This window comes from Phyllostomus discolor, chromosome 3, assembly GCF_004126475.2.
Source record: "Phyllostomus discolor isolate MPI-MPIP mPhyDis1 chromosome 3, mPhyDis1.pri.v3, whole genome shotgun sequence".
Lineage (NCBI taxonomy): Eukaryota > Metazoa > Chordata > Mammalia > Chiroptera > Phyllostomidae > Phyllostomus > Phyllostomus discolor.
The window spans coordinates 116,529,832-116,599,729 of NC_040905.2; the positions used below are offsets into that span (position 1 = coordinate 116,529,832).

General features: G+C 53.2%; 1 protein-coding gene across 6 annotated transcripts; it reads left to right on the forward strand.

Moving 5' to 3' along the window:
- The first annotated feature begins 12,509 nt into the window (after nucleotides 1-12,509).
- On the forward strand, nucleotides 12,510-51,565 carry IL4R (interleukin 4 receptor). 6 transcript variants are annotated; one of them, XM_036021183.1, is made up of 11 exons: nucleotides 12,517-12,646; nucleotides 25,958-26,109; nucleotides 31,268-31,358; nucleotides 32,957-33,095; nucleotides 34,621-34,772; nucleotides 35,860-36,014; nucleotides 41,136-41,292; nucleotides 44,526-44,625; nucleotides 46,442-46,517; nucleotides 48,397-48,446; nucleotides 49,275-51,565. In XM_036021183.1, exons 3-11 carry the CDS (start codon nucleotides 31,289-31,291, stop codon nucleotides 50,755-50,757), a joined length of 2,382 nt encoding a protein of 793 aa, XP_035877076.1. In that variant the 5' UTR covers nucleotides 12,517-12,646; nucleotides 25,958-26,109; nucleotides 31,268-31,288; the 3' UTR covers nucleotides 50,758-51,565. The 6 variants fall into 6 exon arrangements, with proteins under 6 accessions (XP_035877074.1, XP_035877076.1, XP_035877075.1 ...); XM_036021182.1 differs by having other exon boundaries at nucleotides 31,271-31,358; XM_036021181.1 differs by lacking the exon at nucleotides 25,958-26,109 and having other exon boundaries at nucleotides 12,510-12,646; nucleotides 31,271-31,358.
- The last annotated feature ends 18,333 nt before the right edge of the window (nucleotides 51,566-69,898 follow it).

Consider the following 69,898-nt stretch of genomic DNA (forward strand, 5'->3'; position numbering starts at 1 on the left):
AACCCTGCCAAACTATGGTGTTTATCGAATGACTTTACCAATTTGCATTCCCAGCAACAGGTATGAGAATTTCAGTCATTTCAGTCCTCACTGTCAGCTGGTGTCATCTGCACATTTAAGAGTGTGAGCCGCTCCGACGCGCGTGTGTGCCGGGGTCTCCCGCCGGGGCTCTGTTTTGCAGCTCCCCGATGACTGATGGTGTTGGGCGTCTTTTCCTGCGCGTGTCTGCTGCACGCCTGCATTGTTTGGTGAAATGTCAGTTCAAGCCTTTTGCCCATTTTTAAAAACTGAGCTGTTTTCTTACTGAGTTTTGAGATTTCTTTACATTTTATGGATATAAGACCTTTATCAGACATATAATTTGCAACTCTTTTTTTAGTTTGTGGCTTGTCTTTTGATTTCCTTAGTGCCTTTTTTTTTTTTTTTTAAAGATTTTATTTATTTATTTTTAGAGAGGGAAGGGAGGGAGGGAGAGAGAGAGAGAGGGAGAGAAACATCAATGTGCGGTTGCTGGGGGTTCTGGCCTGCAACCCAGGAATGTACCCTGGCTGGGAATCGAACCTGGGACACTTTGGTTCCCAGCCCGTGCTCAATCCACTGAGCTACACCAGCCTGGTCCTTAGTGCCTTTTGAAGAGCAGAAGCATTTAATTTTGCTGAAGTGCAGTTTGTTTATCCATTTTTCATTTATATTCATGTGAATGTTTTAAAACAGATTTATTGAGATATAAACCATAAAATTCATCCATTTAAACTGTACAATTCAATTTTTTTGGTGTATTCACTGATTTGTGTGACCTTCGCCACAACCAATTTTAGAGCATCCTCGTCACCCAGGAAGAAAGCCTGCAGCCCTCCACCACCCACGGCCCCTCCAGTCCTGTCTTCAGCCTGGACAGCGCTGACCTGCTTTCTCTCTCTACAGATTTGCCTGTTGTGGGCGTTTCCCAAAAACAGGGTCACACAGCACGCGATCCTTTGTGAGCGGCTTCTTTCACACAGCATGGTGCTTTCAAGGTTCATCCACGTTGTAGCATGAATCAGTACTTCATTTTTTAAATTCCCAAATAAAACCCCCTTGTATGGATACACTGTGTTTTATTTATCCACTATCACTTGATGAACATTTGGGCCATCTCCACCTTTTGGCTACTACAAATAATACTTCTGGGAATATTCACACACTTATTTATTTATTTATTATTATTATTTTTAATCCACATCTGAGGATATGTTTATTGATTTTAGAGTGAGAGGAACATGGGGACAGAGAGAGAGAGAGTGAGAGAGAGAGAGAGAAACATCAATGTGAGAGAGAAACATTGATTGGCCACCTCCTGTCATGCACTGATCGGGGATCAAACCTGCATCCTAGTTATGTGCCCTGACAAGGGATTGAACCCACAACCTCTTGGTGTATGGGACAATGCTGCAACCAACTTAGCCACCTGGCCAGGCCATGCACTAGTTTTTACATGCACACATGTTTTCATTTCTCCTGGGTATTTACCCAGCAGCAGGATTGCTGGATCATGTGGGAACTGTATGTTCAGACCATATGAAGGACTGCCAGCCTGTTTTCCAAAAGGGCTGCACCATTTTATGGCCCCATCAGCAGTGTGTGAAGATTTCGATTTCTGTACGTCCTCACCAACACTTACTATTGTCCATCTTTTGATAATAAACATCATGGTCAAGGTGAAGCGGTATGTCACTGTGGTTTTGATTTTCACTTCCCTGATGATGCTCAGCATCTTTTCATGTGTTTCTCAGCCATTTGCATATGTGTTTTTGGAGAACTATTTGTTCAAATCCTTGCCCATTTTTAAATTGGGTTGTTTGTTTTGTTATTAATGAGTTGTAACTGTTGTAAAATTCCCTTCCATCCTGTGGGCCATCTTTCACTTTCTTTTTTTTTTAAGTATATTTTATTGATTATGCTATTACAGTTTTCCCAATTTCTCTCTCTTTATCCCCCCTCCACCATGTACTCCCACAACCCTCCAGCATTCTACCCCCCTTAGTTCATGTCCATGAGTTGTACATACAACTCTTTGAGTCCTCTGTTTCCTATACCATTTCTGACCTCTCCCCATCTATTTAATGCCTACCAATTATGCTTCTTCCCTGTACCTTTTCCCTCTATTCCTCCTCTCTCCCTCCCCACCGAAATCCCTCTGGGTAATGTATATTTCTCTGATTCTGTTCCTGTTCTAGTTATTTGCTTAGTTTTTGTTTTCATTGTTTGTCTTTCCTTTTAGGTTTGTTTGTTGATATTTGTGAGTCTGTTGTCATTTTACTGTTCATAGTTTTGATCTCCCTTTTCTTAGATAAGTCCCTTTAACATTTCATATAATAAGGGCTTGGTGATGATGAACTCCTGTAACTTGACCTTATCTGGGAAGCACTTTATCTGCCCTTCCATTCTAAATGAAAGCTTTGCTGGATAGAGCAATCTTGGATGTAGGTCCTTGCCTTTCATGACTTGGAATACTTCTTTCCAGCCCCTTCTTGCCTGTAAGGTTGTTTTTGAGAAATCAGCTCATAGCCTATGGGCACTCCTTTATAAGTAACTGTCTCCTTATCTCTTGCTGCTTTTAAGATGGTCTCTTTGTCTTTAATCTTGGGTAACTTAATGATGATGTACCTTGGTGTGTTCTTCCTTGAGTACAACTTCTTTGGGACTCTCTGGGCTTCTTGGACTTCCTGGGAGCCTATTTCCTTTGCCAGATTGGGGAAGTTCTCCTTCATTATTTGTTCAAATAAGTTTTCAATTTCTTGCTGTTGTTCTTCTCCTTCTGGTACCCCTATAATTCGGACATTGGAATGTTTCAGGTTGTCCCAGAGATTCCTCAGCCTCTCTTCATTTTTTTGAATTCTTGTTTCTTCATTCTGTTCTGGTTAGATGTTTATTTCTTCCTTTTGTTCCAAATTGTTGCTTTGAGTCCTTGTTTCCTTCCTGTCACTGTTGGTTCCCTGAATATTTTGCTTTATTTCATTTTGGGTATCCTTCATTTGTTTTTTCATTTTTCAACCAAGCTCAATCAGTTCTTTGAGCATTTTGATTACCAGGGCTTTAAATTCTCCATCGGATAGGTTGGCAATCTCCTCATCATTTCGTTCTGTTTCTGAAGCTTTGTTCTGTTCTTTCATTTGGGCCATATTTCTTTGTCTTGGTGCCCCTGATAAGGTGTAAGGGAGCTGGGCCTTAGGTATTCACCCAGGCAACCCTCTTTGCTGTGCTGCTGTGCTGCAGTGCTGCCTGTGGGGGAGGGGCCAGAGAGGGAACAGTGCAGCTGGCCTGCTTGGCTCTAGTGCACTTTCCAAGGGACTCTTGTGTGAGACGGGGAGTTTCTCCCACCACAGCAACTGCCATAGTCCACAGTCAGCCCTGTCCACATGGTGGTCTACTGCCTCGCCTTGGGTTCTTACCGGTCTGGTTGTTCTGGTTGACTATTTAATTCCTTGGTTGTTGGAATTCTATGCAGTTTGATTTTCTGGTACTTCTGGTTGTTTATTGATTTCAGATTGGTTGTTATCCTCCTTTTGGTTATGCGGGGAAGTGAAGGGTTTCTACCTACACCTCCATCTTGCCTGGAACCCCATCTTTTCACATTCTTGATGGTGCCCTTTAAAGTAAAAAACTTTTTAAGTTTGATGATGTCAAACTCATCTATTTTTTCTTTTGTTGCTTGTGCTTTTGTGTCCTAGCTAAGAAACCATTGCCTAACCCAAATTCAGGAAGATTTACATCTATGCTTTCTTCGAAGAGTGTTATAGCTTAGCTCTTACATTTAGGTCCATGGTCTATTTTGAGTTAATTTTTGTATATGATGTGAGGTAAGGCTCCAACTTCATTCTTTTGCATGTGGATATGCAGTTATCTCAGCACCATTTATTGAAAAAGCTAATCTTTCCTTGTTGAATTGTCTTGACATGTTTTAAGCAAATTTTGTTATATTTGCTTTAAAACATATGTGTCAACCTTCCCATTCCTCTATCTATCCACTAATCTATCTTATTTTTGATGCATTTCAAAAAGCGAGTTGTAGATAGTGAAGTACTTTCTCCTAACACTTCAGCATGCATATCACCAACTACAGTTCAACCTTTTTCCATAGTTTGAAGGTAAAATTTACATACAACAAAATACACTAATCTTAAATGTTCCATCTGGTGAGTTTTGGCAAATGCATTCACCTGTGCAATGCAAATCCCTTATCAAGATATTGAACATCAACACCACCCCAGGATGTTCCCTCAAATGCACTTATTTTTATGTATTTATTTTTAACAAGTGCATGTGCCTGTGTAACTACCATCCCAATCGAGACATGGAACATTTTCTCGTTTCTACCACTACAGCTTAGTTTTGCTGTTATGAAATTTCACATAAATGAAATCATGTGATGTGTGTTATTTTGTGATTGGCTTGTTTCACCCTGACCAACATACTAAAAACAAAGTAGGATAGAATAGAAAATATCAGAATGCCTGGCTTATTCCAGGGTGGAATATGGGTTTGCCAATCTGTGTGTATGATTCTACTGGGCCAAAACGGAAAATACCTTTCTTACTGTGTAACTAAAAATATTTAAAAGTCTCTGACTCCTGGAAGAGAACCCTGTTTCCTTCCTTCCTGTCTTGTCACTTTCCCTGTCCCCTAAGTGTCCCAGATCTTATATCAATGACCCCTGTGATTTGTTTCCCCTTTATACCTTTATAAGTTCTGTTACTTTCCTTGGGTCACCCTCCCCACCTTGTCTCACTCACCCTCCGACTGGAGAGCTCCTGTTCATCCATCAGCTGCCTTCTTGGCTGGCCTTTTCTCTAGAGAGCACTATATGTTCCCATCCTTCCTGTTTAGAACTGGTATCATGTTGTACCTTATTACTTGGTCACTCTTTTCTCTAGCTGACCACAGGTCCTTGGGGACAGGGACCATGTCTTACTCACCTTTGCAGTCCTTAGCTTCTAGTGTGACATGATTCATGATATTCATCAATAAACATTCTTTGAATGAATGAATGTGTGGGGAGGCTCCGGCGGCAGGGCCGCCCCCCCTGACCCGCCCCGCCCCCGGCCGCTATGGATGAGAATAAGTCTACCAAGACAGGATCTGCTTGGGGAGGAAAGGTGGCCGATCTCTCAAAGGAGAAGGGCTAAGAGCCTTTTTCTCAATGGGCTTTTATTGGGTTTGTTTGCACAGGAATACAGGTAAAGCTCATTAATCATTGTCAGGCAGTAAGGATCAAACAATAGATAATATACAAAGAACTCTGAGGGCCTATTTTTAGTCAGGGTCAGATAGCTAAAGGGCCATAAAACTTTGAGGAACAAACTCACTTCTTGCTTGGACCCTTATCACTTAATTGAAAGCATTCTAAACAAAGCATTCTAAACCTGCATTCTAAGCAGGTTTCACAGGATTTTACATATTCTTTCTTAGGCCTGATCACCTGGGGAACCCGCCCTTTCTAGCACAGGGCTGCACCACCCTCTGTCATTGTTTCAGGCTTAAGTCAGGCAGGGGAAGCAAGGCAGCCAAGAGATTAGGAGACCTCTTTCAGACAGAATGAGGACTCAGGCTTTGTCAAAGCCAAGGGCTAAGGGTCCATCACCCCCTTTCTCCATAGCAACTCAAATCCAATAATGTAGAAAAAGAATTATATCCTACGACCAAGCAAAATTTATTCCAGCTGTGTATAGCTGGTTCAATATTCAAAAGTCAATTAAGGGAATACATTACATCAAAGGCTAAAGAAGAGTAATCACATGATTGTGTTAACAGATGCAGAAAAAGCATTTGGCCTAATTCATTTATAATAAAAACCCTCAGCAAACTAGAAATGGAGGGGAACTTCCTTGAGTTGATAAAAGACATCTACAGAAAATTTACAGCTAATGAAATACTTCATGGAAATACTTCTTTCTGTTTAAAGATCAAAAACAAGGCAATTATGCTGTCTTTCACCACTCCTATCCAACAGTGAACTGGAAGTCCTAGGTAATGCAATTAAGTAAAGAAAGAATATAAAGGGTATACAGATTGGGAAGGAGGAAACAGATGTTTTTGTTTGTAGATGATGTTATTATCTATGTAGACATTCCCAGGGAGTTGACAACAAACAAACAAACAAACAAACACACACACACACACCTCCTGGAACTAATGAGTGTTTGCAGCAATGTTGCAGGATATCAAGTTAATACATAGGAGTCAATTGCTTTCTTATGTACTAGCAATGAGCAACTGGAATTTGATATAAAATTACAACATCATTTACATTAGCACACACAAAAACCACAAATATAAATCTAATGAAACATACACAGGATCTGTATGAAGAAAACTATTGCACTCTGGTGAAAGCAACCAAAGATCTAAATAAAGGGAGAGATTTTCTGTTATGGATATGATAGGATTTAAGACTTGGGAAAATTTAACTTAAGGTAAATAGTCATAAATCTAGCAAGTAATGTGTATGTTAAGTTTTTGTTTCAGCAACTACAGATAAGGCCCATCCTGGCGCCTAAATTTTAAGCAGTTGACCTCCTGGGTCACTGACTGGGGATTATCTCATCTGGAGACTTCTGTACTAGGAAGAAGCAAGCGACTACCCTTCCCCCTTGGAGGCAACTGTTGAATTTCAAAGGCTTTCGCTGATACCTTGTTTGCCCTCCCCCAACCCCCTTATAAAAGACCTGGCCAGGAAAGAAAGAGGGAGATGGTTCGTTAGGGTATGAAACTGCCATCATCTCGGATCGCCGGCCATCTGAATAAAGCACCTATAAAAGATTCAATCACTGTCATTGCTTATTGGATTTGGTAGTGACAGGCAGCCTGAACACCGGTGTCTTTTCTGGTTACAGATAGAAGACTTAATATTGTTAAGATGACAGTTTTTGCCAATGTGATCCACAGATTCAAACATCCTAATGAAAATCCCAGCAGGCTATTTTGTGAATATTGACAAACTGACTCTGAAGTTTATATGGAGAGCTTAAAGTTTACCCAAAATAGTTAGCACGATACTGAAGAAGAACAGAGTTGAAGGACTAGCATTACACAACTTCAAGACATGTAAAGCTACAATAACCTAGACAGCATGGTGTCGGTGAGAGAACAGACACACAGGTCAATGGGACAGAATAAAAGCCCAGAAAAAAAGCCACACAAACTTAATCAGTGGATCTTTGACAAAGCAGCAAAGACAGTTCAAGGGAGAAAGGATAATCTTTTCAGCAAATGGTGTTGGACTTCCATGTGTGAAAAAAGAAAAGAAAGGAAGGAAGGAAAGAAAAAGACTCTAGACACAGACCTTCTACCTTTCACAAAAATAACTCTAGTGGATTATAGACCTAAACATACAGGGCAACATTCTAACATTTCTGGAAGATACCATAGGGGAAAATCTAGATGTAGATTTGGCAATGAGTTTTTAGATACAACACTAAAAACATGATCCATGAAAAAAAATTTTTTTTAAACTTAGACTTTATTAAAATAAAAAAAACTTTCTGCTTTCCAAAAATAAACTGTTAAGAGAACAAAAAGATAAGCCACAGACTTGGAGGAGATCTGTTTAAAACACATATCCAATAAAGGAATTGAATCCAAACTATATAAAAATTTCAAAAATTTAACAATAAGAAAATAAATAATCCAATTTAAAAATGGGTAAACCATGTTAACAGACAAAAAAGAAGATACATAGGTGGCAAATAAGCAAGTGAATATATGCTCAACAGAATATGTCTTTATGAGAGTTGCAAATTAAAACAAAGAGGTACCAGGCCCTGACTGATGTGGTTCAGATGGTTGGGTGTTGTGCCACACAGCTAAAGGTCACCGGTGTGATTCCCAGTCAGGGCACATGCCTGGGTCCCCGGTTGAGATATGTGCGGGAGGTGACCGATTGATGTTTCTCTTACACCAATGTGTGAGAATTTTTCTTCCTGTCCTTTTCCATCCCTTCCCCTCTCTCTAAAAATAAACAAATAAAATATTTTATTAAAAAAGAGATTACCACTATACATCCGCTATACTGGCTAAGATCCCAAACATTGACTATACCAAATGCTGATGAGAATGCAGGGCAATGGGGACTCTCATTCATTGCTGGTGGGAATGCAGAAGGTGCAGCCACCTTGGGAGACAATTTGGGCTCCCTGCAAAAGCAAACATCAAGAAGTCCTTTAGCGGGACACGTAAACTGTGGTACATCTAGACAAGGGAATATTATTCAGAGGTAAAAAGAAATGAACTATCAAACCATAAAAAGACATGGAGGGACCCTAAAAGCATATTACTAAGTGAAAAAAGCCAGGTTTTTTGTTTTTGTTTTTGTTTTTGTTTTTGAGAATTATCATAGCCCACCCCTCAGCATTACTTCTCTCTAAAAAATTTCATTGAGGAATAATTCTATGTATTTAAAGTGCATAACATGATGATTTGATATGAATGTACACTGTAGAAAGATTACCAAGATCAAGATACTTAACACAGCTAACATTTGTAAACTGGTGTGTGTGTGTGTAGAGGACTTCAAATCTACCCTCAGCAACATTCAAGTACACAATACGGCATTAGCAACTATAGTAACCAGGCTGTACGTACGTTAGATCCTCAGGCTGTATTTTTCTTACAGTGGGGAATTTGTACCCATTTTCCTACATCCTTCTTTCCCCGCACCCAGTCCCTGGTAACCACCATTCTAGTCTCTGGTTCTGGGAAATCAGCGTTTTTGAAAAGTAGATTCTACATATGTGATGCCATACAGTATTGTCTTCCTTTGTTTGCCTTCTGGCCCTCACCAGGATGCCCTATGGATTCATCTGTGTTGTACAAATAGCAAATTTCCTTATTTTTATGGCTGAATAATATTCCACTGTGTGTGTGTGTGTGTGTGTGTGTATCATATTTTCTTTATCCATTCATCTGTAGAAAGATATTTAGGCAGTTTTCATGTCTTGACTATTGTGAATAATGGGTATGCTGATATCTCTGTGAAATACTAACTTCAGTTCCTCCAGATACATACCAGGAGTGAAATTGCTGGATCATATAGTAGTTAGATTTTTAATTTTTTTTGAGGAAGCGACACCCTGTTTTCTGCAGTGGCTATATAAAAAATAAGCCAGTCTTAAGAGGCTATACTGTCTGATTTCAATTATGACATTCTGGAAAAGGCCAAACTCCAGGGACAGTAAAAAGTCAGTGGCATCCAAAGTTTAGGGGAGAAAGATGAATAGGTGAAGCTGTTAGGAGGTTGAACTGTTCTTTACGTTCCCGTATTGGTAGACACAAGCAGCTGTGGAGACCCACAGCACCGCACTAGAGAAAGAGTGAACTCCGGACTTAAGGTAACAGTAATGCTTAAACGTCGGTTCACCACTTGTAGCAAATGTGCCAATACCACATTAATGCAAGTCGTTAATAACCAGGGAAGTTGTGTGCAGGGGAGGGGTTTTACGGGTGCTCTCTGGACTATTTATTTTTCTGTAATTCCACAGTTGTAAATTTTTTAAAATCACTGGTATTAATTTTTTTAAAACAAGTGAGTGTGTTGTGTCATAATGTGAGCTGAGCCTGTATTGAGGCCCATACTCGGGAAGGCCCTGGAATGAGGGCCGGAGGTTTTATTACTTGGGGGCCTCCAGGCCCCTCTCCAAGGCCTGACACAGAGCAGCTCCTGACAAGGTTTGGACAGCTTGGGGCGGGACTGCGTGCAAGACGGGACTGCGTGCAAGACGACAACCTTCACATTTGTTATCTCTCCCGGGCCTCAGGGCAATGCTCTGTTTTCTTTAACACTTAGTTTTCACATAATTTCAGACTCACAGAAAAGTTGCAAGAAAAGTACAAAGACTTCCCACATCCCCTTCCCCCAGATTTCCCGAATGTCTTGGCACCGACCCCACTTGCTCTGCCCCTTCCTGTCTTCATTGTCCGCCCCTCTTCGCCATCCGGCAAACAGGCCGAGGGGCAGGCTCTGCTCTGGCTTCTTTCTCTCCTCGTGGCTCTGACGAGAACAAGGGTGAACGCGGATGGAGCGCCTCACACGCCCGGGGCCCTTCTCGGTGTTTCATCCCTCCGCCCTCACACAGCCCTCTGAGGTGCCCTCCGGCGGTTTGGCGTCGCCCCCACTTCGCTGACGTGGAAGCTGAGGCACAGGGACTGATCTGCTCTGCCCGAAGTCCAATAGTCAGCAAACAGCAGGATTGGTGTTCAGACGCAGGGGACCTGGTGGCAAGTGAGGAAAGAGAAGAATGACTTTAAAGACGAAGAACACAGGGTGGGAACCCAGTTTGGGTCCAGTCAGCCCAGGCCACATGTTCCCAAAGTGAGACTTCTGCTGTCCTGTCCAGATGACATTGGGCACAAACTCAGAGGCGCCAGGGCTGGAGGAAAGAAGGTTTCTTCTTTACAAAGGGAAGCCCCATGGTGCTCACTCTAAACTGCCTTTCCCTGGCTGGTGTGGCTCAGTGGACTGAGCACCAGCCTGTGAACTGAAAGGCCACCAGTTCGATTCCCAGTGAGGGCATATGCCAGGGTTGCAGGCAGGTCCCCACTCCGGGGCGTGCAAGGTGTGCGAGAGACAACCAATCGATGTATGCCTCGCATATCACATTGCTGTTTCTTTCCCTTCCTTCCCTCTCTGAATATAAATAAAATCTTAAAAAAAAGAAACTTAAAAAAAAACCCACTTGGGCTCAAATACTGTCTGTGGGTGTGTAAGTAATGAGTGTGACTGTAGGTGCATGAAGGAGTGTGAATGTGTAAGGGAGTGGTGTTCACCTCCAAGTGTTTGCTCTTGTAGTCCTCTCTACCTAAGCACCTGTCCCTTTTTCCTCCCCTTTTCTGCATTGATCCTTGGAGGCATCCATCAGAGGCTACCTCCTCCAGGAAGCCACCCCTGACTACTCCTGGAGACTGAGTCCACTACACTGTTACATACTTGAGGAATGGCAGCTTTCTTGTTCACTTGGTTGTAAGGTCTCAGAGGGCAGGACCCATGTCTGTTCCATATCTTCATATCTGCATCCTTAGCACCTGCCACAGGTTAGGCACACAGTAACACCAAGAAAGAATGAGTATGTGAAGAATAATGAAAGAGAACTGAAGTACTGTCCCTCCCTGCCCCCGTCACCCTGAAGCCCACCCTCACTCGCCAGTGGCTTCACTGCTTCCCTGGCTCACCCTCCACCACAGCAACCCCACCAGCAACCCCACTGGGCTGCCACTGGCTCCAAGGAGTTTGCTCCCGCTCTCAGACCAGCAGCTCCTGGAAGGCAAGGTGGGATCAGAATTCTCTCTGGGTTCCCAGCACTGCCGAGCCTGAGCCTGCACATTTCCTATCTCACCTCTCTCTCTGCTCTCTCCTCCTGAATGTTCTCCAGCCAATCTGGCCTTCATGCAATTCCTGCAACATGCTAAATTGGTTCCCATCCCAGGGCCTTTGCACTTTCTGTTCTCGCTCCCTAACCTAGTCTCCCCCACATCCTCTTCAGGTTCTCAGCTCAATGTGTCCTCTTCAAGGATACGTCCTAACCACCAGGCCCACTGGCCTGATAGGTCCCTCTCTTTTTCCTTTGTTCTTGGAACCTCTTGTTACCTAGAATTCTTTGTCCGTTTAGTGTTTTTCCTACCTTCTGGCTGCATGGGGGCTTTTATGGTCCAGTGGTTAGTGGTTTATGGAGCCTGCGTGTGAATGCCACATCTGCTGTGTGACTCATCTATAAAATGGGTGGTAGTTATAGAGTTCCCTCATAGGGAGTTGTGAGGATTAAGTGAGTTAATACAGCCCCTTAGCCCCTTAACCTGGGGCCTCTCAGGTTGTACTAGATTGAAGGCTTTTTTTTTTTTTATTTTTATTTTTTAGGATTTTATAAAGGGAAGGGAGGGAGGAAGGGAGGGAGAAAGAGGGAGGGAGACATCAATGTGCGGTTGCTGGGGGCCGTGGCCTGCAACCCAAGCATGTGCCCTGACAGGGAATCGAACCTGCGATGCTTTGGTTCGCATCTCGCGCTCAATCCATTGAACTACGCCAGCCAGGACGAAGGGTTGTTTTACTATCTAACTTTTTCTGGAGCCTAACACACGTATGCAGGCACTGAGTAAACATTTGTGGGAGGAAAGAACACACATTGACAGCAGTTGTTAGGCTGCTGGGGAGGGAAGAAGAATAAAGCTGCCCAACCCCTCTGCCCAAAACGCACTGCAGCCCGCTTCTCCGCATAAATTCGGGGCCAGGGCAGGAAGGGCGGCGGGAGGGGCGCAGGGGCCCGCCAGAGCCAATGGGGCCTCCTCGGGAGATGCGCTTTTATTCTGAGAGCACCGGGGAACTACTGTGGGTTCTCCGCAGGCCGTGACCTCCGGTTTCTGCGGGGGTGATGGTGAGCTGGGGGCGCCCCCAGGAGAAGTCAGCGGCCGGGTTTGGAGGGGGCGGAGGGACAACGACTGGGGCGCTAATCCACCGCCCTCGGCGGGCGGGGCGCCGCATGCAAATTTGGGGGCGGGCACAGGAAGGCCTGAGGGGTCTGTCCCGTGGAAGGAAAGCCCCGTGCAGCTGCGCGTCCTGGAACACCCTGGGGTTCCCACTTCTCTCTCGGGCGCCGGCTGTGGAATGGACCGGAGTGCGCAGGTGGGACGCGGGGCCGGCGCGGGGCGGAGGTGGAGGTTCGCGCGGGGTGGAGGCGGGGGTTCGCCCCGGGCACGTAGCCGTCCTACGGGAAGTGCTGGGCAGCCGGCGGGGCCTTGCTCAGGGACCCGGGACAGCCCGGACCTGCACCGGGACCGCCGTCGAGCTCGGCTCGGTTCGAAGAGCGGCCGGCTCCATCCCTGCCTCCCAAGGGCAGCTGAGGCGGGGAGCTGGGAGGGCAGGCTGCCCCCCGGGTGCTCAGACACCCAGTGCGCCCCCCAACCTCGTGCGGTCTCTCTGGGACTTGGGAACGTCACGATCGTGGGATAAGGCAGGTCTTGGGGCAGTCACCTCCTTCCCAGACGCAGGGAGTTGGTGAGGATTGTGGGGAGAGAAAGTGTGGGGAGAGTTCTGAAGACTGTAAAGTTTATCATTAGGTCTAAGAATCTGGTGAAGCAAAGGCTCTTTCCGCCTTTGATCACCTTTGAATATTGTTGGATGGACCCAATACTAGGGGTAATTTTCTGGGGCTTATTTTGTTGTGCAGGCTCAGTTCCGACCACTGAAAGTATTCTGAGTTAAAGGTCAAAATAACCCTTCTTGCCGTGCTGTGTATCATGGCCATTTTCCAGATGAGGGCACGTTGGCAAGCCCACTTGGAAGGTGGATCAGGAGGGGAACTCAGGCCTCAGGCGCCAGAGTCCGCTGCCCACCACCTGTCAACGACACTTGTCAAAAATACCCCATAGACGAGTTCTCCAGGAGATTTGATTAAACTGCAGATTCCCAGGACCCCTTCTGTGAGATTCAGATTCGATAAACAAAGGAATTTGGATTTAAAAACAAAAACCAGCCCTGCTGGTGTGGTTCAGTGGATTGAGTACCGGCCTGGGAACTGAAAGGTCAGGGGTTTGATTTCCAGTCAGGGCACATGCCTGGTTGTGGGCGGTCCCGGTTGGGGACGTTTGGCAGGAAACCGACTGATGTTTTTCTCCCTCTCTCCTTCCCTTCCTCTGCCTCTGAAAATAAATAAATAATTAAAAAAACCCCCAAAACCAAAATCGGTATTTCCTATAATCAGGAGAGACTGGCAACCACTAGCTAGGGTTCCCCTGCTAGGTTGCCCCAGGCCGGCAGTAATCCTGCTTGAGCCCTAGTCCCTGCCTGTCCCCAGCCCTCTGTGAGCTGTGACCCCCGGCAGCTACTCCCCTGTGGGTGGTCTCTTAGGAGCTGGAGCATTTGCTGGGACATCAGTGCCTTTATTAAAATCTAAAGTCTGTTGGGAAAACGGAAGGCTTGGGTGTCCGTTTGGCCCCAGTGTCCCACACAGTCAGGGGATTCCAGAGTCCTGCAAAGGCCCCTGAACTCAGCTACTTTAACCTGATTACAGAGGAGGGTGCTAATGTGGACCGGGATGGGACCAGCCCGGCCATTCCCTCACTCACTAGCCCTCACAGGGCTCCCCTCGCCGCCCCGCACTGTTCCAGTGCTGCTCAGGGCCCTGGTGTTTGTGCTGAAGGAGATCTCCCTCTGGGAGTGGGGAGCGCCTACAGGTGGTCAGCTCTTCATGGGGCAGTGAGACAGCTTCACGGAGCAGGCACCCTTGACCTAGCCTCGGAAGAGGAGTAGAGGAGCTCGGCAGGGGGACAACGAGGGGAAAGCGATGCTGAGCAGTGGGAGCAGCATGGACAAAGGCTGGGAAGTGTGAAAGGCATGGCAGGGGGTGCCTAGGGAGTGAGGAGAAGCCAGAGAGGGGTGGAAAGGTGGGCCTGGTGATGTTGTAGACACAGGGGGTCCAGCCTGAGGCCCAGGATGGCTATGAATGTGGGCCAACACAGAATCATACATTTACTTAAAAACTTTTTGTGCTTATCAGTTTTCATCAGTGCTTGTGTATTTAATGTGTGGTCCAAGGCAACTCTTCTTCCAGTGTGGCCCAGAGGCACCAGAAGGTTGGACACCCCTGTGGGGTCTCGAACGCTGTGCTGAGGAATAGGCCAGTGTGCCCTACCTCTGCCTGAGCCCTGAGAGTCTCAGTGCCTATTCTTGGGCCCCCCCCAGGCCTTCGGAGTGGAATCTGGAGGGTGGCCATGGGAAGGCAGCAGGGGGGAAACCACTAGTGAGTCGCCCTGGTTACAACACACCATTTACCAGCAGATCCGAGACGACCTGAGGATTTCCGCAGTCGGGGCAGTGACTCAGTGCTGAGGAGTTTCACGCAGCACGTCCCGAGACTGCAGAGAGCCCAGTCAGGGCTGCGGAGGCCGTCCCTGAAGGCATTCGGTTTCCTGATGCTCAGATTTAGCAAGGACTGAGGTGAGGGGGAGAGAAGTGAGAACAGAACTTTTCCTGGACCCCTTCTCTCCTTACCATCTGCTCCCTGCCCCAGGATGGAGGAGAGAGTTTGGGATCAAACAGCTCACTGCCCTCACTGCCACCTGGGAGGGGCCGGGGACCAAGGAGCCCTTGGTGCTTAGTTTCCTCATGTTTGTGAAATTGGGCTTTCACGAGAGCTAACGGCATCATGTTTTATAAGATACTTAACACAATTTGCAGCACATAGTATGTCCACAACAAACGCCCATGTCTGCTGTCCGCTGTCAAGCAGAATAGCCTGGAGGTGAAGAGCGTGGGCTCTGGAGCCACATCGCCCAGGCTCGGAGGCTGGCTGTGCTATACTAAGTAGCTGACTTCTCAGGACCTCAGTTTCCACATTTGTGAAATTACGGTGACTACTTCCTACCATTGTAGGGATGGTGAAATGAATTAATAAGCATCAGGCATGTAGAACAATGCCTGGTACAGAGTAAGTACTATGTATTTGTTCAAATACATAAATGAACCCCATTAAAGGGGGGTTAGTCTGTCCGTTTTGCTGCTGGGGAAACCAAGAATCAGACATGTGTGGGGTGGCCTTGCCTAAGGTCCCATGTCTAGCAGTGAGAGAGGGAGGGATTTGAACCTGCTTTTCTCCCCAGCCTGTGTTTTTTCCCACGCTCCAGTTTGCTGGGGTGACCAGGAGGGACAGCCTTCCCAGCATTTCTCATGGCCGGCACTGTGGAGACATACCTGGTCACACTTGGCCAGACTTCCCTTGGCTAGTCTAGAAGAGAGGCCAGCGGCTTGCCCAGATGTTGCTTGAACTTGCGGTTGGAAAGCGTAGATGGGAGAACCCAGCACTGGCTGGAGGGTCCTGCAGGAGCCAGCATCAGATGGGCCCTATTCCCGTTGCTTTGCTGTGCATTTTCCAGCGAGTAACTCTGCTTCTCTGAGCTAGAGACACAGGGAAGGGCAGAGGCTTGAAGATGGGGGCCCCAGGTTCCAGTGTGAGCTTGCTGCTTCCTATCTGTGATCTGGAGCGGTTGCTTAACCTTTCTGAGCCTCAGTTTGCTTGTCAGTAAAATGGGTATTTGGGGGTGTTCATGAGATCATTTTCATAGGCACCTTGCCTGTGGCTCAGTGATTGCTGTTTCTCTCCCCATTTAGGACAGAGTCGCTCCTCCATATCCAGCACCTGGCTTCCTCATTCCTTTCTTCTCCACGCGTTTACCGAGCACTTATGTGTGCCAGGCACTGTGCCAGGGGCCACTGACAGGGCACTGGACAGAGTCCTGCCCTCCTGGAATTCAGTTCTAGTTGAGAAGACAGGCAATACACCAACAAGTGTATACCCACAGATCTACACCCCTTAGCTATAACTTCGAAACGCATGAGCTTGGAAAACGGAAAGGTTTTCATAACTCAGTTGGGAGTACGACCTGACGTGAACTAACCACAAGGCTCTTTGGGGTCTTCTCCTCCCTGGCTTGAGCACGCTCCAGTCCTGCAGAGAGATTCCTGAGATGGATAGCTGGGTGCTGCTCTGGTCACATGGGGGTGGGGTGCTTCCATCGGCTCGTGTTTTATACAAGATGCCCTTCCTATAATCGGAGTGGTTCTGGATTCAGAAACACGCCTGGCCCCCGCAGTTCACAAGGGAGAGTGGGGGCCTGCCATATCCTGTCAGGAAGTGGCAGTGCTAGGAGGAAAAGTGAAGCAGGGTGGAGGCGGGTCAGCGGCCTCTCAGAGGTGTCAGAAAGACCAGGGGCAGAGACCTGGCAGGAGGGGCCAGGGGGAGGGGCCGCAGTAGAGAAGGTCTTGTCCCTCCCACCCACCCCTCCTCTGGGCCACTGCTCCCTCCAGCTCAGCACTCCCCCTTCTGTCACTGGGCGTGTCTGCCTTTCCAAGAAGTGGTGATGTTGCTGAAGTTTCACGTTTGGCTCCGACTGACTCATTTGCACTCTCGGGGGCCCCATGGGCCTCCTCGCCTCCTGGAGGCTGCTTAAGAAATCCAGGACCTGGGCTAAAGCAGGCCTGGGTGCTGCGACTTGCTGGGGACCCTCACCAGCTGGGCCGGCATCTGAGTGCCCTTCTCGCTCCCAGAAAGAGGCAGGATGTGGGTCCTGGTCAGGGCAGGAGAGCGTGGCCCTCAAGGGTCTGGGGGAACGGATTTCCTGAGGGGAGGGCATGTAGCTCTGAGCAGAGGATTTTTCAAGGAACAGCCTCCATCCAGCCTACAAGCTAAAAGTAACACGTCCTGCATGCCAGCCTGGGTGCAGAGCTTACATTCACTCAGCAAGCATGCCAGGGGCTGGGGACACAGCAGCCAGTGAGGGGCCTTAAGGAGCTGACGGTCTAGTGGGGGAGGTCACTCTGGGGGGGTGACTTTTAAGCTAAGACCTGAAGTAAAGAGACCGTGGATATCCAGGAATGTTCCTGGCAGAGGAGAGCGAGTGCGAAGACCCTCAGGTGGGGACAGGCTGGTTTGTTTGACCCACATCAAGGAAGCTGTGCAGTTGGATGGAATCGAGGAGGCAGAGAGGGAGGGGCAGGAACAAAGGTCAGGGAGGTAAATAGGAGCCAGTTGCCTGCATTATCTCATGTGACTTGTAGAATAACACTGCAAAGTAGGAGCTGCTCATGTCCGGATTTCGCAGATGAAGAAACAGGACAGAGTGGTTCAGTAATTTGTCCAGTGTCACGCAGCTGGAAGGAGGCCGAGCAGAGCTGGAAGCCGGCAGCCCCAGAGGCGTCAGTCTTCAGCACTGTGTTTAAACACGTGATGGAAACGGGCTCAGACGCTGGAGGCCCACCTCCTGCTTAGGTCCTTGCTGGTGCGCACTCCGGCCGCTTATCGGCCGCGGGTCAGCCCCGCAGCCCTGTGGATGTGGTCAGGCCAGGACCGGCGTTAGGATGATCCAGTCACGGTGTCAATCGTTCTACAGATCGTTTACCAATGAGCTCCCTCCCCAGGGTCAGACAGCAGGGACACACCAGAGCAGCGGGGGCGTGGAGGGGAGACAGGGCCCCGGAGCCCAACCCCACCCCACGTCACGAAGTGTGCTGGGGGAGGCGGGTGGATGACTGCGCGCCGCCCCATCTCCCTGAGGAGGAAGCGGAGGTTCCCGGTGGAGACTCACCGGGGACACAACTCGAACGGCGGCCTGGAGTCAAACCCAGGACTGCTGACCCGGGAAGTCTGATTTGCACTTAACCGCTGTTTGAGCCATCCCCCACGAGAAGGAGGGTTTAAAAGAAATGAATTTGTTGGTCGGAAATAAGGGAGCACAGTCACTGAGAACCATTTTGGAGAGCGGAGGGAGGTTTTCCCGCAGCAGCCTTTTGAAAAGGGGAAGCGGAACTTCTCCGGAGAGGAGAGACGCCAGATCTCTGGGCCCGAAGCCCTCCTGCGCTGGAGCCACAGCCCCAGCAGTCCTGCCAGCGGTGACAGGGCACAGGCTCTGGCCTCAATTTCCACACTGGGCAGCTCTGGCTGGGAGATCTTCCTGAGGTTTAACCCAACGAGCTCTCAGGAGCTTTCACTTTCTGACTCTGGCTCTGACCCTTGGAGGTGGTGGCCATCGTCCTCCAGCGACAGCTGGGTGCTTCTCTTTCTCCGACTGCACAGCCATAGTTCTAGTTTTTTAAATTTATTATTTATTTTATTTTTAGACTGAAAAGAAGGGAAGGAGAAAAGGGAGAGAAACATCAGTGTGTGGTTGCTTCTCACGCACCCCCACTGGGGGCCTGGCGGGCAACGCAGGCATGTGCCCTGACTGGGAATGGAACCTGTGACCCTTTGATTCTCAGGCTGGCGCTCAATCCATTGAGCCACACCAGCCAGGGCCTGTAGTTCTTTTAATCATTTCTCCTGACTCAGGGAATTGTACAGTTCAGTCTAGCTCTGGACATGAACCAGTTGGTCAGAGTCCCACATAAAACCCATTACCTCCCGCAAAGCCTGCTCAGTCAGAGAGGAGGGAGACTGTCGCCTCCCTGGATATGGAGCCCGTACTTCTGTTGATGCAACCTGCAGTCATGCTTAGCAGCAGCCACGTCCACCTGGGGTCATATTGGGCTTGTCACTTAAAACCTCCAGGTCACTCCTCCGGGAGTTCATGAACTCCTGTCAATCAAAGTTTCTTCCATTCTGAGATTACTTGTTTGAGACTATCATTTTCAGTCTTTCTTAATTTCTGGTAAATGTACTTCAGGCTAATGGGTATATTTTTTTCTCTGAGTACTATTTTGGCTTTATTCCACAGATCTTGTCACACAATTTCATTCACTACTAAAATAGTTTACAATTAACCCTTTTGTCTAAATGTGTATGTGCTTTTAAAATGTTTTAAAGTGGATGGAATTTTTGAAAGCTTTTTAGCTGATTTCTTGCACAATTTATTGCATTGTGGTTGATTGTGGCTTCTCTGATATCAAGATGGAGAATTTGTTGAGATTTTATTTGTGAGATTTTCTGGTTAATTTTTCTGCACATTCCTCTTGCATTTGAAAGGGGATATATTTTCTATTGGATGTAAAGTTCTAGAAATACCTCTGTTAGATCAAGCTTGTTAACTATAGCATTTATATTGTCTGTACTTTTCTCTGTTTTTTTTTCTACCTGATTTATCTCCCACTGTGATAGTGGATCTGTTCTTCTCTCCTTGGCCTTCTCTCATATTTTGCTTTCTTTTCAAAGCTGTTATTAGGTGCATGTCAACAGAACAGCCCGTGTGTGAATAGAAGAAGGGTTCATGAGTTTTATACCTTCTTGGTCAGTTGCTCCTTTTATCACTATAAAACAGCCACCTTTCTCTCATTTAATACTTTGATGCCTTGAATTCCACTTTATTTGGTGTTAATATCCCTATACTTATAACCTTATTTGCATTTTTCTTGACTCCTTTCCCAGTTCTTTACATTCTTTTCTTTGACTCTAAGGCTATAGGATGTTTACGTGGCCCCAGTCTGGTAGCCAGGTGAACTTAAAAGAAAACAGAACTTGCGCCTCAGCCTCAGCTCTACAACCCACTTGCTCAGTAATCTTGGACAAGTCATTTCCTGTTTAGGCCTCATTTCCTCGTCCATAAAATAAGAAGAGGGCCTACTCTGCCCTTCTGTCTGGGTTTTTGTGAAAGTAACAGCAGCAGTGAACAGGAGAGGCATGGCAGACATCCCCCCCATCCTACCCCCGCCTCCGCACACACACCGGTCACTGGGTGTGAACACAGCCGGCTTCCCAGGCAGTAAGGACGGCGTGTGTCAAGCCCCGAGGCGGGAGTGTGCCCACAGGGGACAGCCGGTGTCTTCCTTCGGCAGCCTCCTCTGTTCATGAAAGGACAAGAGTAAGACCCAGTCCCTGGCTGGCCTGGAGGAATTTTCAGTCTGGGAAGCAGGAGGAATGACAGGCACAGCTCACCGTTACCCAGAATGGAAAGGTTGTCAGGACCAACGGCCAGGCAGAGCGCCGTGGTGGACTGAGGAAAGAGCAGGGCCTGCCCAGGAACACCCTGAGTCGGGGCACAGGAGGAGGGCTCCGAGAGGCTGAGCACCGGCCCAAGCAAAGTGCATGGGTCGGTGAGTCTGTGGCACGTTTGGGGACAGCTGGGGCAGGGGTGGAAGAGTACAGGGTTTGTAGGGACTGCTCTTGGGCCCCCATGCTCCCCCACTGAGGAGGAAGGCAGTGGGCCTTGCAGAATTTTTGGAATCCTCACTGATACTGCGATGCTATTCAGCCATGCAGAACAGGCAATGGGGTGTCTCCAGGCCCCTCCCTTCTCATCACTGTAGCAACCAGCATCCTGTGGTGAGCCAGAGGTAATAGGGACAGAAGGCAGGGAACATTTGAAAGGCAGCCTTTCACCTTGGGGGTGCTGGTGCTTGGGGAAGGTGTGGGGCCCCCCTGTTGCTCCTCCCCACTCGTTGGGCTGTCCTGGCATCTCAGAACACCCACCCAGGAGGACACCAGCTGGTGATTGTAAGCCAAAGGGGAACCACAAAGGTGGGGTGTGGTTTCTAAATACTGAAATCTTTTCCAACACCTAAAAATCAGGGTAACACATAAAAGTCTGGATTTCTGCCTTCTTTTGAAAAACCAAAGACCTAGTGATACTTGTGCCTTCATTCTCCCGGGACAGAAATTGCTGAAGCAGTGTGCAGCTGCCCCTCGGGACTGAGCACGTACGTGCTCATCCCTGGCCCCCTCTCTGCTCACTGCGTCCTCACAGCGACTCTGGCCATGAAGCAGGAGGCAGAGGGCTGGGAGCTGCCCCCAGAGGCAGCGAGTGCCCTGTGCTGGAGGCAGGGAAGCAGAAGGTCGATGGCCCCTTGTGAAGGCCCAGGGGCCTCATCAGGAGTGGACTCAGGGTCTTTGGGGATCCTTCCAGCCCTGAAGATGGACCTTCTGAGACCTTCCGTGGACACAGCCCGATACCCTGGGTTGTGTGCTCCAGTGTCTTCCCTCTCGTCCATCTTTTTCTTTTCCTCTTTATTGTCACAGACGTGCAGACAGCAGCACAGCCTCATTCGTTCTCACAGAGTGAACACGTGCGTGGATTACCCGGTCAAGAAACAAAGCATGGCCCCGGCTGGTATGGATTGGTTGGCTGCAGCATTATCTTGTGGACACTGAAGGTCATGGGTTCAGTTCCTGGTCAGGGCACATACCCAGGTTGCAGGTTCGATCCCCAGCCAGGGCATGTACAAGAAGGCAGCCAGTCGATGTTTCTCTCTCTTTCAAAAGCAAAGAAAAAATGTCCTCAGGTGAGGATTAAAAAAAGCATGATCAGCCCCCCAGAAGGTTCCCTCCTGACCCCACCTCTGAGGAGAGGACGCTCTCCTGACATCTGACCCCAAGAGTGGGTTGTCGCCTCCTGCACTTTATGTAAATGGAATCGGCATTGCCCTTTCTTCGCTCAGCGGTGCCCATGAGGTCCATCTGTGTGGTCACGGCAGCATCGTTTCACTTGGGCCCCAGGGGTTACTCGGTGCTTAGAGGTGAGCTTCGGCCACCAGCTCCATCAACACTGTCTGAGGCCACTTCCACCCAGCCGCGGTCTGTTTGCCTCCCTGCAGCCACGCGGTGATGCAGGAGATTCTGCCCGCACCTCACGGATGAGGAGACTGAGGCTCTGAGAGGACCCCAGCTTGCCAAGTCTCCCAGTCAAGGTGGGCCCCGCACACTCGGACCCAGAATTGTGCTCCGTGTCTTAGATGCCCTGGAGCCCCTGCCCACACGAGCGACCCCACACATCTGTGCGTGCCGGCCTGCCAGGAACGATCTGGGGTGAGACGGCAAGGAGAACTTGAGGGACAGAGTCTCCCCCTGACCCCGCCCCACAAGCCTGTCTGCAGACGGAACACGGACAGGAAGCTCTGTCAGTGCTGACTTGTGACTGGCTTTGGGTTTGCCTGGGGCAAAGTCCTGGGTGCTGTTGAGACAAGTTCACTCGGGAGGATGGGGCAGACAGGACAGAGGCCAAGTTCTAGCTCAGTCACTTCCTGCCTCATCACCTTGGGGCTTTTTCTGGACTCCAGGGCCTTAGGCCTTGGTTTCCCCCTCTGTGCAGGGGGAAGGTGAAGCCACATTTTTCATAGAGGGGTTTGCTGCAGGAGCCAAGAGAGGTGTGTAACAGGACCAAGTTTATAGCAGAAGGTCTAGGTTCAAATCCCAGCCCTATCACTTATTTTTTTTAAGATTTATTTATTTTTAGGGAGGGAGAAAGAGATGGAGAGAAGCATTGATGTGAGAGAGATACATCGATTGGTTGCCTCTTGCACAACCCCAGCTGGGGGCCTGGCCCGCAACCCAGACATGGGCCCTGACTGGGAATTGAACTCGCCACCTTTCGGTTGGTAGGCCAGCTCTCAGTCCACTGAGCCACACCAGCCAGGGCTAGCCCGCTCGCTTATTTGCTGTGCATCCTTAGGCAGGTTTCTGAGCCTTCCTGGGCCCCAGTTTTCCTGTGTCTGCGATGGGAATGATAGTCCTACTGCACCTGCCGTGTTCCCCTGGTTGGGGAGGGTGGAACCCATGGGCAGAAGGGCTGTGAGAGAGCCAACCCATGGTGTCTATTGGCTCGAGGGACTGGGCCACTCAGGGGCAACTGTGGGGATCTCTGAGGCCCATAACAGCTGTCACCATTCCTAACACAGCCAAACCTGATCGGTGCCCTGAGTCCTGCCGTCATGTGCCTGCTCTTCAGGGAGATGCGTAATCATCACACTAATGCCCCAGCTGCCAGCTCCCTGGAGGTCAGCCCTCCCCCCGGGGCGGCCCATCGGTGCCTGTGTTAGGGTATTAAGGAGACTCCCAGCCAGAATTGGTCAGTGATGATCTAGCAGTGAGAGGTGGAGAATGCCAGCTGACCAGGCCCCCTGCACATGGCTGGGGGAGTCTCTTCACTCACTCTCCTGTTCAGCAGCGAGTCATCTGTGGGCCCCGCCCCTGCTCTGTGCTGGGCACGGTCCTGTGCTCTGGGGCTGCAGCAGTGACGGTGGACACAGGCTCCGGCCTTGTGGGAGCTGTGTTCCAGTGGACACATGGACAATGAGCAGGAAGTGTGTGTGTGACATGCTGCAGGGGGTTAAGTGCTGAGCAGAGAAACAGAGCAAGAGAAGGGTTTGTAGAGCGATGGAGGTCAGCTGCCTGTCCTGAGTGGGTGGTGTCTGGACTCGGGTCCCTCAGCTTCAGCTTGCAGTACCTTCTGCAGATGGCCATGGCGTCCAGATCTCTCTAGGAAGCAACTGTCTGGATGCTTTCCCAGGGACCCCATTGGCCGCTTGGACTCAGTGTGTCCACAGCCAACACAAGCTCACACATTGCCACAATGTGGCCATTGGCACAAGATGCCAGCCTGTCCCTGAGATGGTGCCTTCCTCCAGGGCGTCTGACTGGCCATTCCCATGAAGGAGGTCATGGTCTCCAGACCTTTCCTGTCCCTCTCAGGTGAAGTCGTGTCTCACTGCGCACAACCCCCCTGGATTTGAGCCATAGCTGGTGGCCCTCAAATTTGTCTCCAGCCCAAGCCTTCTTCCTGAGACCAGGCCACGGGGACACATGTCCTCTTGGATGGCCCTCGGGGCCTACCGCCCACGTGAAGTCCCTGTGTCTGCAGTGGGGCAGAGTGTGTGGTCCCCACAGCAAGCCTGCGCCCCTTCCCAGCACCACTGTCTGCCCAAGGCCTCCTCCCCACTCTGAGCTGCCCCCACCAGCCATCAGAAGCTCTGCCGGGTCCACTTCCCAAGCAAGGCTGGAGTCAGCCCCTCGTCTGCAGCTCCAGCAGCTCCCTGTCCTCTCGAGGCCACCCCATCTCGCCCTGCGGTCGTCTGCACGCACCCGTGGAGTGGGATTTCTGGAAAGCAGCACCTGTCCTGCTGACCAGCCTCCACTGGCCCCCACTGCCCTGGGGGTGGAGTCATAATTGCTTACCACGCCTGGTAGACAGTGTCGCCTTCTGGCCCTGCCAACCTCTCTGCTCTTACCCCGTCTTCTCTTACCCATCGCTGCAGCCAAGGGCCCGTCCTGGGTGGTGGGAACTGGGCTGTGCCCTCCCTCCTCTCTGGCTATTCACTCTTCACGTGTCCTTCCCCTCCATTCCTTCCTCCCTCGGGATACTTCAGGATCTGTAAAATGGGTTTAATAATTGTACTCACCTCAAGGGGGGGCTGTAAAGCACCTGGAACCGTGCATGGCACTCAGGAAGCACTGTGCACGCCAACGGTGAGGCTGACGTGAGGTGCACGCGATCACTCAGTGCCCGCTCTGCCGGGCGCTGGGCTCGGTGTTCAGGTTGTGCGGACAAGGTACGGTCTCCGCCCTCAGGCAGCCCTCGGTGCCCTCTGTGGCACATTTTTCCTCCTCTCCACACCCCCACCCCTCCCCTCGCCCAGAGAATTCTGGTTCATCCTCCCATCCCCCACCCCAGCCCTCGAGGGGCAGCGAAGGAGGAGCAGCGCGAGTGCTCACCGACAGCTCCCTCCTGCCTCTTACGTTTTCTGCTGGTGTTGTCCCCACTGCTCTCTGTGGGCCTCTTCCTCACCCTGTTCCTCCCGTGGCCCACTCAGTCCCGGTAAACGGCCACCCCATCCTTCAGGGGCTCCAGTCTCATTAACCCTCTTGTCCTCTCAGCCACTCCCAAATTCCATTCTGTCAGCAAACCCCCTTGGCTCTGCCTTCAGACATCTAGAATCCAAACCATTCTTACCAGTCCTTCCCCACAACCCCGTGCGAGCTGGCACCTGTTGCCAGGGCCAGCCCAGTGGCCTCATCCCTGGTCCCTGCTTCTGCCCTTGTCCCTACAGGCCTTTCATACGACACAGCCAGAGGGATGGTTTGAAAAGTCTCATGATGTCACGTCTGTGCTCAAACCTCCCAGTAACTTCTTTCCTCACTCAAATACTTGTCAAAGGAAAGAAGAAAGAAAAGAATGAATGAATGAATGGCCTTTTTTGCATCTGTAGTACCTGGCACATAGTAGGTGCTCAGAAAACACCTGCAACAAGAATACACAAGGGCATGAACAAGTGGGCGAGGACCTGGAGCACATAGTAGGTCCGTGGGAGCCCAGTGGGCTCTGTGGGCTGAAGTTGCTGATTCTTGCCTCTGGTGGCAGCAGAGCCAGCCTGCTGCCACCCTTCCCGTCACTCACTGGGATGGAGGCCCGGCAGATAGGCAGAGCCCGGGCCATTTTGGGACTCTGGCCTGGCCTGCCTCAGCGTCCTGGGTGGGGCTGCTGACGTGGCTGCTGGTTCTGGGAACCCCGGCCAGACAGCAGTTCTGGGAAAGCTGCTGCCTCCGGGAGAAGTGTGTCCCTGGCGCCCTGCCATACCGGCCCAGCTGTCTCGGAAGCCAGAGGAGGCTCCAGGCTGGCCTAAGACTGGGGCTTCAGGGATCAGTGGCCCCCAGGGGAGGCCCGTGCAGCCCCTGCCGTGTCGCTGGCTTCCTCTCCACATGCCTCTTGTCCCGGGGCTGACTGCGTCCTGTCTGTGATCCAGGCCCTTCAAACTGGTTTGAGGTCAAGAGTGAGCTGGGGAACGAGAGGCCTGTTACAGCCTCTGGCTCAGGAAGAGCCTCCTCGGTCACTTCCGACTGCTGCCGCCTTCTGACATTCCAAGACTCGCCACTCACCTCCCCCCACATAAAAAGAGTGAGTTCAATGTGTTTCTCTGCCCGCAAGGGTGTCTTCCCACTCCAGGCGCTTCTGCTGTCTTCCTGGCTCAGGCTGTTGTTCCAGTCCTAGCTCTGTGACCACAAGCAAGCGCTCTAACCTCTCTGTGCCTGAGAATCCTCATCTGTAAAATGGGGTTTTTAGTGGCCCCCACCTCAGAGTTGTTGTGAGAACCAAGCTGATTTATACCTTGTAAGCTCTGAGAACAATGCCAGGCCCTTAATAAACAGTGTCTATGCATAGCAGTTATTACAGACAAAAGTTGCGTATATACCTGTGTTTAAAGATAGATTATTGAATTTATTATTGTTGGAGGTTAGCCAACCATTCATTTACTAGCTGTTTGATAAGCCCATGCTGTGTGTGTGTGTGTGTGTGCCAGGCACTGCGCAGGCGCTGGGGACTGAGCACCGCCCAGGGCGGGTGCAAAGCTCCGCCCTCAGGGGGCCACGTTCCCAAACACACCTGAACGCAGAAACGGTCTGAACGCACAGGAGGGGGCCTTGGACCTGGGATTCTCACTCTGGCTCCAGGGGATCTTTGGACTGATGGAATGTAAACTCCAAAGTAAACTTCAATTGTTCGCACTTTTTATTTATTTTATGTATTGGTCATTCTTTTTTATTATTTTGAAATAATTTATTTTTTAGAGACAGAAAGGGGGAGGGGGGAAACAGCAATGTGTGGTTTCCTCTCACATACCCTCTACTGGGGACCTGGCCTGCAACCCAGGCATATGCCCCGACTGGGAATCGAACCAGCCTCCCATTGCTTCGCAGTCCGGTGCTCAATCTACTGAGCCACACCAGCCAGGGCTCCAGTGTTTGCACTTTTTTAGAAAGAGGGTTTGGAGTTTGGTGAGATGTTCAGACAGGTCGGCGGTCTCCCAAACAGTGAGGACTCTGGCTTGTGAACAGGTGGAGGGGAAGAGCTGAGGCCCTGGGCTTGGCCGCCCCGTTTGCATCCGGGGCTGTTGCTGCTGTGCCGCCTCAGGCCAGCCGCTAAGCCTTTCTGTGCCTGGGCTTCCCTATCTGAAAGTGGGGGAAATAATAGCCCCTACTTCACAGGCCTGTTCTGAGTAGTGAATGAGTTAACATGACTAAAACATGTAGAGGGTAATAGGCATGTGGTTAACGTGTATGTGAAGAGGCTGCAGGAAGGAGGGCGGCACCTTTCTGGCACCGACCTGGGTGCTGGGCCTCGGGGGCGGGGCCCTGTCCTTGTGGGCAGTCTGCTCTCCGAAAGCTCCAGACCAGCAGGGCTTCTTCCAGAGGGATGCACCGTGTGGCTGGGCACTGTCACCTCCCTTGTCCTGGATCTCCCCTCTCTGTTAACATGGCTTTGGTTGGCGTTTTTGTCTGCTTAGCTACTGCTTTACCTCTGGCTCATTGGGCTTTGTAGACACCGCAGATCCTCAGCCTTTCCTGCTGCTCAGTCAGGCGCTCTGGTCCTGTGCTTGGGCAGCCAGTGTTTGGAACTAACAAGCGGGATGGCCAGCTTTCCTCGCTCGTTTCAGTCTCCTCATTGGGCTCCACCTGTGGTTCTGGGAGAAGTCGAAGGTGTTCACACGTTGGAATGGGCCTTGGGTACAGACCTGGGTTCTGGCTCTAGCGCTGCGCTCTCATTAGCCGTGGGAACTGATGGACAGGTTATTTGACCTCTCTGGCCTCAGTTTCCTTGGGTAGAAAGTGGGAGTAACAAACCCATCTTCTTTCAGGGTTCTCGGACAGTTTCGATGAGGTAATACTTCTACCACACTTAGCCAAGTGTCGAGCACAATGTGAGTACTTGACAATAGGATTTTATTTGCACAAATCCAAGGCTCAACATAAGGAAGCTATTTCCGATAGTCAGGCTCTGATCAACCATGACCTGGGGATGAGCGCCCCGTCCGTGGAGGAGTGCAAGCAGACACTGGGTCGCAGCATGTCCGAGATGGGATATTTGCAGGGCAGCCCTGTTCAGATTGGCAGTTGAGCTCAGCAGCATACCCCTGAGACTCCTCCCAACTCCAGCAGGTAGGGAATCCATGACTGAGGTGCAAACTTGACATTGCTTCCTCTTGCCACCTGTTTGAGCTGGGTCACTTGATAATTACTCCTTTTAATTCGTTTACCTTGTCCTCTGTTCCCTTTTACATTCAGGGAGGCCTTTCCTCTGTTTGCATTTGTGCCATGGCTTCTCCTGAAACACAGTGCCTGCACCCTGGGAAGCCAGCTGGTGTAGGGCTGTGGCGCGGGTGCGCACGTGTGTGTGTGTGTGTGTGTGTGCGCGTGTGCACCGTGCGTGTGCTCACAGCTGAAAGTCCCCTCAGAGTCAGACCAGAGATGACACCCTGACTGCCGACTATGTGATGTTTCAGTCCACCCTTTTGGAGGACTTGACCACGATAGCGCTTCTGCTGTATGACCTTGGACAGGAAGCTTGGCCTCCCTGTTTCTCTTGGTTACAAATTGTGGCTCAGTGGCATTTTTGCCATCTCTGCCACAGGATGCTGTGGGCATCTGCGAGGTCGTGGAAGGAAAGTTATGGGACTTTGCAGAGGAAAAGGACGTCACAGACCCACCACCCAGTCACCCCCAGGGAGAGCTCTCCAGCCCGTGCTGAGTCCGTCAGGGGCCCCACATCCTGTCCTAAGTGACCGAATCACAGACATACACCGAGCGTGTGCTGGACGCCAGGCACCGACATGGGCCGGAGCGCGGCTGTGAACAGGACGGCTGCTGGCCCCCGGGCGGCGGCCACTTGGAGGAGCAGCTCTCTGCGCACCCCGCGCCCTTTACCCCCTGGCACGTTTGAAGGGCACAAACCTGCCCCTCGGTTTAGGTTTGTCTGATGCTCCCTTGGGGTTTGTGGCCTTGGGGCAGGGACACCGGAGCAGCGGTGACTTGATCCGTCCCGTTCCTGGTGATTCAGCTTCGGCCACTCCGTCAAGGTGGTGCCTGCCAGGCTCTCCACATAAAGTGATGTACAATCATATACACAAAGCACAGAAAATTATAGTGTGAATGATTTTGACGCATTAGTTAGTAAATAATTAATACGGGGTTTGTGGGGAGACAGAGGCTGCCATGGTGAAAAGAACAGTCCCTCCTGTGGCCTCCCCACCTGTGATCTATCAGCGGACTCCTGCGTCCCTGTCCTCACGCCGGGGTCACACTGACTGTGACGCTTCAGTTGTGCCCATTCGGGCCAGTGGGCACCCATTCGAGCTGACACTTGTGTCCTTTGAACGTGTCCCCAGCGTTCTTGGGACACCTCCTAACTTCCTGGCACAGAGAGAAGTGCGGGCTTGGAGTCCGCCGCTTCTCTAAGAGCAGAGTTGTATTTAGCAGCTAAGGCCTGGGCACTGGGAGGGCGTGGCCGTCAGAAGCACCGCTAGGTCCTGACCCGTAGAGGGCGCCGTTGAGGCAGTTAGCAGCGTGGAAACAGGGCCAGTGGACCAGGTGGCTGTCGTGCATCCAGGGTGGTTTCCTGATTGTGACGGTTGCATTGTGGTTGTCCAGGAGAGTGTACTGAAGTATTGGGGGTTGATTTATTCCTTGTGACTAGACAAGTAAGAGAGAGAGGCTGAGGGGGGAATGGGAGTGAAAAGGACAGGAGTGGACAGGTGTGGAGGTGGGAATGAGTGGGTGTGTTTGAGGAGCAGCAGGGAGTGAAGGCGTGCGGGCGGCAGGAGCGCCAGGCACAGCCTCGGGGGCGGGAGGCGCCCAGCTGGGTGGATCCTTCCAGTGGGATGAAGTCCCTGGAGAGCATCCGATGGGGGCTGGGGGCTCCTGCTGTGGCCTTCAGCCCTTCCCGTGCTCCAGACACTGTGCAGAGTGCTTTGGGTCCACACCTGCCTTCCCTCGGCAGGACGCCTGAGAGCCTGATCTGGGCATCACTTCCGCGTTGCAGATGGAGCAGCCAAAGTCCGAAACCCAGTAACTGTCGGAACAGCACGTAGCTACCAAGCAGTAGGAGGAGGTCCGGCGTCAGCCTTTCTGAATATGACCCCAGGACAGAGACCCAAGGGGGGTTGTGGGTGGGTGTTGTCAGCGTGGCCGGGAACGTGCCCCGGGACATTGCTCTGCAGGGGTCACCTGTGGGGTTAGACGTCCGGGTCAGGGCGATGACGGGCACCGGCACCAATGCTGAGTGACAGACGGGCACAGAGCCTCAGGGCCACGGACGGGGCACTCACTCGGCCCGACTGCGGGGCCAGTGTCGGGCGTGGCCGGTCTCGTGGGCTCCCACACGCATCTGAGCTCAGCCCTGCTGCTGTGTGACCCGCTCACACGCCCCGGGGACACTGCCTGTTGTCTGAAGCAGGAGGAGACTGCCAGCACTGGCCCGCCCCGCCCCGCCCCCACCAGGCTGGCCCGGGCGCGTTCTCCAGGCAGTGTGGTGCTGAGGGGCCTTGTGTACGTGCCCCGGCTGACACTCCGCTGGCCAAAGCGGGTCACGTGGCGAGCCCAGCGCCCCAGGGCAGGGAGAACGCTCTGACCGGGGCGGGGGGCCACACCATGAGGTCACGTGGACGCAGGAGTGAAGAATCGGGCCGTTAATGCAGTCGGTCTAACGCAGTCGGCCTCATTCTGAGTGGCCGCCTGACCCTTCCCCGTGTGGGTGCGCCCTCAGCCATGGAACCTGCTCTGTGAGGCCGAGCGGCTAGGCCAGCGTTTCCGACTGTTTCAAGGAATTGCAAATCCTCGGGGGGTTAACTAGGGTTTTGACACACACGCAGAAGTGAAGGTTGGGTATGGAAATTAATTTGGTCGTCACTGAGACAAGCGAAGAAAAGGACCTTCCCTCACTGCAGGGCCTGTCAGCCTCCACATGCAGGCATGCACTGTGGACTTCCGCCAGTGTCGGGGCGCTCAGACTCAGCAGGCCGAGGGACTTGTTCTTTCAACGTGCCCCAAGCATCTCCTAGGGCAGGCGTTTCGTGGCTCTCGCTCTGGGCCTTGTGTGCCTGGGCTGGGTCTTGTGGTTCTCCGCACACCTCCGGGGGACGCGGAGGGCTGGGTGTCAGCAGAGACTCTGTGGCAGGCGGGCACAGCTGTGTCCAGAGTGAGGCGAGTTCTGGAGGCTGTGCTCGGGGTGACGGGGGTCCTGGGGACCACGAGTCGGCACTAACTGGGTCACTTTCCCTCAGCAGGTGCCTTAGGATCTCCCAATGGGGCGGCTCGGCTCTGGGCTCACGTTCCCCGTGAGCTGCCTGGTCCTGGCGTGGGCGGCAGGCTCCGGTAAGTCACCGCCTCTCATCCGCCCGCTCCGGCCACGCGCTCAGTGAGCAAAACAAAGAGGAGGCCTCGAGGAGATCACATTGTAGTGGGAGGAGACAGCCAGGGCAGATGGCCCTGGTTATAAGTACATCCTAAAGATCGTTAGTTAGGAGGACGACAGTACACAGTGTCCGGCAGAAGTAAGGCCTGCTAGCGTGTGGTTGGTAGGGGAAACCTGTGGGTGTAGTGATTCATAGTTTTAATGTGCACATTTCACCTAAAATACCATGTGGTGTGCCTGAGTGTGATAGTGTTACGTGGCAGAAGCACATGCTTATGACTTTGTAATAAAAGATTTTGTAGTAAAAAGGGGTGTTGTCTGTGCTGGACCCTGCAGTACAGAGTAGGGAGGACTGGGAGTGCGGGTCCAGGGGAGGGCAGCAGTTTAAAACACGTGCCCCCGGGAAGGCCTCCTGCATGACAGTGGAGCAGAGGCTGGAAGGACGAGGGGGCCACACAGATGTCTGGGGAGCAGGAGCTCAGCGGGGAGGAGCCAGAGCAGGCCGGCATGGTGCCGGTGCCGGGTGACCGAGTCTGGAAGGACCTTGCAGGGTGTGAGCAGAGGGGCAGTGTGACCTTTGCATTAAAGGGACCCTGTGTCTGCAAGCACAGGGTGGGGGCCGGGGGCCGGGGAGGAGGCGCCCCAGCAGCTGGTGGCTCGGCCCAGCAGAGGAGATCTGAAGACAGATGGGGAAGGGGTGAGAGAGGGAGAGGCCTCTCAGGAGTTCTGAGCTGAGCGGCCAGGAGGGACGCGGTTGTCGGCTCTGAGGCGCAGACGGGCGTGGTTTTGGGAAGCAGGGAACCAGGAGAAGAGTCTGAGATGTTCATGAGACATCTAAGACTCTCCGGAACACGGCTAGTCCTTCGCCCAGAGAACAAGAGCAAACCAACAGCAGCCGTGGTGGGGCTGGTGCCTGGACGCAGCCGCTGGAGCGTGATGGCGCCCACCAGTCAGGTGCCGGCTGGTCTGGCATGGTGGCCGCCCAGACGGTTTGGCAAACCCAACAGGCGTCCTGCCAGGTTTGATTCCAGCTCTGCCACTGACTGCCTGGAGGAAGCCCCCCTGCCTCTCGTGCTGCCCACCTGGGTGGTGAGGTCTTGGGGGTCAGCCCCTGAGCTCAGAGCAGGGTGGAGAAGAGGAGGGGGCGGGGAGCGGGCAGGTGGACAGCAGCCCCCGCCACACCGCTGCAGGGCAGGTGCCCACTGGCAGGTGGCGCTCCTGAGACTGCAGGGTATTTTCCCTTTAACTTGGCCAAGGGCAAGTAGTTGAGCTGCACAACAGAAAGCTGCATTTGGGGTACCTCCTGTAATGGACCCTGCACCCCAGGGTATTTCTTCAGCTTCAGAATCACCTCAGTGCCAGCTGGGAGGCTCCAGGAGCTCCGGTCCTGGCCCCGCTCTGTGAGGACTGGCGCTTGACCGTGCCTGGGGCTGTGGGTTCCTGGTTTTGTGATGGGCCCCTTGGTCCTGTTCGGGCTGGTTTGCGCCTTGCCCCGGTGGCACGGGTCCCTCTTGCTGGTTGGGCCCCGGCTGCTCAGAGCACCCCTGTGTCTCCCCAGGGAGTGTGCAGGTTCTGCATCGGCCCACCTGCTTCTCCGACTACATCAGCACCTTCACCTGCGAGTGGAGGGTGGACAGCCCCACCAACTGCAGCGCTGAGCTCCGCCTCACCCACCAGCTGGATTTTCTGATCTCTGAGTGAGCCTGTGCGGGAGCGGGGCGGGCAGCGAGGTTGGCGCTGGGAGTTCGCCTGGTCCGGGCAGGGCCCTGGAGGGCCTGGGGCTGAGTGTGGCTCCCCGAGGGCGCTGTCCCCGAGGGCGCTGTGTGGCTTGCGGCTGCGGGTGGAGCGCTGGGCCGCACCAGCAGTTCTCGAACCTGCAGCCTCAGGACTCGCACATGCTTAGAAGTTTGCCAGGGCCCCAAAAGCTTTTTGTCTAGGGAGCTTATAGCAGGGCCCCCAGCCCCTGGGCTGCAGACTGGTCCCGGTCCATGGCCTGTTAGGGACCTGGCCGCAGAGCAGGAGGTGAGCAGCCGGCGAGCGAGTGAACCGCTCTCTGGTGCCAAAAAGGTTGGGGGCCGCTGGCTTATAGCTATCGATGTTTTCCTGATAAGGAATTAAAACAGAAAAGTTAAATCACACCAGCACACACGCCATCAGATCAAAGACATCATAACATGCCACGTAGCCTCTGAAAACCCTACAACATGCTTGTGAGAGAGAGTAAAACGGCAGATGACACTTAGTGTGACTATGAAAGCGGTTTGGCCCCGTGGGTCCCCACGCCACTCTCAGACCTGCTGGACCAGACCGCTGTTCGGGGCTCAGAGTTAGTGGTGGGGTTCACCGTGGGCCATGGGGCCCGTTGTTCCCTGTGGCTCACTGGGGCAGCCCGTGTACACGGGGCACCGTGACAGGCGGTGCCCAGGACGTGGTCGGGCGCACAGGGGCGGGGCCACCCCGGAGCGAGGGCGCACTGACACAGGCGGTCTTCCTAGGTGCACTAAGGTGGGTGGGCGGTGCTTCTGTGCACGGTGGTCCACCAGAGGGACCAGAGAGGGAAAGCTAGGGCCCGTGAGCCACAGCAGGCCCACCCCCTGGCTTTGTAAATAGTGTTGTCGGCACGCAGCCACGCCCATTCGCTTCTGTGTTGTCTGTGGCTGCTTTTGTGCTAGGTCGGCACAGCTGTGTAGTTGGGACAGAAAAGTTGTGACTCCCAAAGCCCAGAGCATGTGCCGTCCAGCCCTTTTCAGAAAACGTTTGCCGCCCCTGGCCCCGCCCACAAGACGTGGGGCCGGCTGTTTGGGGAGGCACTTTGGGGTCGAGGTGTGGTGCACAGGGCGTGCGCCCCAGTCCTCTGTGCACTGGGGGGCCGTGCTCCCCAGAGGGGGTGGCTAGAACGCACATGTAGGCTGTTACCAATTCTTCAGTGCCACGGCTTCTTCCCTTGCACTGGCTTCTAGCGATGAGCTGAGTCCTGGGGCCAAGGCTGTGGCCAAGGGTGTGTAAGAGTCCATGGTGGGTGTGGTGGGGGCTGTGGCCAGCAGGGAGGGCCATCCTGGTCCACTGGCCCCACCACTCACCCTGGCTGCTCTGCTTCCAAGTCCCCTGATCTTGCCCTTGAGGCGGGACGACCAGGAAACTGGAAGAGCATGTGCTTGCTTGAGGCATGTCCTGGGGACACCCAGGTGTGCGTGCCCGCCTCACACAGCCCTGTGTCTGCAGAAACCACACGTGCGTCCCCGAGAACAGAGAAAGCACAGTGTGCCTGTGCGATGTGCTGATGGATGACGTGGTCAGTGAGGACACCTATCAGCTGGGCCTGTGGGCTGGGAAGCAGCTGCTCTGGAATGGCTCCTTCCAGCCCAGCAAGCATGGTGAGTAGGCCGGGCGGGGTTCGGTGCTCCCAAGCTGGCTGGGCTCGGGGTCAGGGAAGGCGCCAGCAGCCTCTTGCCACTTCCTAAACTTGGTGGGGTTCTTGATCTCCTCTGGGCCGTGATCCATCTTTGAAATGGGGCTGGGCTCAGCAGTACATCCGGCCCTCTTCAGCTCAGCTGTTTCAGCCCCGGAATTTAAGAGCCCTGATTGGGGCATGGAGAGCAGGCCTGTTGGACAGAAGACATACTTGCTGCAGATCAGAAACTGAAGGGGGAGCTGTCCTTCCACCCTCTGTGGGCCGCTCCACTGCTGCTTCAGGCAGCCTGGACCCCAGAAGTCTGACCTTGTCCTGCCCCCCGGAGTCCCTGCAGGAATCCCCAGGAGCTCTCGGGGTGGGTGGCAGGAGTTCAAAGCACCATCCATCACTGTGTGTCCTTTGGTGAGTCACATTACCTCTCTGAGCCTCGGTTTCCAGAAAATAGTTATTATCCCCATTTTGCAGTTGAGTAAACTGTAGAACAGAGAAGGCAAGTAATCCGCCTAAGGTCACACAGCTACTAAGCAGCAGAGGAATCTGGCAGGTCTCATAGAGCTCACAGCCTCCACCACTCCATCAGCAGTCCCTGAAGGGCCCGCTCATCCTGCTGGTGGCTGGGGGTATCTAAACTGACCCGTGAACAGACCCACAAAATAAAATAATTCTTACATATGGATGTTGATTTTGATGCACATTATATACTTGTGATCTCACTGATCTGATTGCTTAAAAAGAGACTACGTTTTTTAACACATGAATCAAAATAAAGAGAAACACTTAGTGAATAACAGCACACAGGTGTGGCCACAGTGTGCAGGATGACAGAGGGGACACCGAAGCTCGGGGACCTTCGGTGGGCACAGTCTGAGGTCGCTGGAGGGAGGCGGTCACGGCAGCAGCGTTAGCATGAGTGTCGGGGCCGTGCCTCCGTCGTGACCGGGGCTGCATGGCACCGTACAGACGTGCCACACGAAGGCGGTGCTCACCGGAAGCCCCTCGGGCCGGGGCCTGCGGGCGACAGGCCCTGACCAGACGCCGCTTCTCCGCAGTGAAGCCCAGGGCCCCCGTGAACCTCACAGTCGACGCCGACGACGACTCCCACTCGTGGTGGCTGCGCTGGGGCAACCCGTACCCTCCTAAGAGTTACCTGGACACCGAGCTCTCCTACCAGGTCAGCGTTTCAGATGAAGACGACCCGGCGTCGGTGAGTGGCCCTGTGGGGGCTCTGCAGCACCTCTGGGAACTCAGGTGGGTGGAGACGCAGGCCCGGGGGTGGGACGCGGAGAGGACAGCTGCACTGACAGCAGCCAGGACCAGAGTCCCAGCTTCTGCCCGGGCTCTGTGCCGGGCCAGCCCCTCCACCCCTCGCCCGATGCCCAGTGTGTGGAGAAGGGGCGATATTTCTGGGCCTGCTGCCCGTCTGCAGAGGAAGGCTCTGGGCCACGTCTGTGTTTCCCAGGGGCCAGGAGGGACACTGGGATTTCGGGAACAGGCTTAGAGGACCGAGTCCCACAGCGAGACAGTCGCTCAGCATCGTCTCCCTCCGACCCTGACTGGTGAGGGGGGTCTCGGCCGAGCAGACAGGGCCGCTCATCCTCCGTGCCACGGTGGGAGGCTGCGGGCTCAGACCCTTCCCCCAGAAAACAGGTTTGGCCGTAATGTAAAGCCAAGCCGTCTCGCCGGGCTCTCACTGCATTTACTTTTCCAAGACACCCTTGGCATCCGATGCTTGTGTTCCAGTCGAAGCAGAGGCAGCGGCCCCTTTTTAAAGGAGCGTGTTGGCGCTCTGCACATGCAGAGCTGACTTATGGGTGAAGTGACTGACGGCAGGCCGCACGCAGGGAGGGCTCGGCCCCTCTGGAGAGTGGAGGTCCCTTCCCGCCACCATGTTTCCCCTCGGACGTTCCGCCGGAGGACATCGCACACCTCCGTCCCCGCGCCCCGCAGTGCTGGGCTCTGATACCTGCCCGGCCACTTGCTGGCTGTGTGATCTTGAGCGTGTCCCTTAACCTCCTTGTGCCTCAGTTTCCTCATCTCTACCCTGGGGATAACGAGGCTACCACTCCGTAGGGCTACTGAGAGCACAAAGTGGGTGACAGACAGGCCCCCATGCCCGGCACGAGGAATGTCATAGACACCCTCCTCCTTTTCTTCTGCGGCCACAGGCCTTGAAATCCCCATCAGCTTCACCCTCCCCCGCCCTGGCCTGTAACGCCCTCTGTCAGAGTTGTCGAGGGCCTGCGCTGGGCCATGCCTTCCTACTGGGCCCCGGCTGGCCTGCCGTCAGCCGCCAGGACGCGGGTTGCAGATGTAGGATGCCCCCACACCAGCTTCCGTTGCTGCCGCTTCTCTTCCTGGCCAAGCCAGGGAGGTGATGGGTGTGGATTCCCATCTCTCAGCTGTGGTTCCCTCTCGGCCCTGGGCCAGGATGTGGGCCGGGAGCAGGAATGGGGCCCGTGCACTGTGAGGCTCAGGGAGCACTTGGCGGGGCGGGCACAGATGCCAAGGGAAGAGGCGGGTCCGGTTTTGTCCATTAGTCTTCCTGCGTCCTGTGCCTGTTCAGGGTGCAGCCTGGACGGGAGAGAAGTGTCCAAACAAGGGATGGATTTGCCTATCTTGGCTGGACCCAGCTTCCAGGAGTCTACCTATTGCTTGGCCTGGCTTTATTCTGCGTTGGCTTCGTTTTCAGGCAGGCTCTGCCTTCACATGGCCACCGTGCCCACGAGCAGCTCCAGGCCTAGGTCCCAAGGCTGCAGTGGGAAAAGTTTTTCTTTCCAGAGAGTCCTAACAAGAGTCCTGGGCTTGGGTCACTGGGCCCAGCTGTGGGCAGGAAAGAGGGTGCTGGTGCCATGCTCTGGTTGGCCAGGGGTGAGTCACGTGCCCATCTCTGGGCCTGCAGGTGTGGTCAGCTCCACCCAAGCCAGATGGGCTGAGAATGAGGGGGGTGGTTCCCCAAAGGAGACTCCGGGGAGGGGGAACAGGGACTGGGCTGGCTGGAACGCAGCCTGGTTTAGGACCTGGCGCCAGACTCCAGCCAGTGGCCAGAACTGGTCAGTGGGCCTGTAGGTGCTCAGGCCACCCCAGGCCTCAGAATTCCAGGTCCAGCTTCTCCTGTTGCTGGTAGGGCAGAGCCTGCTGAGGCATTCCTCCCCCATGGCTCCCTTCCCAAGGTCAGAGCTGGACCTGAAGAATTCCTCGTATTTGTCATTGGCCAGAGCTGGTTACATGCTCCTCTCTAACCAATCAAAGGCTAGGGATACATGGCCACAATTGGTTTAGACCAGCGATTTTCAACCTTTTCCATTTCATGTACACATAACTAATTACTAAAATTCTGCAGCACACCAAAAAATATACTTTTTGCCGATCTTACTTAAAAAGTATAATTTTGATTTATTTAAAAAAATAGTAATTGCCTACCCTTTTTGCTCCAAAGTGACTTTCTAGAAAATCAGGTGCCTGTTTTTGTATATTAGAATGTCTGTTACCAAGAATTAACCAGTCGGACTTAACCTTATGATGCAACTCGACCAATAAGATGCAACTCTTTTATATGACCTATACATTTACGGTTCAAGACAGGGCATTCACACCGGACAGCTATTGTTGTGTTGGCTGTTGTCATTTTTTTATTTGACAGTCTAAGGGAAAAGAGGTCAGTGCCCCTGACTAAATAGTCAGGTATTACGTGTTCTTAAACTTCCTGCAGTGCACCAGCTGAAAATCTCTGGTTTAGATCAATGAGGATTAACCCTAGAGCTGGAGACAGAGGCTTGCCTGCCCTGAGCTGTGGGCACCTGACCACAGTGGCACAGATTCTGGACTGGTGTCCAGCCGTATTTGCTACAACACTGCAGACAGCAGCTGTGGGGTCAGACTGAGTGGGGCCAATTCTAAGAAGAGATACTAGAAGCTTATTGTGGGATTTTGGAAAAGGAGCTACTCTTTGTCCTGGCTGACTTCTAGACAAGGTTCCGTGGTGGAGGTGGAGTTTTGGCCTTGGCGTTGAAGGATGCACAGGAGTATCCTAGATGAGGGAGGAAGGGAAGACTGGGCCAGGCAGAAGGAATGACATGAGCGAAGGCCTGGAGACATGCAGATTCATGGCATGTCTGAGGGTTATTGGGAGGGGGGAGTATGTGGGGCAAAAAACACAGGAAATGAGGCCACCAGTCCATTCCAGGCCATAACGGCCATGCTCACGGTCACAAGGTCACCGTTTCTCGTGTGCCTGTTCTGTGTCCTCATGACATCGTCACCGATGGCTGTGAAAGCCCTGCGGGCAGGACGCTCGTCTCCATTTCAGTGATGAGGACGCTGAGGCCTGGAAAGGTGGGTCCCTTGCCCGGTCGGGTCCCGCTGCCGGGGGAGCGGGGCTGGCACCTGCCGCAGGACCCGACCTCCAGAGCCCGCGCCGTCTCTCCTCCCAGGGTCTCTCTCTGAGGGGTCTCCCAAACACCTGGCCTTTTCTTCAAAAACCAACCACAAAGTATTCCTTGGGAGCTTGATTTCTCTGTCGTTCCTTAGCAACAACACATTTCCCATCGTCCCACTCATCGCCAGGGTGTTTGGTTCCTTCGGTGAAGTGGGTCCAGCTGTTGCTTCCAGCGTACCGAGTGTGGAGCGAGGAACACTGAGGCTGAGAGTGCTGCCGTCTCAGCTCTGGTCTGCGCAGCTCCCGCCCTGTCCCCAGCTCCCTGGGAGCTCCAGCTTCCCCAGTTTCCCCAGCAGCCTGTCAAGGTTTTGCTTCCTCGTTGCATAGCCTCTCCTCAGCTCACTTTACGCCAGACCTTTGTCCTCAGTGCTTTCCAGCCCAAGAGGGAGCAGAACTGTGGGAGCTGCCAGCACCAGGAAGGTGCTGTGGGGGCCGAGGCGGAGGGAGAGCCACAAGGGGATCGGCCCCTCAGGGAGAGGAGCCCCAGGCAGAGGGTTTGGGCCATGCACCTGCTGGCAGAATTGATCTTGAACACAGACTTTATTTCATTTTTTATTTTATAAAAGTTTTTTAAATAAAAGTAATATTTATGTGAAGTAAAAGTTTCAAATAATAGAAAAGGACTTAGAAGGAAAATGTGTTTCTCTTCCACCGACAACCTCCAGTTCCTCTTCCCAGAGGCTGACCACTGCTCCGCCTCTTGCCAGGGGGGCGGGGAGGCTGCCAGGAGCAGGGGGAGGGTCTGAGGCACATGTCTCCTTCCAGAGGGGGTGTACGCCTGTGCAGGCAAACGTGCGTGCTCATCCACCACTGAGCCCACTGCTGCATAATAGCAACAGCACACAGTTACTGCCCCAGTTTTGGGGGGTCGGGAGTCTGGGCACAGCTCGCTGGGTCCCCAGCTGCAGCCGGGAGTTGGCCAGGTCTCATCTCACCTTAGTCTCAGCTGGAGAAGGGTCACTCCCAAGCTCCCGTGATGTTGGTGGCATTCGGTTTCTCGGGGGCTGTCGGACCGAGAGCCTCAGGTTCTGGCTGGCCCTTGGCAGGAGGCCTTCTGCAGGCCAGCCAGGGGCAGAGAGAGGTGTCCTGGCAAGCTGGGATTGCAGCCTTGCATAGCACAGCCACGTAGGCGCAGTCCCACACACCATCGCCTTTGCACCACCTGTCGGTTAGAAACACGTCACAGGTCCCACCTACACTGGAGAAGTGGGACCATGCAGGGGTGTGCTACAAGGTGGGGGACTCTCAGAGTCTGCCCACTACTATTTTTTTTAACACAAAAGACAGCAGACAACACGTACTAATCATCATCTCGCCAGTGCGGGCTGGTGGGTGGGGCTGAGATTCGGGGCCAGTGAGTTTGGGCTGGACCGTGGAGGCTCTGGGAGCCCACGAAGGAGAGCGAGGGGCACAGCGACTCTGTGCTTCAGGAAGGTCACTGGCACACTCCCTGCGTGCCAGGCCCCGTCCTAAGGGCTTACCATTTGATCCTCACAACAACCCTGGGAGGTAGGCACTTTTATGATCCCCATTTTGTAGAAGAGGACATCAGGGACCAGAGAGCCTTTGTCACTTACCTAAGGTCACACAACCAGAAAGTGACAGGAGGGACCCTTACCCTCAATTTACAGATGAGGAAACAGTCTTTCTTGCCCAGTCATGCCGTGCGGCCAGTCAGTGGGGGTTGGGAGGGCGAGGGAAGGTGCTGTCTGGACCTGTGCCCCGCCACCCTGGTGGAGGTGCCAGATGATGCCGGGGTTGCAGGAATAACCAAGTACCCAGGCTGGTGGCTCTTAACCACCGTGGGGTCAGCCAAGGTCAGCAGCCAGAGTGGGAGCTGGTGTTCCCCTCCCCCAGCTGGCGCAGTAACGTCTTCCTTTCCTCCACCAGTGCACAGTCCATGATGTGACCTACAGGGAGCCCACCCTCCACCTCCCAGCCAGCACCCTAAAGCCTGGGGCTTCCTACCGTGCGAGGGTGAGGGCCTGGGCTCAGAGATACAACAGCACGTGGAGTGAGTGGAGCCCCGGCGTCACGTGGCTTAACCGTGAGTATCTGTTGTGAGTCCTGAGCACTCAGAGTCTCTCCTCCCCACTTTCACTCTGAGCAGACACTCCCCCTGCCGAGCAGCTGGGTTTCCGTGTCAGAGGGCGCCTCTAGCTGGAGGGCACAGGGTTCAAACTGACCCAGCGCACTGGCCCGGCCAGGGAGGCTGGGCTGCAGGAATGGACGAGCCCACAAGCCCGTGCATTAACGCCGTGCAAATGTATTTCTCGCCTGGGTAGCTGTGGGATAGGAACTTTGCTGGCCTGTGGGTGGTTTTCCTCCTGGAGGCCCCACCATTCTCTAGGGCAAAGACGATGAACCCCTTCTGTAGCATGGGCCCCTCCCTTCGGCAGTCAGGTGGAGCCTGTGGAGTGGACCCCACTCAGAGCAAAATATATGTATTTATAATTGCGTTTCAATAAAATTAGTTTCCCCTTTAATCCCATGTATTTTATTTTTTAATATTTATTTAAAATAAATAAATTAACCCTAAGTTAATATATATATTTATTTTTATCATCACCCAAGGACATGTTTTTCAGTGCTTTGAGAGAGAGAGGGAGGGAGGGAGAGAGAGAAACATCAATACGAGAGAAAAGCATTGATTGGTTTCCTCCTGTGTACACCTGAATGGGGGATTGTATAAGCCTGGACTGGGGACCATACACGCCTGGACCAGGGATTGGACCCGTAACCTAGGTATGTGCCCTGACTGGAAACCAAACCTGCAATTTTTTGGTTATGGGACTGTGCTCCAAACAACTGAACCACACTGGCCAGGGCCAAAATAACATTTTTAAATGCGTAAAATAAAATACATAGCCCTTATCAATGTGGCTCAATTGGTTGGGCATTGTCCTGCAAAGCAAAGGGTTGCTGGTTCGATTCCTAGTCAAGGCACATGCCTGGGTTGCAGGCCAGGATCCCAGTAGGGGGTGCGCAAGAGGCAAACACACTGATGTTTCTCTCCCTCTCTTTTTCTCTCCTTTCTTCTGTCTCTAAAAATAAATATATTAAGATCTTTTAAAATAATAATTATAAATAAATATTAAAATACATAGGATACAGGGGAAAACTAATTTTATTGAAATGCAATTATAAAAATATTTTAAAATGTATTTGTTATCTAGGAATATATATTCACACATTGAAAGCAAGCTCTGGTGGCAGTTCCCATAAACACTGAGGTTCCATAAACGCTCAGGAACACTAAGGTTCCTCAGTGAACGAGCAGAAGGGATAGTTCATGGTCTGGCAGCTGTGATGCGATACGAGAATAGCTGTGATTTCTGTTGGGAACTGAGTGAGTGATGCTCCTCTTACTGTGGTTTGCTCCCTCCGTTCCTAATCGGAGGAAATGCTAGGTGTCAGAAGTCAGTGAAAAGTAAAGGTGTCATTTCTGTCCCGTCCAAGTTCCCAGACCCTTGAATTCTACCTGCAACCTCGTTGGAGGTGGGTGGACCCCAAGTTAAGGGTCTCTAAGGGCCCTGCCATTGCCTGCACCCAGCCAGCAGAAAGGGAATGAGAGCCAGGAGACCTCACCCGCTTCTTAAAAGCCTTAGCCTGGAAGCGACACACATCACTTCCTCTCACGCTCTATTGGTGAAACTGGCCACATGACCACACATAGCTGCAAGGGATTCTGGTAAATGTAGCCCCTCACTTAGTAGCTGCATCCCCAAAACAACACTTTGCAACTTTATCACATGACTTTTGCAATAGAAATATTAAATTATCTCACATAAAATGAAATTGTACAAGTGGACCTTCCCAGGTGGGCACATTGCTACCTGGTAAAGAAGGGGAGGTAGGGAAGGGGAGGCTGCCTTGGGCGTTGTCTGCTCAGTGAGTAGAGGGAGGCTGTTGTGAACTTTCACTGAGAGAAGGATTATTTTTTTAACTTTTAAAAGATTTTTATTTATTTATTTTTAGAGAGAGGGGAATGGAGAGAGAGAGAGGGAAAGAAACATCAATGTGTGGTTGTCTCTTGTGTGCCCCCTCCTGGCCTGTAACCCATGCTTATGCCCTGACTGGGAATTGAACTGGCGACCCTTTGGTTAGCAGGCCAGTGCTCAATCCACTGAGCCATGCCAGCCAGGTCTGAAAGACGGATTCTTCAGAGTGCTGGGCACAGTGGTGCTGGGCACAGTGGTGCTTGGCAGGTACTCTGATGCCACCCAGCAATCCATCCACCCATCCACTGCTCGCCTTGTTCCGAGGATGTCTCTTCGCCCACCTGTCTCCCATGCTGGGCTGTGAGCTCCGTGGGTAGTGTCTACCCTGTGCCTGTGTCTCCAGTGCCAGAACAGGGCCAGGCGCACAGCAAGCCCTTGGGAAAGTTCTGTTGAATTGATCTGATTCTAACGTTGCCTGGGGAAGGGACGGGAAAGGACGAGAAATAGCATGTATGGGACATGTGCGGTGTGCCAGACACGCATTCATTATTTCCACAAGTATTTTTTATTGAGGTCCTACTATGTGCCTGGCCCCACGCTAAATGCCGGAGAATCGGCAGTGACCAAAGCAGACAGAAGCCTCTGTTCTTGTGGGACTGGCGTTCTGGAGGGGGACGCAGGAAATAAAGAAGTGAACCCAAGAGCGATCAGAGCTAGACCCAGACGGTAGTGAGTCTGGGAAGAAGTGGAGCAGAGTGGGGCGTGGGGTGATGAGGGGGCACCAGCAGAGAGGGTGCGGGGGTCCGAACAGGCGGCAGCGAAGTGAGCGCGGGAAGGAGCCGGCCGTGTGCAGACGGTGACGGGGGACGCCTGGGGGTGGGTGGGCACTGATCTGGGTGCGGAATGGGTTCAGTCACGTGACCCACCCAACCCTGTGAGATGAGTGCCACTGTCACCCCCACTGCGCCGATGAGGAACCGAGGCTCAGAGGGTGTGCGGGGCTCATCCTGGGTCACCAGTGAGGATATGGCAGTCAGATGCTGGACTCAGGTGGTCCAGGGTCACTGCCTTTGACCTCTATGCTCCAGGAAAGAGAGCAGCAAATTCAAGATCCTGAGGTGGCACTGAGCTTTGGAGGATCAGGGGACAGCGAGGACCAGTGTGACAGGGGCTCAAAGCACAAGGGAGGGAGGAGGGGTTGAGGCGGGAGGGCTTGGTGGTGGCCAGATCATGCAGGGTCTGGGAGGGCCCTTTCCTGAGGCTGGGTCTCTAGCTCTGGGAAGTGGAGCCGGGCTGCACCCAGCACGATGCAAGCTCACGGCTTCCCTCCCACTTCCAGACTACTCGGGGTCCTGGGAGCAGCACCTCCAGCTTGGCGTTGCCGTCGCCTGCATGGTCATTCTGGTCGTCTGCGTGTCCTGCTATTGCAGCATCATCAAGTGAGTGCGGGGCCGGCCCCTTCGGGGTGCACAGTGGGCAGGAGTCCCTTCTCTCGTTTATCAGCTGGCAATCCTTTGCTCCACGGTAAATGTTTATTGAGCAGCTGTTGTGCGTGAGGCACTGAGGCAACAGCTGAAACAAAACTGACAAAGACCCTGTGCTCCTTGTGGGAGACAGATGTCAGCTGGACAAATAGCCACACCGTTTCCATGGCAACCCACAGCTGAAGGAAGTGTAACCAGGGGAAGGGCAGGAAGGTTCCAGGTGCTGATGTAGGTGGGGAGGCCAGGGTAGGCCCTGACTGGGGGATGAGCTGGCCTGGGCAGGGCTGAGGAAGGGACTTCCTTTGGCAAAGGGAGGTGGATCATGCCCAGGGTGTGATCTAGGCAGACAGCGGGGGGCGTGTGACAGGAGGACGAGAACTCGAGACACTTGCCCTGACAGAATCAGGAGACCGGGGTTCGGGTTCCGGCCCTGGTGCTGGGCAGCTATGTGACCATCTGTCCACCTTGGTCTCCTCCTTTGCGGGCTGGGATGTGGTGAAGACTTACTTCGTCAGCTCTAAGGGCCCCAAGAGAGTCTCGGATCACGGTGGGCTGGAGGGCAGGAGGAGCCTGGTTCCCAGTGAGGTTGAGCCTGAGGAAGCGTGGCAGCTCAGAGCCTCGGTCCCCCCCCATCTCTGAAGTGGGACTGGCGAGCCCTGCCCCCCACGTCAGGGTCAGTGGTGGCTGAGGGCGCCCTGTGCTCTGCTGGGCGCACATTCAGTGTGCAGGATTGCAAGGGGCTGCCCTTCTTGTCACCGCCACCTCTTAGCCACGCTGGGCCGGTCTTTTCCCCTTCTCTGAGCCTCAGTTTCCCCACCGCCTGTCCTTCCCAGCCCCACTCACCGTGTTCTGGCTCTCCAGTCTCCTCGCTGTTCTTTGAACCCACCAAGCAAGTTCTCTTTGAGCCTCTGCACTCGCTGTGCTCCCTACTGGAAAGCCCTTCCCCAGGCATCGCCATGATCCCTCCTTGTCCACCTTCAGTCACCACTCAGAGGTCACCTCCTCAGGGAGGCCCCCTGGGTCACAGGCTCCATTCCTCTGTATTCCCTTCTTTATTTTTATTCATGGCACTTAATGCCATGGCACTTAGTGGGGTGTCATGTGTTCATTTCTGTATCTGTTAGTCTGTCTCCCTCTTCTAGAAGGTCTGTGAGGACAAGGCTTCTGTCTGTCTTGTTCACTGTTGTGTCCCTGAAGCCTGGCACAGTGAGTGGTACATAGTAGGTGCTCAGTGAAGACATGTTGCCTGACTGAGCAGAGTCAGCAGAGGCTCGTCCACGGGGAATCTGAGGACCTTCCCTCTCGGAGCTGACTCTTCGTGGCTCCAGGCTGACCCAGGGAGTGTGAAGGAATCTGTTTCTCCTGGGTTTCCTCAGCGTCTCAGGCCAGCCTGGCCTCTCTTTGGCACCTTGCCCTCCGCTGCTCCGTGGAGGGGATTTTGATGGGCAAGCCCAGAATTCCCTGCAGCTTGAGTCTCTCCTCCTTCTCTGGGGCTTGTTCCCACTGAGGATGGAGACGTCGAGTGAGGACCTCTGTCCTGGGCAGCAGAATGCTGGAGCACGGCCTGGCTCTTCTGCCTGTTGACTGGCACTTCCCCCTCTGGTCCTCAGCCTGCTCCTCTGTGAGTGGGGCTGGCAGCAGAACCTATTTCATGGGACTAGGGTGAGGCATCCAAAACCGATCAACGTGGTCTCTGAGCCCTGGTAAGAGCTGGCGACTGTGGTCATTGTTATGGGAGGAGAGACCAACACCTTTCCCTTTCCTTTCTCAGGATTAAGGAGTGGTGGGACCAAATCCCCAGCCCAGCCCTCAGCCCCCTTGTGACCGCTGGCATCCAGGAGCCTCAGGTAGGAGCGTGGGTTGGTGCCAATGCTCCGGACTGCCTGTATCAGGAAACGGGATCCGGGACCTGTGGGACGTGGAGGACACTCACCGGCTTTGGGAGTGGCTCCTGAGCAGCCAGGGACGTTTCAGGGGAGGTGGACTCACAACTCAGTGTGGTCGTTAGGAGCCCCTTCTGGTCTGCTTCCCCTCCCCTCTGCTCCACTTTCGTGGCTCCTTTTTCAGCCTTCAGTGGGTTCCTCTCAGGTTGGTGTCTGAGTTCTTTCCCCCGCCCCCACTGGGAGGAGATGACCCCTGAGGTCACCTGCATATCATCTCCTGGGGAGGTACTTGTACCAGGGCAGGTGGCCAGCAGGAGAGGGAGGTGAGGACGTGTTTCCTGTGTCTTCCTCTTTCGGTCAGGAAACTGCTGCCAAAGTGCCAGCAACCCCTCCTCGTCCTCATTGGCCTGAACTGCGTCACGTGCGGCTTCCCAAACCCTTCCCCTGTGAGGAGTGGGAGTGCCTGAGACCTACCAGGTGGCCACCCCGGAGCTGGGGGCGGGGCCAGCTTCCCCAGGGCGAGGGCCTGTGTGGTTTGCCTGAGACGTCAGGGTTCTCTAGGAAGGAGGGAGGCGGGGATGCAGGTCCTGTCTAGAAGGTCTGAGGGTTCTCAGCTCTCCAGGGACCCTATGGCAGGCTCTGGAGTCCAGTGGTGCTGGCTTTGAGCCCTGGCTCTGCCACTTACCCGCAGGGTGGACTTGAGCAAGTGGCTTAACTTCTCTGAGCTTCAGTTTTCTCATGTGGATTGCCGGGACCAGTGTGGGGAGGAGGTCCCTGGCAGAGGGTGATGGTGATGGGAGATTAAGAAAGACACAGTTTTAAGGAAAATTAGGGGCTGGTGGGGGCATTGTCCTCTGATGGAGAGACAATGATCCTGAACATGGTCTTTGTGTTTATTTTATAAGAGTTAGTTAGATAAAGCTCAAGGACATTTTGCAGACTCAGGAAAAAACTGCAGGCATAATTGCTCCGTTCCCAGGCTATCTAAATGGTAAATACAACTTCTGCAAAAGTCACAGTCGCATTCAGCTGAAGCTTGTGGTTAACTATCTCCTTCTTGACCCCTGTGGGTCCTGGCTGTTGTTGCTGCTGCCTTGATCTACCTTGCAGATACAGTCAAGTGCGGCCTTGCCAAGCACTCAACCAGAGCTTTGGTGCCAGCCTTCACCACCCTCCACAGTGGGTTATAGTGGTGTTTATATAACAGGGCAATGCATGTAAAGTGTATATTACAGGGTCCTGCACACAGTGTCATTTATGTATCAGTCAGCTTTTGCTGTGTAACAAATGACCCCAAACCTTAGTTGAAACCACAGCCATGTCTGTACTCTTGCTTCTGCAGGTCAGCTCAGCAGCGGGTTTGGGTGGGGGGATCAGGGCTAGGCCAGGTATGTCTTCTCTGGGCTGGCTGGTCCCCAGTGGCTTCCCTCACAGGTCGGCAGTTGTCTGGCTCTCACCTGGGGCAATGGAGGTGACTAAGCCATGTGTCTCTCGTCCTCCAGCAGGCCGGTCCAGTTGGCACAGTGTCACTTGTACCACATTCTATTGGCCAAAGCAAATCACATGGCCAGGCTGGATTCAATCAGTGGAAGGAGCTATAGATGACTTGTGGCCATTTTTCCCATCGGCCTCAGCAACTTAATGTTAGGGTCATCTCACTAATTCTCAGGGAACTGAGGCTCAGAGGGCCGAATGAGCTGATCTGACCTCGGACTGGGTGATGCCAAGGCTCACAGCCTTCCCTCAGCGTCGAGGCTCGCAGTGCTTCCTTTCTGAGCATCGCCGTGCACCAGGCGGGCCGGGAGGGCTCTCCGCTGCGTCTCATTGGCTGTCTCTGTTCCAGGTGTCACTGTGGGGGAAGAGGCCTGGAGGCCAGGAACCAGCCAAGCGCTCGTATGTACATGAGCCTCAGGCACAGCCTGTGTGGATTTGGAAGGGGTGGAATTGGTGTGGTGGGCGGGGGGTCATAAGAGGGGGTCCCACCCCCCTCCGTGTTGGCCTTCTCTCCCTTCGCACTCAGCACTTCTGCTTCAAGGGGCAGCGGGAGGAGGAGTGGCTGGGTAGGTGGGCTGCCGGCTGAGCCCCGTGCATTGCCTGGTGCGTCAGGCACGGGCTGAACCCCCTTGGGAGTGCACAGTCCAGCCCGAGTGAGGCTGGTGAAGTGGACTGCCAGTGCAGCTGTGCCAGCTGTGAGAATGCTGAGTCACTGCACACTGGTTGGCAAATACCACTCTCCTAAACCCTTGAGTGTGCTGCCACCACCCTGGCTTCCTTAGCTCCCGCCGAGGGCCTCCTGGGCCTACCCACAGTCCAGTAGCTAAAGGGTTTACACCTGGCACAGCAGGGGACTTCGGGGCGCAAGGAGCCCCAGGACCCTATAGCCATTCTAACTGGTCATTACGTAGGCTGTGTGGCAATAAGTATTCTAAATACCATCGTCCCTGACAAAGTGTTTTCCTTAGTTTATAGATGAGTTTGTACTAAGTACCAGGTTGTGTGCTGGTCTTCAGACACCCCAAGGGAAGACACAGGCCCTGCCTTCAGGGAGCTCCCAGGGAAGCAGTAGCACAGACTGGTGGGTTCTTGGCTGTACAGTCAGAGAGCATGCCTGCGATAGGCAGACATCAGCCCAGGGAGATACTAAGCTGGGCTGTGAAGGAGGAATAGGAGTTTTCCAGGTGGAGACACTGAACCCTGACCCACCCATCTTTGCTTCTGCAGGCACTGGAAGACTTGCCTTACTAAGCTCCTGCCCTGTTTGCTGGAGCACGACACGGAAAGGGGTGACAGCTCCTCCAAGACTGCCAGAAAGGGGCCTTCCCAGGGGCCTGGGAAGTCACCGTGGTGTCCTGGGGCGGTCAGCACAAGGATCCTCTCGCCAGAGAGCGTCAGCGTGGTGAAGTGCGTGGAGCTGCTAGAGGCCCAGGTGGAGAGTGAGGAGGAGGAGGAAGTGGAGCAGGAGAAAGGGAGCTTCTGCCCATCCCCTGAGAGCGGCGGGGGCAGCTTCCAGGATAGCAGGGAGGGCATCGCGGCCCGGCTGACAGAGAGCCTGTTCCTGGACCTTCTCGGGGCTGAGAATGGGAGCTTTTGCTCGCAGGGCTTGGGGGAGTCCTGCCTTCGTGCACCTACAGAAGGTGGGAGTGCTCAGATGCCTGGGGCTGAGTCACCAAGGGAGGAGCCTTTCAGCCCGGAGTCGGCCCCTCTGACGCAGAGCCCGGCCTGCCTGGCTTTCCCAGAGATGCCTGCTGTCGTCGTTGCCGACAACCCCTTTTACCGCAGCTTCAGCGACTTCCTGAGCCAGTCCTCAGATGCAGGAGATCTTGCCTCAGACGCCCAGCTGTCCGAACACCTGGGGGGAGGGGACCCCAACATCCTCTCTGCTCCCCAGCCCTCTGAGCCACCCGCTGCACTCCAGCCTGAGCCAGAAACCTGGGAGCAGGTGCTCCGCCGGAGCGTCCTGCAGCACAGGGCAGCCGCAGCCCCCGCCGTAGCCGCCCCCAGCGGCTATCGGGAGTTTGTGTGCGCGGTGAAGCAGGGCAGCACCCTGGGCAGTGGGTCGTCAGGCTGCGGCCCTTCCGGAGCAGCCGGGTACAAGGCCTTCTCCAGCCTGCTCGCCAGTGGTGCCACCTGCCCAGGCACACCTGGGGTTGAGGCCAGCAGCGGGGAGGGGTGCTACAGGCCCTGCCAGAGCCTCACTGCTGGCCCCCCTGGGGTTCCTGCCCCTGACCCCCTGTTCACCTTTGGACTGGACATGGAGCCACCTCACAGCTCTCAGGACTCACTCCTCCCAAGCAGCTGCCCCAAAGGCCCCTGTGTGGAGCCAGTGGCAAAGGGGGAGGACCACCAGAAGCCCCTGCTCTCCCTGGAGCTGACCACAGACCCCCTGGGGGATGACCTGGGCAGCGGCATTGTCTACTCAGCCCTCACCTGCCACCTGTGCGGCCACCTGAAGCGGTGTGACAGCCAGGAGGAGCACAGCCGGGCCCAGGCTGTGTCCAGCCCCTGCTGTGGCTGCCGTTGTGGAGACAGGTCCGAGCCCCCAGTGAGCCCTCTGAGGGACCCAGACCCCCTGCCAGGTGGGGTTCCCCTGGAGGGCAAGTCCTCCCTGTTCCAGCCTGGCCCCGGCAAGGCTCAGAGCCCGAGCCAGAGCCCCCAAGTGGTGGTCGTGCCCCCTGCAGGGCCCACGTGCACAAGTGCGTCCTAGGTGCGGCCCCCTGGTTGCTGTGAGCGCCTTGCCTGTGCCTGCAGACGCCTCCCCGCAAGGCAGCCCTGCTGGCAGGTTGCCGAGACTCGGAGGAGCCGTTGCCACCTCTTCGGTCCACCGCTTCTCCCATGTACTGTCCCCATCATGCCCGCCCGAAGCATATTTTGTCCATCTAGGCCCTCGCTCCCCGTGTCTTGCCCAGTCCTGGGACCAGCTGCTGCCATGTCACTGGCTTGGACACTGAGCCTAGAAAGTAACCCAGCCAGCAGGGGAGGCCTTGGGAGGCCTGGGAAAGAGGTGGGAAAGGGAGGCTCTGGGAGGGTGGTTATTTGCCCAGAGGTGCCCATTCATTCAACAGAGCTTCATTAGGTTGACGCTGGAGGCAGGATCTGGGCCGTGGGGGCTGCTTAGTCAAGGGGGGTAACAGGCCCACAAAAGAGGGTGATTACCAAGCGGTGAGTTTGCTGTCAGCCCTGCACAGCTGTAAGGCTGGGGGCTCCTGTTAAGTGTGGGGTCCCCAGAATAAACACACCCAGCTCCCTTGGGGCCGGTGTGTGCCCCCATGGACACTGTTGCTGGCAGCCACGAGGCCAGAGGGAGAGCCTCACGCCTGTGACCCGGCTGAGCTGGGCATTCTGGGCGCCGACACTGGGCACGTTCAGCCTGCACGTTGGCCCAGACCTGGGCTTCAGTGGCACTTGTGTGTGCGCATCTCAGAGCTTGTTGAAACCCGGGTTTGTATTCGCTGAGGAGGGTGGGGTGGGAGGGGCGGAGTTTTCTGTAAATAAAGGTTCTGTGTCTCTCGTCACTAGTGAAGCAAGCACACTGCCAAGGCGCTGTGGTGAGTGCATCGTCTCTACTGACTCACGGAACCTTCCCATCCAGGGAGCCGGGCCCAAGAGGTTAAATAACTTGCTCTCTCTGCTTGGGTGTCCCCAAGACAGGGGTTCAAGTGCAGTTAGTTGATTTAGGAGGTGCTCCCAGGAAACTGCCTGGGGAGTGGGGCAGGAGGCAGAGAAGGGCAGGAGGCACTAAAGGGTGTTATCCGACAGTGTTGGTGTGGGCAGCCGCCGCTCCATCTCCATCCTGCCGGCCACTTTGGAAAGCTGCGCACAGCACACACCTGCAGTGTCCCTGCCAAGGGCGGGAGGCTGGGGTGTTTGTCCACCCACTCCCATCACCGTCGGATGGCCACTTTCAGGGGCACCAGCAACAGCTGCTGCTCTGCTTTGCCAAGGTCACATAGCTGGTTGGTGGCGGCCCATAGCTGAGCCCCGGCAGTGTCTCACCCAGGCACTGTAGCTGATCTGTTCTGGACATCCAGGTAGGTGGGATGGTGGAGTGGGCTTCAGAGGCAGGCAGGGAGCTTAACCTCCTATATGATCATTCTGTGTCCCCGAGTTGCTGCTTTGTCACCTTTGCAAAGTGAAGGGCTTGGCTGTTTGAGGTTCCTTCCTGCTCTGGCATTCTGCACAATGCACTAGCGGTGACGGGGAGCTCACTACCTTACATGCAGCCTGATGTTTGTTAAAAATGTCTGCACTGTGCTGAGCCCAAAGCTAACCCTTTAGCTGCCAGAGCCACCTCCCCCCTCCACACACACGGTTTGCAGATGGGGAAACTTTGCTCTAGAGAGGAAGAGGGACTTGCTAAGATCAACAGTGAATGGTGGAGCCTGAACCAGCCATAACTGTTTAGTGCTAAGCAATATGTTAGATGCTGTATATCCACTATGTCAGCACTAGCACCCGGGTCCAATTATTATCCCAATTTTACAGATGAGGAAGCAGGCCTTGAGGTTCAGCTTAGGGCCGCACAGCTAGGGATGCCTGGAGTCACACTTGAACCCAGGCCTGACTGCACAGCTCCCGGCCCCCAAGGGATATGGTCTCATGTACAGCATGGCACCTGTCAGGTGTCTGCTTTAACCCACTCTGCCTGAGCATCGTCTCAGAGAGTCCAATTTAAAAGTTAAGCAGCAAACAGAGGGAGCACCTTTGTGTGGGTGGCAGAGAGGCAGTGGGGTCGGGAATCCAACAGAATGGAGGCCGGAGCCGTTCTCTACTCAGGATTTTACACGAAGGAGACCCGAGTTGTCGGCTCAGGCTGATGGTGCAGGATTAGCTGTACGTGGGGAGGCTGGGATGGAGACATAGAGACACCTCCCCCATCTCTTACCAGGATTTTAATCCAGCCTCCCAGTCTCAGGAAAGCTGGAGAAAGGCCCCTGTTCTTGCTTCCCCACACCCCTCTTTGCAGCTTAGCACAGGGAAGGAGGAGGCAGAGAGCAGGACAGCCACGCACTGGGTGCTGAGGACACTGAGTGAGACAGGGTCCCTTTCCTCCCAGACGGTACAGTTCAGTGGGGGAGACGTTAAACAGAGAAAAGGGAACATTGCAAATACTGATGGGTGCTGTGAAAGAAGACACCTACTAAGAAGGGCTTCTGGTGGCCGACTGGGCTCATATATATTCATGTATATTTATTGTTCTATTACAGTTGTCCCAATTTTCCCCTGTTGCTCTCCCCTGCCCTGTTCACCCCCACCCCCACAGTCAGTCCTCATCCTGTTGTCCATGTACATGGGTCATTTGTACATGTTCCTTGACTAGATTCTTCTCCTTTTCCCTCCCTTGTCCCCCTCCCCTTTCCCCTCTGGCCACTCAGTCCGTCCCTTGTTTCCATGTCTCTGGTTCTGTTTTGCTTGCTTGTTTGTTTTGTTCATTAGGTTTCTTTCTCTCTTTTTATTATCAAAGCATTGAGTATTTTTTAAATTTTTAATATATTTTACCAATTATGCTATTACAGTTGTTCCATTTCCCCCTGTTTATTCCCCTCCGCCCTGCACACCCCCTCCCACTCACATTTCCCCCCTTAGTTCAGGTCCATGGGTCATACTTTTAAGTTCTTTGGCTTCTACATTTCCCACACTATTCTTACCCTCCCCCTGTATATTTTCTACCCACCATTTATGCTACTTATTCTCTGTACCTTTCTCCCTCTCTCCTCCTCCCACTCCCCTGTTGCTAACCCTCTATGTGATCTCCATTTCTGTGGTTCTGTTCCTGTTCTAGTTGTTTGCTTAGTTTGCTTTTTTGTTTTTGGTTCAGTTGCTGATAGTTGTGAGTTTGTTGTCATTTTACTGTTCATATTTTTGATCATCTTCTTTTTCTTAAATAAATCCCTTTAACATTTCATATAATAAGGGCTTGGTGATGATGAACTCCTGTAATTTGACCTTATCTGAGAAGCACTTTATCTGCCTTTCCATTCTAAATGATAGCTTTGCTGGATAGAGCAATCTTGGATATAGGTCCTTGCCTTTCATGACTTGGAATACTTCTTTCCAGCCCCTTGTTGCAAGGTCTCTTCTGAGAAATCAGCTGACAGTCTTATTATGGCCACTCCTTTGTAGATAACTCTCTTCTTTTGTCTTGCTGCTTTTAAGATTCTCTCCTTATAAAGATAATCTTGGCTTATTAATCTTGGCTAATGTAATTATGATGTGCCTTGGTATGTTCCTCCTTGGGTCTAACTTCTCTGGGACTCTCTGAGCTTCCTGGACTTCCTGGAAGTCTATTTTTTTCACCAGATTGGGGAAGTTCTCCGTTATTTGTTCAAATAAGTTTTCAATTTCTTGCTCTTCCTTTTCTTCTAGTACCCTTATCATTCAGATGTTGGAATGCTTAAAGATGTCCTGGAGGTTCCTAAGCCTCTCCTCATTTTTTTGAATTTTTGTTTCTTCATTCTTTTCTGGTTGGATATTTCTTTCTTCCTTCTGGTCCACACCATTGATTTGAGTCCTGGTTTCCTTCCCATCACTGTTTGGTTCCCTGTACATTTTCCTTTATTTCACTTAGCATAGTCTTCATTTTTTCATCTAATTTGTGACCATATTCAACCAATTCTGTGAGCATCCTGATTACCAGGGTTCTGAACTGTGCATCTGATAGGTTGGCTATCTCTTCATTGCTTAGTTGTATTTTTTCTGGAGCTTTGATCTGTTATTTCATTTGGGCCATTTTTTTTTCTCTTGGCATGACTGTTACATATAAGGGGCAGAGCCTTAGGTGTTCACCAGGGCAGGGCAACCCACATGGCTGTGTTGTGATGCTGTATGTGGGCAGGGGTCCCAGAGGGAACAGTGGCGCTTGCTCCACTCCCTGAGAGTTTTTAGTTACTTCCCCCACTACCCACAAGCAAAGTGGGCCCTTCTGGTGCTGATTCCCATTTGGGTGGGCTTGTGCATGTTCTAGGACCCTTTGGGTCTCTCCAATGAACTCTCCTGTGAGGCTGTTTCTCCCGATTTGCCTCAACCCCCATGGGTGTTTTCAACCAGAGGTTTGAGGCTTTATTTCCCTGCCCTGGGACCCCAGGTTGCACAGTCTGTCTCACTCTCTAGTTGTTCCTCCTGGTTTGTCCTCACATCAGTGGAGGACTGCCCATTCCACCAGCCATCACCTTGCCATAAGTCCTCTCCCCCAGCTGCCTGTCTTCACCCCTCCTATTGGTCTGGATGAATGTTTCTTCTTTAACTCCTTGGTTGTCAGACTTCCATAGAGTTCGATTTTCTGTCAGTTCTGGTTGTTTTTGTTTTTAAATTTGTTGTTCTCTTTTTGGTTGTGCGAGGAGGCACAGAGTGTCTACCTATGCCTCCATCTTGGCCGGAAGTCCTAGTTTCTCTTATAGGTGAGATCATATGGTATTTGTTTTTTGCCACCTGGCTTATTTCACTTATAATACTCGCCAGTTTGGGCTCAGATTTTTAAAAACCAGAGTCTAGCAGCCATTTCTACACAGGGGCCTCTCACGCAAACCTCTTCACGGAGCCGCCTGCACTGAACTGCCTGCCCACCCCAGGGTTTCTGCCCTCCGAGCCAGCCCCTACAAAGGAGTCCCTGGAATCCTATTTCAACCAATAGGACTGAGGCTTTTCCCAATCCAGTTGGAGCCATGCAGCTCCAACCAACCAGAGCAGCTCTATCCTGGCCAATCAGGACAGTGCCTTTTGGACCAATGAAACTGAGGATTCAGAGCCCTCATTAGCATAAGGACAGACCAGTCAGGAACCAGGGGCAGGGACTTCTGTCCTTACAAGCCAGCTCCCTTCCTGGCTCAGGAGTGTACTTTCTTTCCCTTCCACTGAGGACTGAGTCTCTGTGGCTGAGCTGAAACACTGAAGATGACTTTCTGGAGCAGAGGGGAGCAGACTAGCCTAGGCGAGAGCAGACGTGAACAAAACAGCAAACTGACGCACAGTGGGGCAGAGCTATGCAGCACAAAGCAGGCAGGCATGGAGCAGAGCATGGAGGAGCAGAACTATCTAGCCAGAAAGGTTTGGTTAGATAGCTATCTAGCCATTGGCTCCAGGGCTGCCTGATGCCTGTGTTGTTTTCACCACCCTGCTGTATCATAATTGAGCTGTTTTCCTCAATAAAGTTTCCCTTTCCACCGCACCCCAAATTGGATCCCTGTTGGTGTTGAATTGGTGGCAACCATCAGTGAACAGCACTGTGAAGAAAACAGGGTCTGAGACGTGGGGAGCTGAAGGGAGTCTTTAAGGAGGTGACCTGAGCTGAGCCCTGGCTGACTACAAGAGCCAGGATGGCCTAGGGGAAGAGCGTTCTGAGCAGAGGGTGGAGGAGCATGGAGGCCCTGAGGCACGAGGAGCTGGCACATGCACAGCACAGAAAGACCGGCTGCAGCTGGGGAACCAGGGACAGTGGTGGAGACGAGCTTGACCACAGCGGGCACTGGGGTGAGGAATTTATATTTTGGCCTGAATGCGCTTAGCCCCACCCACTGAGAAGCATGGGCCAATAGGCACCAGTCTCTCTTCAGTCTCCCCAATCCCAGAATGCAACCTGTCCCTAAGCAGGAGCCAAAAAATGGGAAAAATGGAGCCACTGGAAGTCTTCCCCAGCAGGACTCCGCCCTAGCGCAGGTGGAGGACTCAGATTCCCCCGATGCCAGCGCCCGGAGTGGTTAACGTCCTCACAGCTGCTGTTCTCACTCAGGGGTGCAGTGACTCCCAGCAGGAATGAGTTGATTGGCACGGTGGAATGGCTGCCTGCCAGGGCCTTTCTTGGAATTTCTTCGACAAAAGACTTAGAAATCCCCTTAAACTCTAGTCCTTGCCTTCCCAGGCACGGGTCTCCAAACTGGGCATGAAACCCCAAGGGTCTTTGGGGTGTGAAGCCCTAGACCCCTTCTCTGCTTTCTATGTCCCCTTTATCCTGCCTGTGCCCTTTTTTTTTTTCATTTATAAAAAAGGAAGGATAATAAAATCTGTGTCATAGGGCTGTCTTAAAGACAGTCTCCATAGTATCGTCTTCACCATCTCTTGGGTTTACTCCAACCTGGCTGGGGTGCTGCTGCAGGCTTCTGCCAACCTTTCCCATCAGCCTCTGGTGGCTCTCACTGCCGCTGGTTCAACCTCACGTGGGAGCACTGCAGCTTCCACTCCACCTGCCACCACCCACCCCTGCCCCCAGGTATGCCTGCTCTTGCCTTGGCCAGAAATTCTCTGCATCCCCTCCTTCATTCAAATATTACTCCCTGCGAGGAAATTGTTAAAACAAAAGTACATTTTCCAACTTTTTACCGGGGAGACCTTCTCCTTGGTTCTTGCCTTGCTCACAAAATACAAATTCAGGTGACAAACAGAGTGGAGTTGAGATAGCAAGTTTATTTATGAAATACACTTGAGCAAAAGGGCTGCAAGTGGGCACTCAGCTACTCCGAGTGCCCCAACAGTTGGGGTTTGGGGATTTCTGTGCTTGTAGCCAACTTCTAGATTGCCCCCTCCTCCCCTCTCCAGACCTTGGGATGAATACAGTTTCAAAGGCTTTCTTTCCCAGCTAGTAGAAAGGATACACACAGAATTTCAATGGCTTCTCTTCTCCTGCACTGTCATAGTTTTGCTTGTGATTTCAGAACGCCCTGCAGTTTCACCCCGCCAGGCTCGGGACTGCCGAGTTAGTCAGTGGGACACGTGTCCCTCCCTCTCCCTGCCTTGGTCTACTACCTGTTTTGCCTCACAAAATTTGAGCATGGGTAAAAGTTTGATTTTAGATTTACAGGAAGGAAACCAGCTAAAAAGAGAACACTGATTCAAAGAACAACAATCCGGAAGTGATTTTACAGCAAGACAGCTGAGTGTCCGGGGCGGTGTTGCCCAGCAGAACTTGACCGTGATAGAAACACCTCAACTGTCCATTACGGTGGCCACTAGCCTGTTTGACTGTAAAGCATTTGACATGCGGAATGTGTGACTGAGGAAATACTTTTTAAATTTTACTGAGTAACCTTGAAATTTAAATAGCCACCTTGTGGTTAGTGATTACAGTGTTGGACAGAGCAGGGCCAGTAGCTCATTTCAGTCCACTACAACTTGATTGTCTCAGCGTGGAGGGAGAAGACTCCAGCGTGGTGCAGGAAGAGAGCAGACGAACATGGGCTGCACCAAATGTCTGCCTCGAGAGCCACGAGGCGGGCGTCTAGTGGATCAGGTGGGCCGAGCACAGGTTTGCCGCCCCCTCCACCCCGCCAGAGCTGGAAGCAGGCGATGGGTGTGGGCAGAGCAAGATGCTGGCTGCGCAGTTTCCCAGCGCCCCCTCGAGGCTGGGCTGGAGGTTGAGCGGCTCTGAGGGGCCTGGGCGTGGCCGGCCCCTGGGGAAGGCTTAGCTGACCGGGGAGGGCTCCGGAGCCGTTGATCCCCGGTGTCCCAGTGCCCCGACTCCACATATCCCCACCTTGATTTTACAGAGTTTTCCTAGGTGCTGTGTGCGTCTGCTTTAGTTTTTTTTTTTTTTAACCAAAAACCTGACTTGTTTTTTTCTGATTACTAAATTGGCACGTGCCAGCCTCCTCTGATTCAGAGAAAACCTAAAGGTATAAATAGGAAAGAGAAAACCACCGGAAATCCCACCCCTGCCCCAGCACCTGGTACACGTGGGCGTCACCGATGAATGTTTCTGAATACGTATCTATCTCTGTTAACATCCTGTTGAATAACTTTTCTGATATTATTTTCCTACAAAAGTTATTTTTAAAACCCAGCAAGAGGTTTTGAGCCCCCAAGCGAGTCATGACCTCACTGGCTCCTCACAGCAGCCGGGACGGCTGCGTGGGACTCACCCATGATGCACCCTGGCTCCTAACCACCCCCATGTCCTTACATCCCGTCTACAGGCGAGAACACTGAGACTCAGAGAAGCAAGGGCTCTGCCCTCATCCTGCCTCTTTGAACCGGCCTTTGCCAATGGAGCTGTGTGACCTGGGCAAGGTTCTTGACCACTCTGGGCCTCAGTTTCATCCCACTGAAGACAGGCAAGAGAAGTGCCTGCAGCCCACAATGCTGGGGTGAGGAGTACATGTCACGATGGGTGAAGGCCAGGCAGCACCAGCTTCACCTGTGATTAACTTGCCTAACTTACCTGACTGCAGCAGCACAGCGGCTGAAGCTTCCTCAAAATCCCACCTTCTCCCACTAAGTCTGCTGACTAGCTGGCCAGTGAAGAGGCAAGCCGCATCCAAGTGGCTGGAGGCCAGCTCCTTGGTCCCTGCTGCCCCCTAGTGGCCCACTCTGGCCCCAGCGCCTGTCTCTGTTTCGCAGCTCCAGGTCCAGGTGCAGTCCCAGGGTGGTGCACCCAGAAAACCAGGCCTGGGAGATTCCCACCTGTGCAACCCCACCTCTCTTTCATCTCTACATTTCTTTCCCACCAGCTCCAGCACCTGACAAATGGGCTCAGCTGATAAACATTAGGAACTCCTGTTGCTCCAAGGACTGTGAGACGTGTGACATGGGGCCAGTCATGTAACCTCTCTCTGCTTGCTTCCTCATCTGTAAAATGGGAGTAATAATAGCACCGACCTTGTGGACGGGCACACTGCTAGACTTAAATATGTTAATACTCGTAAGGCCCACAAAGGTGCCTGTGCATAGCTAATGCCTGTCTAGCTGTTTGCTAGCATTCTTTTCATTACGCTGAGTCAGTCTGTGGGTGTTGTGGAGGTGAGGGTATAAAACATAAAGGAAATAGCCCTGGCTGGTGTAGTTCAGTGGACTGAGTTCTGGCCTGTAAACCAAAGGGTCACCAGTTCAATTCTCAGGGCACATGCCTGGGTTGCTGACCAGGTCCCCAGTAGGGGGTGCTCGAGAGGTAACCACACATTAATGTTTCTCTCCCTCTCTTTCTCCTCTCCTTCCCCTCTCTCTAAAAATAAATAAATAAAATCTTTAAAAAATACAGAGGAAATAATGGCATTCTAAACTTCATGTTACTTTTTGTAAAAAGGACAGTCTGAAGCAATAGAAATCCCAGACAAATGGTCCCAATGGCATCATCCCACCAACTCGAGTCTGTGTCTGTCCACGGGACTTGCAGGTGTCATCCACGGGGGGGGGGGGGGTCAGTGTCCGTGTGTGCGCATAGGTTTGAAGCCCTAGTTTCTCACCATATGGCCACGGACATTATATCCACTTTCTCTTTACGTATTTTCTGTAGGGTCTTGCCCAACTCTCCTTCTCTCCTCCCTGTAGACCCAAGTTGCCGAGCTTCCAGCAGGTCTTTCCGGAGGAGAGCGAGACAAGAGAGACAGTGAGGCACAGAGAGAGGATGTTAAACCACACTTCTGACCCTAGCTCTCGGTGGCACCTGGCCACAGCCACAGAGTGACTGCTGACTCATGCTGTGGACTGATTCTCGACCCACACTATGGACCTGTTTGTGATCCTGGCTGCAGACGGACCCAGGCACTGCTGACCCCTAGCCCTGGCCACAGACTGGTCATTGACCCCAGCCAGAGACTGATCTCTGACTCGGGCTGCCCGCGTCCCTCACTGACACCCAGCCCCATCTGGCAACTGGCGTTACTTGATTTGCAGCTGGAAAATTCAGCTTGAGTTGGGTAACATATCTGTCCGTCTGCCCTGCCTCTCTGCCGCAGAACCACAGGGCAAGCTCACAGTTCTCCTTTTTAACCAGAGACAGCAGCATCGGGAGAAGGCCCCTTTGCCAACTTCCTTCTCCTTTGGACATGGTGTCTGGTGGTCGGTCTGACACCCATCTTGTGACCACGAGGGGACAAGCCTGGCCGTGAAAGGCAGTGTTCTGAGTATGGCGCAGTGGGAGAGGAAAAGAGCCTGCATCCTTGATTACTTCAAGTGATCAGATCAACCTCTGGAGTCTTAAATGAAACAGACTTGTTTTTGTTGAAACCACGGTGGTGCTACTTCTGCAGGTATAGAACAGTCTTAAAGATCATGGTAGGTGGAATAACGGACCTCCAAAGAAATTCACATCCTCACCCCTGGAAACTGTGAACATGTGGAATCCAGACTGCCAATCAAGGGGTCAGCCAAAGAACGTGCATGAATGACCCACGGACATGGACAATGGCAAGGGGACTGACTCTGGGCGAGAGGGGTGGGCAGGGTGGAGGGGGCAAAGGGGAAAAAATTAGGACAACTGTCACAGAACAAACAAAAAAAGTAGAAGAATGATTTTTTTAAAAGATTGCTAATCAGCCAACCTTAAGAGAGTAGGTGGTTGGGCCAAACACAGTCACGAGGGCCCTTGTGAGTGAACGAGGGTGCGGAGCGTTGATGCCCGAGAGGGACCGAGAATGCTGTGCGGCTGGCTTTGCAGACCACAGCGGGCCATGAGCCATAGAAGCTGGAAAAATTAAGGAGCAGGTTCTCTCCCAGACAGAATGCAGTGCTGGTGACACCTTGACTTTCAGCTCAGCGAGATCGAGTTCGCACTTCTGACCCCCAGAACGGTAGGACACTAAATGTCCGTGTTTCAAGCCACCCGGTTCATGGGGACCTGTCAGAGCAGCCACAGGACACAGACTCTCTCACGCATCTCATTTTGGGTTCTTATTTAGCCTTCTTTTCATCAGGCCTTCTCCCTCCACCCTCGCCCTCTCCCTCATGGTTGGCGCTCAGTGGGCACTTCCGGAGGACTCTCTCCAGCGTCTCCCCACCCCCAACTGGCACCTGTCCTCCCTCACTGCAGTGAGTGCAGCACAAGGGCAAGGGCAAGGGCAGCTGGCTGCAGGGGGTGCCACCAGTGCGGGAGCACAATGCAGTAGTGCCTGGACTTCGAAGCTCCAAGGTTCCTGTCTTCAAATTCTTAATAATTTTATCTTTGCATTTGTGTTTTGTGAGGGAAGCCCAATTGGACAGTGGAACATGCAGCAAGGGTTTGCAGTCTCGGCTCACCTCCTGCCTGCTGCCTGCTTCCCTAGGACGGTCCTTGGCCACCTGTCCTTCCAGCTCCTGGCACTCTGGACGCCGGCCAGCCTTCCCTTCCCACCTCCATCCAGCTGCTGGGTGGCCTCGGGCCCCCGGGGAGCCGGGGCTCCGGCACGAGGGAGCGTCAATGGCACTGCTCACCCCATGAGATCTTGGGCGGGAGCACACTGCTGGTCATGCCTCAGGTGTGTCTGCCTGGTGGCCGAGGCCACAGTCCAGCCAAGCCAGCAAGTCAAACCTGGTGCCCACTCCTGACCTGTGTACTGGGACTTACCATGTTGAACCCTTAGTTTTGTTGTTTTTGAACGAGAAGGCCTGCGTTTTCATTTTGCACCAAGGCTCTCAATTTATGAAGCCATTTCTGACATAAGGTCATTTCTACTCTACAAAATTGACCTGCTACTTCCTCTGGACCCCAAAACACCATCACCCACAACCATCACCCCCCAGCCCCCCACGTTTTTCAGCTTCTTCCTTCTGTGGTTTCTTCCCATCACCATGGTAATCTGTTCTCGTCCCTTCCATCTGCAAGCAACCAGATTCCCTCCAAGGTGCCTACCACTTCGCCCTCTCCCTCTCTCTCCTTTCCTGCCCAGACACGGTCCTCGGTCCTTGAAAGTGTCTCCTCTCTGTCTCTGCTTCCTTCCTGCATTCCCGCTCCTCTGTCCTCAGCTCTCTGTGCAGAAGCCACTGGCACTTCTGCCACAAAACTGCTTCCACTGACGTGGCCCCCAAGTGCGGGCCTGTTTCGTCCACATCTTCCCACAGCACGAGCCTCTCCTAGTTCCTGAGCCTCTGCGCCGCGTGGTGCTTCCGCTGCTGGCTGCGTGCCCTTGCTCAGGCCCATTCCCCGGGGTCTTCTCCTTTGCCCTCCCTGAACACCGGGGGCCTCAGGGCCCATCTCGGACCCTGCACACGCACACACACACGCACACACACACACACACTCCATGGGCAATCTCATCTGTTTTGTCTGCTTCCACAGAGTTAACTGCAGCCTTTATGAAATCTACTGGAGTTCCATGAGGCAGGGACTGTGTCGCGCAGCACCCAGCACAGTGGATGGCACAGAGTGTGCTCAATAATCAACTGTTGAGTGAATGAATGATCTCTTCTGGATAGATCTCCCAGCCCAGATCTCTTGTCTGAACTTCCGACCCGTATCTCCATCCCAGTGTCCACATCTCCCACCCGGACGTTTCACACGTCCTGTCTGTGCACATCACCCCCCAACGTGACATGTGTGATGAGATATCCTGTATTTTATCAGGCCCTTTACTGCCTCCCGGGTCTCCCATGCCTCCCGCACGGAAAGGTGGATTCCGAGGGTACGGAGGTTTCTGCCCGGTGGGTTCACTGCCGTGCCCCAGGGCCTCAGAGCGGGGTGTGCTGCACAGGTGAACAAGGAATGGGTATCCCCACACTTCAGACCCAGTGCACCCCAAACTGAGCCCTCCGTGTGCCCCATCCTCCGCCCCTGGGTCCTGGTCCCAACTGCTAAAGCTGCAGAGCAGGCATCGCCCCAGCTTTCTCACCTCCTCCCTCGCTCCCCAAGGAGGAGGTTCGGGTGTGGGTGGTCCGTCCTAGGGCCCCTGCAGCAACTCTGTTTGGACAAGTCCACCTCCTCGTTTTCAGACAATTGTGCAAACAGCGCCTCCCTTCTCCAGCACTCTCCCGCCATGACCCTGCCCTTTCCCTGCTCACGCAGCTCCCAGCTCCCGGGCCCCCAGCAGCGGGAAGTGCAGGGCACATGCCCCCGGGGCAACACCAGCGACAGACACAGCCAGCCCCTGGGGGTCCCTAAGATGACGTTAGGTGGCACACGGCTGTGCTGTGTGAGGACATGGGTGTGAAAGGGCATCAAACCAAGAAACTGATTCCTTTTTCAATTCTTTCTCCCCTTCTGACTCGTCTTCCTCAGGCTACACCGCACTGAGCAAGAGTTTAATACCTCAGTTTTGGTTTCATTGTTTTTGTTTTACAGTTCCTTTCTGTGTATGATAAAGGATACCGGTTGTCAACTTACGATGGTAACAATTTTTTCAATCCTCACCCAAGGACATTGTTTTATTGTTTTTAAAGGGAGAGGAAGGGAGACAGAGAAACATCGGCACCTGAGAGAAGCATCAGCTGGTTGCCTCCCGTACATACCCAGACCGGGGACCAAACCACAATCTGGTTTTGTGCCCTGACCAGGAATCGAACCTGCAACCGTTTGGTTAGGGGATGACACTCTGACCAACTGAGCTGCACAGGCCAGGGCGACGATGCTTCTTTTAAAAATAAAGTTATTTAAATAAAACGAGTCACTATAAGGAGAAAGCTTAAGGAAATAATGATGGAGAAAAATGTAAATATAGAAGAAATTGCCTGTGGAAGTGCTCACTGCGGCTGCACCAAGAAGATGAGGGCCCTAATTCTCAAGTCCACCTTGCTTGAGGGACTAGGTTAAGGGCTTTAAGGGGCTGAGGGCACTAGGTGTGTGGACGTGCTGGCGAGGCAAGCTCTCACTGGAGGACCTTGGAACTCGGCCATTTATGGTAAAGGGGCAGCAACACTGGATATTCCTGGAAAACGGGCCCCGTGGCTTCTGAAAGCGTTCTGGTGTTCAAGTTCTGGTTATGTCCTGGTCTTTTGGTACCAGGCTGGGGCCCTCGACGTGGGTCCTGGGTGCGGCTGGAGGGGCAGGTTCTCTCCTCTGCGCTCACTTCGGCTGCTTGGCGGTGGTTTCGGTCCACGTCCCTGAAAGGCAGCTCAGTGTCTCGTTAGACAGGACAGGATCCTTCTGAGTTGCTCCTGCGGTTACACTGTCGCCCCTAGAATCCGTGACCTGCCTACAGGCACTGTCGCCCCTACATACCATGACCCAGGCATTCCTAGACCCCATGATCTGTGCACCCCTAAAATCCATGACCTGGTGTGATACTGTTATTTATGATGAGAAAAGTATGTTTGGTATTTGCCCCTGTTCCTGTCACAGAGCTCCTAAAACTCTTGGAATTTCCTAAGTGATGAGAACCTTCAGTATCTCTTGCTGTGTTAATGAGGTGACCTTTGGGAAGCCCCTAAATCACCTAAGGAGGAGGGCTGGTTGCCAGGGAAACCGACCATGTGATTAGAGGGAAACTGTCAGTCCAGCCGCTCAGCTCCCGGAAGGGGAGAGGGGCTCAAGATCAATCACCCACGGCCAGTGGTTTGGTCTGCCGCGCCTGTGTAACCGAGTTCCCGTAGAAGCCGAAGGACAGGGTGTGGAGGGCTCCCGGGCTGTCGGCGTGTGGCCGTGCGGGGAGGCGGGCAGGCCCCAGAGAGGGCGGGAAGCTCTGAGTCTCTTTCCACAGGAGCATCTCTCCCACCTGGCCTTTCCTGAGCCATATCCGTTTATAATAGACCTAGTAAGGAAATGTATTTGAGTTTGTGCGCGGCTCTAAAATTAACCTCAGGAGCGGGTCTACCGCTGGTTGGTAAGAAGCACAGATGACAACCTGGACTAGCCACTGGCCTGCAATCGGTGTCTGCAGTGCAGGGAGAAGAGACCTGAAGGGCTGAACCCTCCAACTGTGGGGTCTGATCCTACTTCCAGGTAGATAATGTCAGAATTGAGTCAATTCTTGTGGTGTACAAATGTACCACACACACAGAAGTGCACATACACACCTCGGAATCGGTGTCAGAATCATTCCTGGGCACCCTTAGACGCCACGACCTTGCCATTCTTCAGATAGAGAGCATGACCTGTCACCCTGGACACCATGAGCTGGCCATTCTTCAGATGGCATGACCTGTCACCCTGGACACCACGACCGGCCACTGTAGCCCGACCGTACTACACATTTGTGGGTCCCCAGCCTTCACTTGTGCCTCTCCCTCTGTCACGCTGGCCCTCCCCCCTCCTCCATCGGGCACCTCCATCCTCATGTAGAGGGACTCTGGTTACCCAGCAGCCTCCCCTTCTGATAATAGTGCCTGGTCTTCCTTGGGCACAACCTCTCCCTTCTCTTAGCTCATGTTGTTCCAATGGAACTACACTCCCAGCTTTCCAATAGGGCACATGACTCAGGTCTGGCCGATCAGAAGATTTTCCCCCTACTTATATTATGGTTGGTTTAGGGACAGGCACGTGATTAAAACTGACCAATAAGAGCCCTCTGTTGGATGAGCAGTGGGCCCACTGGGAAAACATCCCTTCTTTCCTTTGTGCTTCCTAAACCGGTAAGTTATGAACCTGGACCTGGACCGGGGAGAGCCGTTTCCCCCACCGAGTCTCACTGCGCCTGGTGGAGGGGACGCGGTACAGAGGCAGGCAGGTCCCAGGGGCGGGGCCTTCCAGTCGGGAAACCCAGCCGAGCCCTTTCTTCCGTCCAGGCCCAACATTCTCGAATTAAAACATTTTTGCACCAGTAAACCCATTTAAAAAAGAATAGTCTGCCACTTGCAACCATAGTTGCCTCATTGAAACAATGTTTTTTAATGGAGACAGAATTCATATAACAAAATTTTCCATTTTAATCATTTAAAAATATGCACTTTAGTGGGTGTTAGTATGTTCCAAATGTCGTATACCCATCTCCACGATCCGTTTCCATTGTCACCCACCACCACCCTTTGCTAAAGGATGGTGTCTTCGACCTCCGACCCCTGCTCCCCCACTCCCTGGCGACCGGCGATGAAGCGTCATCTTTCAGACGCAGCCACGGTGGGCAGCGCTCTGGGAACGTTCCCCAAGCACACCGCAGACTTGTTCTCTCGTTTGGGCACGCCCCTTTATTTCCACTTAAGGTAATGGCCAATTTTGGTTTTTGTTTTTAATAGTGGAATAATGTGAAAATACGTAAAGTCACTACTCATGTGTCTCTCCTACTAGACCCCTTGAGCGTAGGGCCTACAATCTATTTCTTCTTGTTCCTCCCAGCCCCGGCCCAGCCCCGGCCCAGCCCCCGGCCCACACGAGGTGTTCAGTGAAAGAAAACCAAACAGAACAAAAAGCGAACAAGGGCTCACCCTGAACATCCCAGCCCGGGCAGGCTGGGACGTGCAGGCACCGGGACCTTTTGCTGGCGGGGTGGATCGGTGTCCTCGGCCAGCACGTCCACACTGGGCGACAGCCGGTGTGAAGGGGGTGGGGGGGACACGCTCTAGCCGAGCCGATCACTTCCCACACTCTGACATTTAATTAAACCCAAAACTTAGCCTGTAGTTGGCAGCCGTGTCTGGGTACCCCCTAAAATTTCCCCAAGCCGCACCCGCTTCAGATGCTTAAAGGCAGTGCAGTGGGGAGGCGAAGCACACCAGTGACCGTGGGCACACCGACAGCGTCTCAGTTGTCCCATCTGTACAGTGAGGCTAAAAATAGTGAGCATCTGCTCGGGTCATCTGAGGAGTGAGCGAGTGAAGGCGTGTGCAGCACTCAGACGATGCTGGCTCATTTAAGAAGTCTGTTTAACAGGATGCTTTCGGTGGGTTAACCAAGAAGCTCATGAGATCACTAAGCCATTGCACACGCTATTTCCTCTGCTTGGAAATAACTCTTTTCTACCCTTACTCACCGCCTCACTCCATTACGTTTCAGCTCAGAAGCCACCTCCCCCAAGAAGACCGCTGGCTGCCAGGCCTTGGTTAGCACTTCTGCTCCCTATCAGCGTAGACAGGGGTGGGCTGAGACACCGCGGGGTGCCTAGTGCTCGGCAGAATGTGGGCGCTGAGTTAATGAAAGGACAAATCAGATCGTGCACTGAAGGATGAACAAGTGCTTTTGTTCTTGTCCCTGGCCTTACCACCGGGACTGTTGCTCTGCCCTGGGCGTCCGGGCTCTGGCTCCATCCTCGGTGTGCCCCCGGGGAAGAGGCTGTGCATCCGTGGGGGCAGAGGCTGCCCCGCAGCAGCTCCGGCTGCACACACCACTTCTCAGCTCTGCGCCTTGTGACATCACTTCGGCAGCCTGGAATTGGCGGTGGTGGAAGTATTCATACTGTGGGAAGCAGTGGACACCACACACTGGATTTTGGTTTTTGTTTTTTGATTGTTGGTTTACCAGCACACAGCTGGTTGTGATTTGGGGGCCACAGGAACGCTTTCCCATGGCTCGGCATTGAGCACGCAATGCCCTCTGCCCGGACCACTCTCGACTACCTTCACACCCCACCCCCACCCCAAGCCCTCCCCAACCACAGCTCCCTGGAGGCCCCTGACCTTTTGTAGGAAAAGGCCAGTGCTTACTCCTCCCCCACTCTCCCTGCACTGTGCCCAGCTCAGTGTGAAGGCTGCAGCGAGCAGTAAATGCTTGTTGATTGATCGACGGACAGCTCTCGGTGAGTATTTTTGTGTTTGAGCTTTCCCCTGTGTGAATGCGGGGAAACTACGACAGCCTGAACTTTCAGTAAAGAGGAGCCTCTCTGAGGAAGGGAGTGTTTGCAGAAACTCACCACAGCTGCCTGGAAGCCAAGTCATTGCAGCCCTTCCTCCCTGAGCATGCAAGCTCTTGGAAGACCCAGGTGTGTCCGGGCCACTGCTCCCTGATGTGCAGGATGGGGGAAAAGAAAGTGGGTGGGGGCTGGGGTTTGTGATAGGGCAGGAGGCTCTGGAAGGACTGGGGGAGCTTGCACACATGTGAGCACATGTGGATTGTACACGTGTCTGCAAATGCATGTGGTATTTGTCATTTGGGTCACAGGTCTGGTCTCCAGCGGGTTGATGGAGGCTCGGGAATACTTGGACCACAGATGGTGCTGAAAACAACACTGATCTTTATCCCCTGCACCCTACCCACTCCTGCCAAGACCCAGGTCGTGTCCTGTGGCTGCTGTAGAGAAGGAGGTACACAGTCACAAGAGTGCATGTTCCCATGGGGACCTGGCCCTCTCAGTGACTCCTAATGCACGGGGAGTCCACTCTGCATCTGGTACATGGTGTGCACTCAATCCCAGGACGCGTCCATCTGACTTGCCACTGCGCAGGTGTCTGTGTGTGCACGTGCCCCTGCTAGATTACACACCCTAGGAGGGTGGGAACTCTGTTTATTCACTGTTACATGCCTGGCACATAGTAGATACTCAATAAATATTTGTTCATAAGCAAGCGTGCTTGTGTGACAATGTGTGTGTACTTGCGCAAATGTGAACTTGGGTGGGTGGGGTGCTACATGCTTTCTGTGCAGGCCCTTGAGCAGCGATGTGCATGCCCGAGTGTGAATGTGCTTGGAGAATGTGTGCGAGTAAGCGGGCGAACCCTCGCTGCCTATGTGACCCCGTGCACTAGATTTCATGTAATGAGGAAGCCTATGTCTGTGGGCTTGGGCTGTGCGTACACGTTGCTGTATGTGTGATTTTATGTGCATGTGTATGCACAAGCTATGTCCACATGTGCACGTGGGACTTGCATGGACATTTGGGAGGAAGGTTAAGGGATAGTGGTTAATAGCTCAGCTCTGGAGCCAAACTGTCCCAATTTGAATTCCAGTTTCTTTTCTTCCTGTCTGGACCAGCCATGGACAAGTTACTCAAAGTCCTTGTGCCTCAGTTTCTTTATCTGTGAGGTGGGGATAACATTAGCACCTGCTTCCCATTCGGGGGACTAAATAAGATACTAGCGCCTTGTACACGGCGTGTGCTCAGCCCTGCCACTTGAGGCTGCTTGTATCTGTGCATCACCTGTGCCTGTGCACGCAAACCTGCGTCCCTGCACCTCCCTGTGTCCCCCACCCCAGCTCCAGAGAGACAGAGACCCTGTCTGCTGGGTACCGAGGTTTGCATGCGGGTTACAGGACAGCAATCAGGCTTCTGGTCTAAGGAGACTGGAGGGCGGGTGGGGGTGGGGGAAGAGCCCGTGGGAAACCGTCTGGGCTCTGAGCTGGGACGTGCGTGCCTGTGTGTGAGCCATCCTTC

Coding starts and splice junctions, on each gene's coding strand:
- IL4R (XM_036021181.1), top strand. CDS start 31,289: ATGGGGCGGCTCGGCTCTGGGCTCACGTTCCCCGTGAGCTGCCTGGTC. Junction 41,293..44,525: donor CGGCGTCACGTGGCTTAACC/GTGAGTATCTGT, acceptor TCCCACTTCCAG/ACTACTCGGGGTCCTGGGAG. Junction 48,447..49,274: donor CAGGAACCAGCCAAGCGCTC/GTATGTACATGA, acceptor TTGCTTCTGCAG/GCACTGGAAGACTTGCCTTA.